The sequence below is a fragment of the Helianthus annuus genome, chromosome 13 (genome assembly GCF_002127325.2).
Source record: "Helianthus annuus cultivar XRQ/B chromosome 13, HanXRQr2.0-SUNRISE, whole genome shotgun sequence".
Classification (NCBI taxonomy): domain Eukaryota; kingdom Viridiplantae; phylum Streptophyta; class Magnoliopsida; order Asterales; family Asteraceae; genus Helianthus; species Helianthus annuus.
Window position 1 is genome coordinate 129,460,694 of NC_035445.2, and position 60,948 is coordinate 129,521,641.

The window sequence follows — 60,948 nt, forward strand, 5'->3', positions numbered from 1 at the left end:
CCCACACTAGATATAAAGTTAAGAAGATTTTAGTTTTACTTAATTCATTAGTGGTTAGAAGGTTGTGATAGCTAACAAAAGAGTAAGATCATGGTAATGGGTCAAATTAATCAAATTTAGAGCAAAAAAGGTCAACTGATTATTGACTTTAATGTGATTTGTCTACATGTTCCTTTGTTTCCATGTTTTTGATTCCTAGATATGCTTCCCAAAACACAGTATGATGATGATTTTTTATTCTATAGGTCCAAAATTTGGTTGAATACTGTTGATCCTGTTAAGTTGGCCCATGGATTGCAGCTTCAATTTAATTTTTCACCAAACTAGATGATATGATAGAGTTTTGTTTCGTGGATAGAACCAAGCATGAATTCAATGAAGCGATGGAATAATCTTGGTTTATCTAATATTTTATATATAGCGATATACTAGGTTATATACATAAAACACATACACGCTTTGGGTGAATTCGACCTATTTCACCAGTTTGACCCATGGGTCCCATTTTTTAGTTAAAACGTATTTTAATATTTATTCATCTAACATTCATTCTTCTAAATGGAAGATCCAAGTATATGGATCCTTAATCACAACTATTATGACGCCATGTTCACCATCCATGGTAATTCTTAAATTTAACATATATAGAAGTGATAAGTACCTTCTGTTAATAGATGTGTACTATAATTATATGGTTGTGCTCTATTGTAGGCATGTGATGAAGCCATCTCTGAACTAGACATGCTTGGCAAGAATTCTTGCAAAGATGGTTCGTTGCATCTTACCATGTTTGCTTACAAAAGATTTTCACTATGCCCTTGTAGTAAGATACTATTTGTGATTCTTGTAGTAAGATACTATTGTGATTATTTGATTATATGTGCAGTAATAACATGGTGCATCGCTCTCACTGCTTGGGTCATGTTTTGCTTAATGCCCAACCACCATCAAGAGTGCAATGAGTATACTTTTGGTTATCAGATGTAATAGGAGTATATTTTTGGATATTACAGTTATATGAGTTTGTAGTTTGATGTTGATTATCCGTTTTCCCCGCAGCAATGCGCGGGCGGGTATAAATACTAGTTAAAATAAAAAGGTATTAATGTTTGAGGTTGAGGTTGATGTCTTTTCTTTCACACGTGTCACATTTTAACTATCTTAATCAAACTTTTAGACTAGAGGGTATAGGGGACGACAAAGGCACGGCGAGGCCCGGCGCCGCCCCGGAACACCGCCCCCAACAGGCCCGGCTCCCACATGACGTGCTTGACGGGGCTAAATTCTCTCTCCTCACACACACACAGCTATACATATACATATATATATATATATATAAAGGGGTTCATCCCCCACCCCCTAGACCCATCCCCTTCAAGCCCCGCTTACGTGGCAGTGACGTGACGACCCATCCCCTTGGAAATGAGGCTCTCCATACCCTCCACTTATTTCTCCCTACCAATAAGAAAAGGACTCACAGAAATTGTTCTTCTTTTGAAACTTTGCTGAGCTCATAACACGAGATGGCATTTAGAACTCTATACAACTATCATTTTATTTATTTATTCATTTTATTTATTTATTTATTTTTTGTGACCAAGTACATTTGAACATGTTTTACAGGGGTAAAAGAGTTTGGTAAGCGTAATAATGCAACATTTTTATCATAAAATCTAAAGTGTATATAGCATTTACAAATATAATTTTAAATACAATATCAATCAAATAATAGCATACATCATTTGGAATTAAACAGTTTTGGATACCGTAATAACTTCAAAATTTCTTTCATTTGACTCCTTTTCAACCGTAAAGGTAATAATGCAACGTGTTAATGATAAAATCTAAAGTGTATGTAGCATTTACAGATATAACTTTAGAGACAATATAACATATATAAACTCATTTCAATACACTTGGGTTAAACAATTTAGGATACTGTAATCAGTTCAAAACAACTTTCAACTCATTTGACTCCTTTTCAACCTAAACATAACACATGTCAACTTGTTTCCATACACTTGGGTCGAAATCTGCCATCCATTCAACGCATTTGCCAACAATATTCATATTAAAATCTTTCATAACTCTTCCTATGTCAGGCTTTTAATCAATCAGTATAACTGAGAAAGAAACCTCCTATGCTTGTCTACACGATTCAAAACAATCGTCTCCTTCGCACAACAAACCAATCAGATTCACAACAGTATGCAAAAAGGTTATCATGTCGTTTACAGCAAATATGACCTGTTGACCTACCATATGATCAAGATTACATACACCCCATACTTTCCCCCACATAACGTCCAACACTACAGGCAATCGTGTCAGATTTTGAAACAAAAAAGCCAGATTGCACAAGCTAAAGCATGAACAACCTACAATTTTATCTTCTCCTACTGTCCCGGTCTCTGTCTCTACGTTTATCTCTATCATGGTCTCTTTCAGTTTGTGGCTCATAAGCTCTACCCTTCTCCCGCTCTCTACTTGATGATTTCCTCTGTGGGCTTTCACTGTCACGATGACTTCTTGGGCGCTTTCTAGAAGATTCACGTGAATCCTCTCTTTTCTCCCTTCTCTCTGTGGACGATGTCCCTGTTTTCATATATAAATTACAATAAATGTATACAAAGACGACAAAATTCCGAATCCCAAAACAGGAGAAAAGTTTAATAACTCACTTTTGTGTGATGCGTCTTCACCACCATCCATTAAGCCATATTTATACTGCAACTGCTTCTGATGTGCCACCACTTTCTTTTCAATTTCTTCTTTCTTTATTCCTCGCTCTTCAAGGGATTCACGATATTCTATCAAAGCCACCTCAATCTGCCTCAACTTGTGTCTACATGTACAACAATTAAACCATCATTTAATTACAGGTGTTAATTTGAAAAAAAAAAGGAAAAAACACAACAGAGTATACATCTAGTAAAAGCTTGAATAATTTCAAACTGGCGGGATATCCTTTTCTTTTCTAAAAATAACAAGAGTAAAATGCCATTTTCGTCTGTGAGGTTTGGTCACATCGGATTCAAAAGGTTTAAAGTCTTGCACTTTTCATCCGCCTTGTTAACTTCATCCATTTTTCTCCATTAAGTCGGGGGTATTTCCGTCTTTTTTGTTAACTTAAAAGGCAATTCAGTCTTTTTCAGGGGTATTCGGTCTTTTTACATAGAGTGAAAAAGACCGAATTGCCCTTTAAGTTGACAGAAAAAGACAGAAATACCCGACTTAACGGAGAAAAACGGATAGAGTTAACGAGGTGGATGAAAATTGCAAGATTTTAAGCCTTTTGGATCCAGATGTGGAAAAACAAACTTTTGGACGAAAGTCGCAAAACTAGCCAAACCTCAGGGACGAAAATGGCATTTTACTCAAATAACAAATATGTTCAATAACAGTATACCTCTTCTCTTCATTGAGCCCGCTATCAGAACTTGTGAGAATGCTCGAATGATCTGTCACCTCAGCGTTACCTTCACCACCACCAGCATTCTCGCTTCCAGAAGACGAATAACCCAACGCAAGATCTTTAGTACTTTTTTGTTCATCATCACTTTCATCATCTTCTCGGGCCCACTTAGAGGCAGGCAATACCGAATCCGATTTGACTTTATTAGAAATAACTTTTAACTCAGGTTGCGGGATCGGAATCTTTGACGGTAAAGATGCAGACTCTACTCTCTCCACGTGGTGATGCCTTCCCGAAAATCCCACAGGCCCGGTATCGACATTACTCTCTCTCGGATTATTGTATTTCAAACTGTCATTGAGCTCATAACCCCTCTGTTTTTCCGACTCTTCGAGATGGAGCAACCGTGCGACCATCGTTTCTCTGCCGCCAACTAAAGATAATCCATTATGGCGGCACCGCCTTTCCAGCTCAGCGAGAGGGAGACCCATCAACTCTTTCGTGGCTGCGCTCTTGCCGATTGCCAATGCTGCATCGGGATTGGTCTTTCCGACATCTTCAGTGTTGTCATAGTTAGACTTGTCTTCGGTTTCTGATGAAATGGAGTGGAAGGATACAACTCCAGAGTTACCGGACCTGAGAAATGTTGAGCGTAACCCGTTTACGTATGCATCCGAAAATAAGAACCAGTCAGCCCATACTTGAAGAACTTTCAGAACCCGTTCCTGGCGGAAAAGAGAACGTTAGACTTGAAAAATGGTCAAAGCCTGTTCAGTCCGGCCATTTTTAGTAGGGAGTGTACGATCTAGGCCGGGTTGTATGAATCTACATACACTTTCGGCCCATAATTATATATAATTAAGATGTTAATCATGATTAAAAATATATATATCTAAAACCTTAAATTTAATGATACCGAAGGTTGTAAGCGTTAAAATAGACTTATGGAGACTTTCAGAGTAAAATGTCATTTTCGTCCCTGAGGTTTGGCCAGTTTTGCGACTTTCGTTCACATGTTTGTTTTTTCGCATCTGGATCCAAAAGGTTTTAAATCTTTGCCATTTTCATCCGGCTCAATAACTCCATCCATTTTTCTCGGTTAAGTTAGGGTTATTTTCGTCTTTTTTGTTAACTTAGAAAGCAATTGGTTCTTTTTCAGGGGTATTCTGTCTTTTTACATAAATTGAAAAAGCCCGAACTGCCCTTTAAGTTAGCGAAAAAGACAGAAATACCCCTGATTTTAATGGGAAAATGGATGGAGTTAAGAAGCCGAATGAAGATGGCAAGATTTTAAACCTTTTGGATCCAAATGCAGAAAAACAAACCTTTGGACGAAAGTTGCAAAACCAACCAAACCTCAAGGACGAAAATGGCATTTTACTCGGGACTTTCATCATATTCAACCCATTTAACTTGACTATTTTGTTTTGACTTTTGACTCATTTGAAATTAACATAACCCAAATCGACCCATTAATAAGTGGATAAAAACTGCTACATGTACCATATATACTTTACCTTTAGGGCCTCAGCGGTGATTCTGCCTGTGATACTCCGATATAAATCATTAAAGCTTTCAAGTATATCAGGCAGATTTGCTTCGAATTTGGTGCGGTAAGCAGACGCATTCTTTACAGGAGCACTACTATTGTGAAGAATGTCCGAGACAAGCATGAGCCTTGCAACTTTAGTAGGTATTGGTGTTTCTTTAAGAGTCAAAGACTCGGTCAAAACTTCAACTATCTGTAAGTGATAGAGCTGCTTCAGCAACAAATGAACACTAAAACATATCATAAGTTTATAAGTTATAAACTTATAATGCAATGATACCTCTCCAGCAGCATCAGCATTATCTAATGCGAAACCCATTGCTTCCTTGATTTGGATTCTTTCTAATGTCAAGGCACGAAGCATGTCTTCAAACTCATCTCTTTGTGCATCAGTTAGCGTGCGCTCAGCCTCCACACGCTGCACAAGAAGCGTAGCAAGAAAAGGTTAGTGAATAACTTCACCGCATCTAGCTGGTATACGTTGAGGTGACAAAATGGGAAGTTGGGCAATGGTCAAAATAGTTCGGGTAAATACATGAAATTATCTATGAATTTGGTCAGGTTGACCCGAAGATATTCGTCCAAAATTTGAAGTCAGTTTATATATTTGTTACCAATATATGGATTTAATATTCCAACAATAATTTAATGATTAGAATAAAAATGACTTACGAGGTTTCTTCAATTAAAATACACCCGTCACGGGTAAAACACCGGTAAATACCGGTACCAGTACCGAACCGGTATATTCGGTACCGGTACCGGTACCGATTTTTCCCGTTTTTTGGTACTGGTACTTTCGGTGCCGAACGGGTACCGTGCTCATCCCTACGTGTGATCTATTTTTTAATAGCCTTTTTTACCAGTTTCACATATTAATGATAAAATTCAACCTAAATTGACCCATTTATAGGTAAATTGGTTGAAACTAGCGGGTTACCACCCGCGCTTCGTGGCGGGTTCGAAAAATAGATAAAGAAGCAAATCACGACGGAACATTTTACGTAACAATAAAAAACCCACGTCACAACGGTATATTCGAAAGTCACAAAAAAAGTTATCAATCCAGTCTTTTACGGTATCAACACTCGTTATAACCATAAAAACGAATACCTGCGACGGGTTCAGAACGTGAAATCGTGAATAAAATAACCAACTTACGACGGTACATACAAAATTTTAAAAAACATTACATTGAGAAAAAAATAAAAGAAAACGACAATAATAAGTAAAAGGAAAAAAAAACAAAAAGTTTCTAAATAGTAACTGCAATCAAGTATAAAGGGGAAAACTAAAGTTGAAGGTCAAATAGTAATTATATTATAATAAAGTGCAAGGGTTGAAAATTAAAAAACAAAACTTCATTAAACTTAAGGGGCTAATCATGTTATTACTAAAGTTGAAAGACCGTACAGTAAACTTATTTAAAAATCAGGAGGTTTAATTGAAAATTCTGATAAAAGACAAAAACAAAAAAACACTATAACTTATGTTTTAGTATATATTATAATTATAATAGCCACCTCAAGAAAAACAGAAACAAAAATGTACCCTGCTTCTTCCAGCAGCAAAGGTGGCCCCAGTCTCCTCATTCTCTGGGCTCTTAGCCATTGGCAAAGCAGGTGGGACCCATCTAGACAATTAAAAGGTATTAGTGGCTATAATTAAATTATAAATCTATGCAAAAATACAAAAACAAAGACTGTACATAGGTGGCATGATTTGCAATTTAAGTATCAAGAGATGTTTCATGCATTCATTACCGTCCACTACCGGTTATCATGATAAAAGGTTCAGTTCGCCACCTCTGCAAAGTATCACCCTGCATTTGAGAGACAAAAGAATTCTTTCATTCAACATAATATCTCAAACTCCGGAAACTAATGAAAATAAAAGCTCAAACCTCTCGTACGTGTCATGTCCCTTTTTTACACCTCCCCAAAAACTGTGCAGTTAATATCGGTGAAATATCGCTGCTGATATATCACTTATCGGTCCCCATGTAAAATATTGGTGTCATATCGGTCAGAATATGGGTACCGATATTATCGGCAACATGGACCAATATTTGACCGATATATCACCGACTTTTCCGATATCAGTACCTTTCTTCTTAGTTCTACCATTTCTCTATCTTCTTATTGCTGCTATTAGTGTTTTAAGTCTTAATTGTTAAATGTTGTGTTTTAAGTCTTAATCAGTTCCTACTTTCTACAATTGTTAGTGTTTTTGCAAGTTGCAAAAGGTTAATTTGTTAATGGAGGAGAGTATACTGAATTGTTAGTGTTAAATTGCTAGATATATATAAATTTTGCATGATACTAAATTACCGATATCCCACCGCGATAACCGATATCTCAAACATCAGTCCTTGACCGATATCCGATTTTTTACGCATTAACTGCTTAGCCCAAAATGAGTGTTGTTTGTTGTTATATATATACAAGTTAATTCCATCTATGTATTCTTTATCAAGAGTGGTTACTTCTATATAAAACGATTACATTTGGGAGAAAGACGATATTCAGGCATGATTTACGTTATCATGGTTCATGGTATATAAGTTAGTTTGATGTGCGATATTCTTGTCATGAAAAAGAAAACATGCTTCAAAATTCAAATACCTGAAAGGATGCGCCAATTTATGTACCTGAGCAAAAGAATACAGCCTCCAAACATAGTAGGTATGCTCCTTAGATCCGAGTTCAAACAAGAAACTAAAAAGAGGGTTTCCACGAACCCTTTCCATTATAGCTTGCTCAAAAGCACAGCCACCATCAAGAACATAAAGAGCCATTGTATCAATCACTTTGCGAAGACGGACATCATCAAGCAGAACAACAGTTATATCCGGCACATTGGGAGTAAGAACCTAAGCACCCAAGGTTAATATATTACAAAATATTTGTTTTTAACAAACACATAGAGCTGCAAACGAACTGAACTTTCAGCGAACAGTTCATGAACCGTTCGGCGGGAAGTTCATTCATTTATTCGTGAACGTTCGGTAACGTGCTAACTTGTTCATTTATGTTTGTCCGTTTATGTTCGATAGTTAACTAAGGTTTTTATTTTTCATATTTAACTTTTGATATTCTTTTATTTTTTATTTATTTTATTATATTCACCCAAACAAATTAACAATAACTTTTATTTGAGGTAACTGAGACAACTAAACCCTATTTCAGTAATCCCATGTCCATTAGTATATTTGGGTGGATCTACTTAATGTCTATGATGAAAGATACCAATTTATTCTAATTTCTAAATTTAAAATATGTTAGTTTGTGTTCTTTTCGGTTCATGAACACTTGTTTGTGTTCATGAACGTTCGTTTGTGTTCGTATCCATTCATGAACGCTTGTTTGTGTTCGATTGTGTTTGTGGACGTTCATTTGTGTTCGTGTGTGTTCATGAACGTTTGTTTGCGTTCTTTTGTGTTTGGTACCTAAAATTGACGAATGAACACAAACGAACACGAACACACTCAATTCCTTAATGAACGAACACAAACAGAAAATCTTGTTCCGTAAGTGTTCATGAACTGTTCAAGAACACGTGTATTTTCTTAACAAACGAACACGAACAAGGCCTTGTTCGCGTTCGTTTGGTCCGTATGCAGCCCTACAAACACAAGGTAACATAGAAGGTTAACCTACCAGCTCAGAGTTCTGGCTTGGAACAGAAGTAACTGGAGGACCTGATGGACCAGATAGGATCACAGTGGCACCCTGCAAGGACAAAAAAAACTCATAACACCCATGCTAGTCATTACAGTTTTTGATCATTATCTCATTGAATCAAATATACCAGTGGTTATGCTAAAACAAGGCTTTTACAAATATAAACATGTAACGTACCTCCTTACTCCTGATAGCCATTTGTCCTGGAGGCGGAGCGGGGAGCGATTGAGAAGGAAGGGAAACGGATTTACCCCACCCAATATTCAATTCGTAATCATAAACAACAACCCCTGCAAAGTTAAGTAACTTTTAATCATACTTACGCTAAAACACGTGTGATTTAAAATTTAAATGATTCAACTATGTTTCTACGACTGTGTTTTATATTAATCTTTCTGTAGCTTTCTGCGTATGTAATATGAGATGCGTCGGTTGTCCTTGCTTTCACAAGTTGTCTCAATTTTATCTTAGTAATGAATTGTAGTTCAGAAACTTTTTCTTAAAAGCAGAGGTGAGCATTTCTGACACGACACGAACCTAACGCGAAATTCATGGGTTTGGGTTTAGTCTAGATGGGTTTGGGTTAGTTTCAGGTTGAACCCATGAACCCATTTAGCTAAACGGATCGGGTTGACTCGTTTAACCAATTTATATTACATTATACTTGTTTACAATATGTTTTATGTCATAAATTAAATTGAGTGTGTAATTTATGCCATAATTATAACTTAAAAAGAAAAATTGAGATAAGATTTTATAATTAAATGTAATTGTATTATATACATTTGTGTTTTTTGTGGTAAAATTTAATTTTAATATATTACTTTGTGGAAAAAAATAAAAAATTTCAGGTTGAAAGGGTCGCGTTCAGGTCAACCCACGAATATTCAGGTTCATAATGACACGATTGTTCGGGTCGTGTTCAGGTTCCACTTAAATTTTCGGGTCCGGGTCGGGTTGAACCCGTGAACAAGACCCGTTTAGCACCCCTAGTCAGTTGTCCTTGCTTCCACAAGTTTTCTCAATTTTATCTTAGTACGTTAGCTTTGCTATTGGTGGGATTTACTGAGTATGATGATGATGAATGAATTGTAGTTCAGAAACTGTTAGTTAAAAGGACTTAACCTTGCATTTCATCTTTTGCAGCTTGTCCATCAGCACGGTTCATAAAAGCCACAAAACCGCAGTTCTTTTGGCGCTTGCGCTCCTCTTCTGTCCTTGGCCACATTATCTTCACACTAGCAATGGGTCCAAATCTTCCAAACGTTCGCAGGAGAAAATTTTCATCTACCTGGAATATGTTGAACATAGAAAAAGAAAGTCAGCTTGCATTCGATCCAATTGAAGCACTGTATTAGCATCACGGTCTGACCTGAGGCGCAAGATTCCCAACATAAAGATTGGTTGTCTGAGGATCTCCATCATCAAAGAAACCAAGTTTCCCAGTTGGATCAAATTCATCTGGCAACTCATCAAACCGACTAGATAGCTGAAACGGTAGATACAACAAATACGTGATTTAGAAGTTATCAAGAATTGCCTGTGTAATTAAAAAAATGTTTATATTGAGACCAGTCACATGGATCGCGTTCCGGTGCGCGGAACAAAAACTGGTACGCGGTTCGTGCATTTCTAAAATCCAGTACTAGGGGGGTAGGTTCATTAAGAACGCCAATTCGATACATGGTACGGTGTACCATATAGTCAGGTACACCGTATCATATACAACTAATTTTACATTTTTTTATGTAAAAATTTACAAGTTTAGGGAATAAATGTAACTAGTGAAAGATAGAGTAGTTAAATAGTAAAATTACGTAAACTAATTTAAACCTACAAAACAACAACAATCATACCCAGTAAATCCCCCAAATAGCAAGCTAATGGTAGGGTCTGGGGAGGGTGGGATGTAGGCAAACCTTACCTCCATCCCTAGGGACAGAGAGGCCGCTTCCAGATAGACCCCCGGCACTAGTAACAAGACATAGACATGACCAAATAACAGACCTAAGGTTGTGGATAGGCAAAATAGTAAGGTAGAAACATACAGAGAAGTCAAAAGATCACAAATAGACATAGCTGCAGAAAGATAATCACATGCAAATAGGAACTCTAAGCCCCAACAAAACAATCAAATTAGGACCCCCCCCCCCCCAATCCCTCCCTCTCCCCCTCCCCCTCCCCCTCTCCCCTCTCCCCTCTCCCCTCTCCCCCCTCCCTATTCCCTCCCCCTCCCCCTCCCCCTCCCCCCCAAAAGTCCTTAACCTAAAAAGGCTAATTCTTCGTAACTTCTGCCACCGACAACCATAAACGATGTTTCAATTCATTGCGTCAAAGTCCAATTTCAAGGTGTTTATTTCCGTACACATATCGGATTGTTCTGAAACAATGAATTAATCAATTGGGTACGTGATTAGGGTCGAATTTGTTGAAAATCAGATATGCCCTGATTTCTCCGATCTGGATTGTAAACCCATGGCGTTCAGGCCGCTTTTCCACCCGATTCCGGTACGTGCGATCTGATTTGCGAAACACGGGGGTGGGGCGAATCCTGTGACTATGACCGGGACATTTATAACTTTTTGGGACAAACATTTATATCGGGCAAATTGGAAAGTTTGACTTGCCATGTACTTTAATAAAAACTCCATGACTATCAAAGACCTAAAATATGCATTAATAAGATCATATCTTACATTTGCAGTAGCACTACGCCCGTCTTGCCATTGTTCACGTTCCTGCATTCGTTTTTCTCTCATTTCCTGTTCGTGTTTTAATTCCTCCATAAAAAAGTCTATATTCCTAGCCTTCCCTTTGGCTTTCTCCTTTGGCCTCTCTTCATCTTTCTGTCAGTAGCAGAATTTTGTTAAAAAACGGATATAAAAGAGTCAAACCCACAATTATAAAATGACCAACAAGGTAACAGCATAGAAATATCTCAACAGTTCACTAACCTGCCTCTCATGTTCTTTACCCTTGGTTGCCATAGGAGGGGGTATGAAAGAAGGAACATACCTGCAGAGAGAATATATATATATTGATGCATAATCTTCAATACATTATTTGCATGTTCTAGACTCATGCTTAGATTCAAAAAGCGTGAAGCAATAGTGTTCCTAGAGCTAATGCGAAGGCACACTTCTTTTGTAAAAGACTTTAAATTGTTTATAAACACCACAGTTCTCATACATAACACGCCATATACATTAATTAAAATTAATTAACTAAAACATTAACATGTGTAGGGTATCTATCAAGTTTAGATCAAAATTCATGCGATAGAAAGTATAAAGAACATACAAATTAGAAGCAAAGACATTCAGAGTTAATTTAACAAAAAAAATAATATAGGGTCAAGGATGAAAAATGTAACTTATTAAAAAAATTAAAATATATATACGTGTGTGTGTTCTATACTTCAAACACACATAACCCATAGTTGTCAAAGGCGTAAGGAGCACTCAAGGCGCAAAGGGTGAGCCTTGGGCCTTAATGCAAGGCGCTTAAAAAGCGAGGGCTTTTTTAGGCAAGTCGTTTAGTATAAAAATACATTTTTTAAGGATTTTAGACATGTTTTAGGCTTCTTTAGGGCTAGTTTAAGTTGTTTTAGGTTGTTTCCAGGCTTGTTTAGGGTTCTTATAATTGTTTCAAACATGTTCAAACGATTTTTGACCGGAATTTTGTTGGAATTTGGCCTGAAAATGCGCCTGAGGGCCTGAAAGTGGGACTTTTGAAACGAAGCGAGAAGGCTGGGCTGGGCCTGAAAAGTGGGCCTAGGCGCGCGTCTGGGTGAGCCTTAACAGCATAGACATAACCCTTACCAATCAGCAAGTCTGACCTTTATTTAAGTTTCTATACATCAATATTGCTTTAGAACATTAAACTTTTTATCTATTATGTTTCCACTAGTAAAGATAAATTGTTGATTAGATATGTAGACAGCTCGACTATAATAATGCTCGTACTTGGATACACTAGCATCTTGCAGCCTGAAACAGCATACACATTAAGCTCGTCCTAACTTATGAAAAAACAGGTACCACAAAATGGGTCACTTGGTTAGGTGTTGTAATCATAAACTGACTCGTTATCACCAACGTCTATCAACAGCAATTAACACAAACCCTCATTATAAAATATTTATGTAGCATGCTTTGACCAAAAGTCAAAACTATAACATTGTAACGTTAATCCAAAACCACAAGAGCAGATACATTCTAGGGTTTGACCAAAACAAAACGAATCCCAAAAGCAATCAAGAAGTTTCAGAAACCACGTAAAGGTAGAAAGAAATAGATCCCAAAACTAATGGATTTTTTTAAGTGGACTATACAAAAAGATCTTACGCAAGGCTTTAACGGTACTTAGAGAACTTGCTCTTCACTAAGTATGATCTGCTATTGCAACTAAACCATTATAACCAGATTAATCCAAAACAACACATTTGCCAACGGGTTGTTTTTAGCTACTAGAAAGCTCAACACTCAGCTACTTCTATAACAGTAAAAGCATACAGCCTTCATACTCTTGTACTGGTTACTAAATCTTAATGTATGATTGTTAGATACAATGAAGATACGAGACTGCCCGGTACAATCAAGCACAAGCCTATAGTGGCTATACAAGCCTATACAAGTCACTAGGTGTGTGTGTGTGTGTATTTGTATATATTTCTTAAGTTAGTTGCTTACTACTTGGACTTTTCTGTTGAAGATTTATTACATAAAGAAGCGTTAAATCAAATTCAAGCCATGAGTTACATGTAACAAGCTCCCTAGCTCATTAAAGTTACCAGCCTAAACAAGATAAGTAGAGTTTAATGACATCATCACCTCATAGCTTCTATAGTAAAAGTACCTACTAATAAGAGACATATAACATAGTTAATCAAAAGCACTTGTTTACCTACTCCCCTTCTTTGAACCGGATACTTCTTTGGAATTTCCACCTGCGATTCGTGAACGCATAAAAAGGCCCGTTTGTTTATTAATGTGTCCATTGAAAATAAATCATTCATTTATCCCTATAAGTGCAACAGAGTAATGAAAGAGCAAAGACAAAAAATGCATGCAAGGTCTTATAACAGGAGCTAACCTGTATCAGGTTTCACTTTTTCATCGTTAACCGTTCCTCCTCGAACAAAAGTTTTTAACCCGGCAGTATCTCCTTGAAATGACTCCAGAAACTCAGCATACAAACGAGCTGTTTCATCCTCCGCCCTCTATAAATATAAATAAAGCATATAATGAGTTCCCTATGTGCACATATAATGTATATATGTGTGGGCGCTTAGAAGTGAAATTGCACTAATTTTAATGCTATTTTACTAATTTCGTGAAAATAATGTTAAAAGCGACGGACGGTTAGTTATGCATCATGTAGTGGCGTTGATAGCCAAAAGACAAGGGGGTACATGCATCAATTGGTCTTTGTACCGATTGCCAAGTGTTATGTGCCTTTTGTCCAAGGCTTGATGCAAAACTACTATCGAGCCGAGGCCCGGGGGTCTCACTGGAAACAGCCTCTCTATTCCATATGGTAGAGGCAAGGTCGTCCGCATCTTACCCTCCTAAAACCCTACCTTAGCTTTGCTATTAGTGGGATTTACTGAGTATGAAGATGATGATAATGATGATGATGAATGAGTTCCCTCAATATTTTATTAAAGATGCAAGATTATCGACCTTAATAGACTTCCACAAAAAATTTACCTTTTTCTTTGCCTCTTCTTCTTCGCGGTGCTTTTGAAAAGGTGTCTTCTTCCGCGTAATTGAAAAGGAACTCATCGTTCCGTCAAAAAACCTTTATCTGTCAGCCAAAAATGTATCAAGAATCAAAATCCACTTTAACTTGAAACATAAAAATAATTTGCAGAAAATTCTATAGATATGACATGAATTTAACTATCACTACTACACGTCGTCGACACTTATCTTTTGTTTCAATCAGTTAAAAACATTTATCATAGCACATTAACAATTACACTCTCCATGACTGCAGAAAGCCACAATAACACAGAACAATATCACTTTCACAAGCAACAAATTCATGCCCCCTGCCCTAAACTCAAACATTCCAATACAACAAATTCATCCAACGGTTATCACAAAATCAAAATGCTTGAACCACCAAACACTACAAACGTAAAACAATCACAGTTGTAAAACAATCACAGTTATTCATGAACCTAACAACTTGCATCTCTAAGTGAAACATCGAACTCGAAGCCACTATTTCACACCAACGCTCGTATATTCTTCAAAATGCTACTATATAAACAACCGTATTACGTAAAATTGCAATATATACGTACATCGCAAAGTCCGTATGTTATATGAATGATAACCATAACCCTAATTACTAACATGTAAAGTTTCAATTACGCCTCTTTAACCCAAAAACATTGATCATTACAAATTAACAACTACATTCCCCATGCCTAAAAAAACAAAATAACACTTTCACAAGCAACAACTTCATATCCCCTGCCCTAAAATCAAACATTCCAATGAAACATCGAACTCGAAGCCATTATTTCACACAAACGCTCGTAAATTCATCGTAATGCTACTACATAAACAAATTTGTTACATAAATTTGCAATATATACATGAATTACAAAGTGCGTGTGATTAACCCTAATTTTTGACGTGTGAAGTTTCAATTAGACGTTTTTAACCTAAATCGGGAATCGAATAGACGATTATAGTAGGAGGAAGAGGATAGAGGTTACCGTGATCTTCAATCAGTGACGAAAACTGGTGGTGGAAACGGTGGCCGGCGGTGGTGGATGTTTTTTGGTCAGCTGAGAAGTGGACTTGTAAAAGCCCAGGTGATCGAGGCTATATTGGGCCTTCTTGGTTGAATATGGGTTCGGTGATAAAAGTTTTTATCGAGTATTTACCCTTTTTTTCTATTTTTTTTTTTTTTTTTTTTTTGGGGTGTTGGGGGGAGAGGCGTTGACTTTCATTAAAAACACTAGTAAGGTGCTAGGCAAGACGACGACAAACAAATACATTATAGCGGGCATTTGATTGATGTATAACTACCAAGTTTAGTGAACTGTGTGTGTAACTACTATATGGGTGGGTGTCGTTCAATTCGCAAGTATGCAACTGTTAGAGGTTTAATTCTTTTTGATTCATTTGCTTTGTTAGAGGTTGTTAGAGGTTTAATTCTTTGTGATTTGTTCGCTTTGTTAGAGGTTTAATTCTTTGCGATTTACTTTTGGCTTAACTCTATATTAGTGTCTAAATAATCGTGTGTTCGGATTTTTATTTTTAAAATAGCGTATGATTGATATTTTCTTATTCGTGTGTTTGTTATTGTTTAGCTGAGATATGTAAGGCTCATGACATAGATAGATCACACTAATGCTACGAATAAGAAAACTAACTGACGTACTATACAATATATCACAAGCGGATTAATAAATTGACAAAAATGGGCATTGCGTTGTAAATTGTCAGTGTCGTCGCATCGCACGGGTTTTCTATTTCCCGAATGTTTTATGTTGGCATGTATATTAATGTCCTAGCTACACATTAATTGATCCACGAATTTCATTGACACTATGCATAAATTATCAAATGATTTAAAGTTTCATTTATGTCAAACAAAGCACCTGAACTCACCGACATTATAGTTGACAAATTTTCTAACATGTATTTCAAGAAAGTAAGAGCATTTGCATTGGCATTTTGGGTGGGATAAAGCTTTGGGACCATTAGGTCCTAGGTTCGATTCTCACAAAGGGGGGTTTTCCGAGATTTATTGGGTTTCCTCCTGAATTGGTATATAGACATTATAGCCTAGTGAAGATGGATATGATCGGGTGGTTCTGCTGGTGGCACGATGATACTCTAGTAGTCCGTCAATGATCCTAATTTGCCGTTCAAAAAAAAAAAAAAAAAAAAAGAAGTCAAAGAACAAACGATACATGGAAGACGCCAACATTTGAAAGGGTTTGCCACATATATTCCGCATTCGTGCGATATATATGTGTCAAATCCTTGTTTTATAAAAACTATATTTGTCAAATGTTATTTTGTGAACATTAAGTGTTTGGGATATGTTGTGAACAAAACACTTACGTCTTGTGTTGTCATTTAAGTAATATATATATATATATATAATCTTGGCATCGTGGTTTATTTTAATCATATCGAATTTTTACACTATGGAATGCTATGAGAACCTTTCACAATCACAGCTATGCGCTTCCGCTACGAGTAGGGTGTGACATCATGCTTGATTCCAGCTTGCAGACATTGGGAAATCTTAATTTACCTTCACATCACGAGTCAATGGGTCAAATATAATATTAGCTAAAAATAAAATGACCCAAATATGTCAAATAGATTGAAAGCCACCTAAAGTGTGTCAAACATATTGAAAGCGTCCTAAAGTGTGTTAAACAGATTGAAAGTCAAGGTTTTCCCTCGTGTCTTGGGAAACCATCAATCATAAATCTATCCGTTGCGCTGGCCTTGCAAAGTGGGCCTAGGAGCGAGCCTAGTGGGCACTGACAACAAAGGTTATAAGTAGCTAAAACTGAAATGAGACAGATAGGTTAAACAAGTCAAAGCCATCTAATTTATTTAAGAAAGATTTGTATTAATATTTATACTATAGTTCTTATTTGTATTGGTAGAATAAATGGCAAAAGATAGTTAACCAACATTGGTCAAATATTTATTTACTAATTACTATGCAACTGACTCTAAATTGTAATATCTAACTAATCTAGTAAACAAATTAGTTAATCGAGTTATCGAGTTTGAGTATACATCCTTGTATGCTTCATTTATGTTAACCTGACCCGTTTGTTGACTGACCAGCTTTGACGGAGTTTTGTCCGGCATTGACTCGCCTCAAAGTTGTCCTGTGTGGTTGTGTTAGATTCCACTAACATGTATAACAGTTCACAAAAACGATCCTGCAAGAAAACATTGATCTTTTCTTAGAATCATGTAGGATCTTTTCTTATAATCACCAAATTGAACTTACCTGTTTAGTTGATATTTATGTTTGTTAACCTTGTCAATTGTCGTGATGGCGTTTAGTGTGTTCTTTTTATTATTACTGTCATACCTCTCTAGCCTGTTACGTTTCCTCTCAAATTCAAAAGTTGCATCCTTAAAAAATCATTTAACTATTAGCAACCAATCAATTTTGCTATAAAAATGTCGCTTCCTTAAAAAAAGTAGATCTGATAACTCATATTATTAACTTAAAAGAATAAATATCAAATCAAACATGAAAAGAAACAAGCCAATGATCCATGTTTATGTACATGCATCCTCTGCACTGAGCAACTCCAACTCATGAGTCTGTTACGTTTCCTCTCATATTATTAACTTAAGGCGTGTGATTTTCTAATATATGCATCTGGTGGAATTTGTTTAGTGGTTGTGCACCTATTTAGGAATATGAGTTAGGTTGTAATGAACCAAACAAAAACCAAACAATATAATTAAAAAAATAAGTTTAATCTTTGAACAAACACTATTTAGGAAGAATGCATTGAAATTGTTTGTTTGATATTTTCCTTTTGTGATTGTGACTATTTTGTGCAGAAGACACAACAACTCCAATGGGCATCAATAGTTGGTGGGTGACTCGCTTCAAGTAAGGACCCCCCCCCCCCAATATGGCAACTTAGTTTATTGCATCCATTTTTTTCCGGTAGACCCATTTCGGATGGAAAAGAAGGACCACTCAAATTGACCCGTTGATATGTAACTTTATTGAAATTAATACCTTCTGTTTCATTAATTTTTATTTAAAAATTACACTTAAATTTTCTCACCTGCTTTTGTTTTGCTTTTGTTTTGCATGTTATGATGCTACTCATGCAAATGGGTAAACTTTCATCCGATGTAAAATTATGGTAAATGTATTATATCTCTTATACAAAAAGCAACGAAAAGGTTTGACAAGAAATGAAAAGGCGTGTCTATTCTAAACAAAATACTAAAATTAATAGACGCACCTTTTGAAAATTAACCGTTATTTCTTATATAAAAAAACAATGAAAAGGTTTGACAAGAAATGAAAAGGCGTGTCTATTCCAAACAAAATACTAATATTAATAGACGCACCTTTTCAAAATTAACCACCATCTCTTATACAAAAAGCAATGAAAAGGTTTGACAAGAACCAAAAAGACATTTCTATTCTAAACAAAATGTTAATTTGAGACACGACCATAAAATAAATAGACGCACCTTTTCAAAATTAACCACAAAATTAATAGACCTGACACATTATTGATTAAAACAAAAAAACAAAAATATAAATCGTTCCATGACTTCCGTCCACAACCCAACGCGACTATTAAAAACATTAATATCCAGACCACATTCTAACCATCTAACCATTAAGCGTACACCAATTCGACAAAAAAAAAACACTGTTTTTATTCTCAGATTCTTTCGGTGGTGTACGCACCGTAACACAGAACCGGCAACAACATTCATATAATCATATAACTTCATAACTTTACGGTTGATATATAGTCAAATCGACATGCCGTTCGACAAAAATAACCAAACCAATGCGTCTCTCCCGACCACCGATTCCCCCGTCGTTTGCCACCCTTTCACGCCCTATATAAACTCCACCGGCCACCGCCACCAAATATCTCCCGCCATGTTATCTCTTATCACCGAACATATTCAAAACTAATTCTCCGCCACCAAATGCGCCAACGCGGGGACAAGAACAACATGATCGATGATGGGTAACGAAGAGTTTAGGGTTTAAAAAGATATTTGGTTACAAAAATTGGGCGTCTTTGGTGGCGGTTCTATGGTGGTGGTGTTGTGGTGGTGGTGTTGTGGTGGCGGTTGCAAGGTGGTTGTGGTGGAATTGGTGTGCTACTGTGTTAACGATTTTTCCTCTGATTCCTTTGTGCCATTTTTTAGGGGTTTCTGTTTTGAGTATATAGAAGAAATTGGAACCACTGCCATGTGAGTTTTCATTTTAAGTAATGGTATATGTTTGGTTTGCTTTGCTGGTATCTGATGATATCATTCACCCACTTTTTACCATCCTTTTATAAAATATTATATGTATAGATTTCTTGAATACCCGCTAAAATATTATATACATTTTTCTCACCCACCAAGTTAATTGAGTGTGTAAAAAACAAAAATGTTTTACCATAAAAATGAATAAAGGAAATTTTTAATAATTGCTATTTTTTATATATTTATACTAGAATAACTTTAGGAAACATAAATATTTATTGTGTATTTTTAACTCATATAAACTTTAAATATTTTTATAATATGAGAGAGAAAAAACAACTGGTAATGCCATTAATATTTATTGTTCTCGATCAATATAAACCATTTTGGACATATAGGTTGTAGCGAGTGTCCGTAGCATAATGAACCAATGTTATTGGTTATCTTTTTGATAAAATAAAACTTTACGTAACGGTCTACAACACACGTGCGTGGTTAGTGTTTTAACATTTATATTTTGATTGATTTAACAATCCCGCCGCAACGCGCGGGTTCACGTCAACTAGTTATATTACAATAGGCAACTTTTAAATATTAGAAAAAAGACTTTAAATTTATTTATTAAAAAGTATGTTCACTAGAAGATTTAAATGTATAGCAGTATACTCTTTATGTGAAGTTAAAATTATATCATTTTTGGGTTCTTTTGGTACAAGACAAAAGTGGAGCATTCAAAGGAACAAGGGTCTAGAAATTACCGGTCGGTATTATTGAGAAGGTATGCGCAATATTTTTTTTGTCAATGTTTCATTTTTTTTCCAATGAGCATAAAGCTTAGGATGCATCCAAGGTTGTGCAAAAATCGGTCTAACAAGTATATTCAATCAACCAAAGAATAGAACTTGGACCAGACTGTGAGGTGTGGCCCCGAAGTGGTTTATATATGTTTGCATATAGATATATAAATTGTATTACTGACTGTTATATGATGATATTAACAATCTCTTTTTTTAAATGTTCATTCGGAAGATTATTTCTGGCATAGAATTTACACATTAAAGCAAATTGATTCATAATGGGCTATGAAGGTCAAAAAGTTTTTTTTTTCCTTCTTAAACAAACATCTTCTTTGGGCCGAGTCCGGTAATATTTAATTTCTATTACTGAACAGATTTCCGTAGATCCTGGTGGATTTGAATTGCATAAAGTCTTTGGCCTTATAGCAAAAGGACAACATATTCCAGTGTACTTTGAGTTCATGTGTTTCGTCTTCGACGGATAGCAAACGTGGGAGGTTTGTTCTTGGTTAATTGAGATGAATGCCTCTAAATTTTTTTTTAAATTTGCTTAAATTTGATTCTGAATTGTTTGTTTAATTGTATGTTTTGTCATTAACAACTTAAATCTTTATATTCCTCATCACTGTGTTATTTTCCATTAACAACTCCGTTATGTTTTGGTAAAAACATAAACAATCTTTTCAGTTGTACTAATAAAATATGGTTGATTACTTGATTATATATGTAGGCTTGGTTTTAGCAACTGGATAAAGGTTGCTAATGCAAGTGTTACTGCAAGTGTCACCAGTAGAAAAAAGATTATACGACTTCAGAACTTGCATTTTCAAGCTTCAGCAAGTCTGAATCGTAACCGAACTACATAGGTCTTATGAACATTATTCTTCTAAGTTATGTTTGTATATACTTGACTTTAGAGAAAGAGATATATTTCTGATTGCTTCTTTCTCTTTTCATTTAAATTTAAATTGATAGTAAAGGTGTAGGGAGAAGCCTATAAATGGGCTTTGCTAAATGGTCACATTTTTATAGTGTACAGCCATGCTTACTCAAAGGTGACTTTCTTTCCTTTTGGGGGCAACTTTGTGATAGAATGATTTTTAACCATCATCCGCCAAGATGTTTTGATTGTTGGGTGAGTGTCATTCAAGTCACATCTATTTGTGTTATTATTTAGATGGAATATTGAAGGGGTATGGTCCCAAAAAGTCGCGCAAACCTCCGCCCAGGTTGCGCGCAAGACCATACTCCTTATTTCAGAAAACTTATTAATAATATCCACGCGCGACCTACACACGTTGTAGTTTATCCCGCGCGAGGCAAGGCCCACAAGAGGCTCAGATATCAGCACTTAGCATAAAACAATGGAACAAATGAGCATGCTAACCCCGCGCGGGTTAGTTTGCTGTCCAACAAGAGCCACTCGGTAGGGAAGCGCACGGCTACCTACAGTGGTACATAAGGTACAAGTGGCAGTAAAAGGAGCCAATGAGCGTCTAGCAGGCTCGGGTCAATCGTGCGCCACGATCGCCTGACGAAAAGTACACAAGGACGCCTACGTGGCACCAATCAGAGGACGGAGACAACTGTCCCACGATCTCCACTTGTCTGCTGATGACAGAAGGACAACAAGGCCGACAACAATGACACGTGGCTCCAATCAAGGTGCGCCAGCACCGACGAACGTCTAGAAGCCACTAAGCGGTCGACGCCAGTGAGACAAAGAGCATATCCGTTTTGTTGTCCGCTTCCGGCCCAAGGCCCATCAGCCCATAACCCCTTACACCTCTCCGGCTATAAATAGAGACCTCATTCCACAGGTTAAACATTCTATTCCCTCTACTCTCACTCTTAGCACTTAATTACTCTCAAAGCAGTCGCTTATTCTCACGCCGGAGCCTGGTTAAGAGGGAAACCCCCACATTCCCCTCTTAACGAGTAACGGTGTTCTGTTTTGCAGGATCAGTTTACCAAGTCGGAGCTCAAATATCCTTAAGAAGATTAACCATCATGAAAGGAACATAAACCAATCTAATTAACTCTCTAATTAGATCAGTGTTTCTTCATTGGCGCCCACCGATTTTTTCTATAACCACCCTCATCTTCTTTTATTTGAGCCTTTGACATCTTTTCATCCTTCGACTATGACTGGTCAAGGAACCATTCCAGAGTTCGGTTTCGGAACCAACTCTAACATGGCGTTGGGTGAAGGAATCCAAAATTTCCAAGCCCAACAAATCGAAGAAATCGGCGAAGTTGAAATCACCAATACTGGGGTTCCGCGCGGGAGCATTAACCGCATCACCCAAGTGGTCACCCCAGGGAACAACGGTGAAGGACCTTCGAACACAGCGCCACCTCAAAATGTATCTGCATTACTTGGCTTACCAGAAGGCGAAACCCCAGCCTCGTGGTATGCCAAAAACATCGCCACCATCAATGCAGCATACCAATCGCTGATCGCGCAACAAGCAGTATTGACGGCAGAACCGTCCTTGGTCACCCCTCAGAGTCAGGGGCGCGCCAAATGCCCCCACCAGCCAATCTACAAGGCAGAATCAACAGGCCTCCCCCTACAAGACGTTTAAGCGTACAAGACACGCGCGATACAAGAGGGGAAACGGATAGTTACTACGACTATCCGTCGAACCTTCAACGAGGCCCTGTTCACAGCCGGCTCACGCCGCGCAACATGAACAACGAATGGGAAGAAACGGACCCGTATGATCCCACATGGGAAGGTGACGAGGAGTCGTCAGTCTTTAATCGTTTACCAAAAAACCATGAGTACTACAAGCCAAGACAACATATTGGCTACACAGAAGAAGCTGAAAGAGATTTCCGCCTAGCATACCGACCAGCGGAAGCTGCGGAGCACTCCAAGTTTATCCCGAAAATTGCACTCGCGCCGCTTTCACGAGAGAAGCTACCCCCGACTGTCGGGAAATTCAATGGATTGACTGATCCAGACGATCACGTCAGGACATTCACGAGTGTGGGCTGCATGGGAGGTTGGAACATGCCCATGTGGTGCCACCTGTTCATTCAAACTCTTACCGGGGCGGCTCGCGCCTGATTTGACAGCCTTCCGCCTGGGAAGATTAAGTCATGGACAGATTTCAAGACACAATTCTTGAGCTACTTTAGCCAACAACGTCGCTACCAACGCGACACAGCCGAAGTAGAAGATATTTGGCGAAGAGATGGTGAAGGTCTGGAGGACTTCATCACGCGTTTTAACAAAGAATGCCTGGAAATAGGCGGCGTCAGTGAGCAACTCATGCGCTGTCACTTCAAAAAGGCTATACGCTGCGATAGTCTCATTCGAACCATCACAGGCAAAGATGGAATGCCAAAGGAGTGGGATAAACTAATGGAAGCCGCAAAAATCGTCGCGCAAACTGAGGAGTCCCTTGCTGGTGGAAAGGGCTACTACCCTGAGGATCGATTCTCAAGAGGAAGTACGCGCGACAACAACAACAAGCGTAACAAATACAAGAGTAATGACTGGAAGTCTGAGAGACCAAGAGGCCGCGACGACAGGCCGCGCTACAGAGAAGATGCGCGAGAAACGATTGACCGAATTGGTTACAAGAGGGCGGTCAGAGACGACAATCGTGACAAACACTGGACTCCGCTCACAAAAACGCCAAAGGAGGTATTGATGACGGAGAATATCGATTTCAAGGCTCCCAGGCCAATGACAAACAAGAAAGGGCAAGACCCCAACTTGTACTGCGATTTTCACAAAGATTCAGGGCACCTGACGGACGACTGTTATAGCTTGCGCCAAGAAATCGAGAGAGCGCTCAAAAGCGGTAGGCTAAGCCATTTAGTGAAGAATGTACGCAAGGAAACCCGTCAACTCCCGCGCCACGACGAAGGAAACCACAAAAAGGTCCGACGACTAGAGACTCACATGGTCAACGGACCAAGGTATAGTGCGAAAGAGAAAGGCAAACGCCCTTATGAACGTTCTTGGCAAGAGCAGCAAGTTATATTTCCGGTAGTGCGCGACGGACCTCGCGCCACACGTTCCGTCGTCATTACCGGTATAATTGGGCATTATGAAACTGACTACATATTCATAGACCCGGGAAGTACTGCCGACATCATTTACGAACAGTGTTTCAATCAGTTGGATGAGGAGGATAAAGCGAGACTCGAGCCAGTCGATTATCCTTTGTCGGGATTTTGCAACGAGATGGTTTTTCCACTCGGACAGATCAGTTTCCCCGTCACGTTCTCTGACGGGAAACACTCAAGAACAACAAATGTGAACTTCATGGTAATGCCAGTGAAATCGAGGCATGATGTGCTTATTGGGAGGGAAACACAAGGCGAGTTAAACATGGTGACTTCAACGCCACATTCTGCGATAGGTTTCCCAACCAAGACAGGAGTAGCAATCATATATGCCAAGAAAGAAGTAATGTCAACTGAAGAGCTGCGCCCAACAAAGGCGGCGAAGGTCTCCACGACCGAGCCAGAGAAATGGGTTTTAAACCGAAAATACCCAGAGCAGACTGTGACAATTGGCCACGCCATTTCGTCAGACATCAGAACACGTTTAAAGCAACTGCTGTTTCGAAACATGGATATATTTGCCTGGACCCCGGCAGACATGACCGGTGTCCCACGCAACATCACAGAGCATTGCTTAAACACGTACCCTTCTGTCGAGCCAAAGGTCCAAAGAAGGCGCAGCCTAGGAGCAGACAAGACAAAAGCAATGAACGAGCAAGTATGTGAGCTGCTCAAAGCCGGGATCTTGCGAGAGGTAAGATATCAGAGTTGGGTTGCGAACCCAGTGATGGTCGAAAAGTCAAACGGCGGATGGCGCATGTGCGTAGATTACACCGATCTCAACAAGGCGTGCCCAAAGGATTGCTATTCCTTGCCTGAGATCGATAAAAAAATAGATTCTCTCGCGCCATATCGATGGAAGTGCTTTTTGGATTGCTACAAAGGATACCACCAAGTTCAGATGAAGCTAGAGGATGAAGACAAGACAGCGTTCAGAACTGATCTTGGAATCTTCTGCTACACAAAGATGCCTTTTGGCCTGAAGAATGCAGGCGCGACATATCAACGCTTGATGGACAAGACCTTTGCAGGTGACATCGGAAAGCATATTGAGGTTTATATCGATGATCTAGTGGTTAAAAGTCCCGAGGAGGACCAAATGTTGAAAGACATCGAGAAAACGTTCAACTCATTGCGCAGCGTAAATATGAAGCTAAATCCAGCCAAGTGTTCTTTTGGCATGGAAGAAGGGAAGTTTCTAGGCTTCATTGTCACAAACGGGGGTTTCAAGGTGAATCCAGAGAAAGTACAAGCTATAGAACGAATGCCCTCACCGCGAAACATCAAGGAAATGCAACGACTGGCCGGCCGGCTGGCCGCGCTTAATCGTTTCCTCTCCAACCACGCCGCAAAGTCGTATCCCTTCATCAGTACGCTGCGCAACTGCGTGAAGAAACAGGAGTTCAAGTGGACACCGGAGGCAGAAACAGCTTTTCAACAGATGAAAGCGTGTCTAATTGAACTCCCTACCCTGACGGCACCGTTTGAAAAAGAGCCCCTCATACTGTACTTGTCCTCCTCGGATAAGGCAGTAGGGTCAGTATTGTTGGTCGACAGAAACGGAGTGCAAAATCCGATCTACTATGTCAGCAGGGTACTCACTGACCCAGAAACAAGATACTCCACAATGGAGAAGCTGGTTCTTGCGCTATTACACGCCTCCCGAAGGTTACGCCGATACTTCACCGGCCATGTGATAACTGTGCTTACAAATTTCCACATCGGCACTATACTACAGAAGCCTGAGACATCAGGCAGGTTGGCAAAATGGGCCATTGAACTGGGAGGCCATAACATCTTGTACAGGCCACGACCAGCCATTAAGGGTCAGGTCCTAGCCGACTTCATCACAGAAGTGCCGGCCGATAAAATCAAGGAGTGCGAGCTGATTGAGACTCCCGAGAAAGGTGCAACAGATGAAACTTGGATGCTTTACACCGACGGAGCATCAAATGAAGATGGCGCGGGAGCAGGATTGCGCCTTGTGAGCCCAGAGAACCATGAGTTTACTTACGCCATTAAGTTGGACTTCAAAAACACCAACAACGAGGCTGAGTACGAAGCATTTCTGGCAGGCTTACGCCTCGCCATCAAAATGGGAGCCAAAAGCTTGCGCGCACATGTTGACTCACTTCTGATAGCCAGTCAAGTAAATGGCATATACGACGCGAAGGGAGAAGTCATGGCTTTGTATCTGGAACAAGCGAAAGAACTGCTCCAATAATTCAAATCTCACAAGGTTATACACATCTATCGCTCCGAAAACAAGCCAGCTGATGCCTTGAGCAAGCTTGCCTCGACCTCCTTTCAACATCTCGCCAAAGATGTAAGGATAGAGGTACTCAAGAATCCATCGGTGCTGCTGCGACAAGTGAACGTGATCGAAACGGGCCAACCTTCATGGATGACCCCGATAATCCAATACTTGCAAGAAGGGGTACTCCCTGAAAATAGAGCGGAAGCGGGGAAGATCCAAAACAAAGCCCTACAATATGAAATGAACGGCGGTATTTTGTACCGAAAGTCCTTCCTGGGGCCACTACTGCGCTGTGTGGACCCCCAGGATGCGAACTACCTGATAAGGGAGATCCATGAGGGGATCTGTGGCATTCACTCCGGGCCACGGATGGTTGTCGCGAAGATCATGAGCGCCGGTTACTACTGGCCTGGTATGCATGTCGACGCACTGAAGGAGATCCGCAAATGTGACTCTTGTCAGAGGCATTCTCCCAAAACACTGCGCCCCAAGAACGATCTTATCCCTGTATCCACTGCATGGCCCTTCCAGCAGTGGGGAATTGACATGGTGGGACCCTTCCCGGATGCTCCCGGCGCCGTAAAATTCATCATAGTGGCTGTCGATTACTTCACGAAGTGGGTGGAGGCCAAAGCCCTTGCATCCACCACAGCTATGATTGTGCGCAAGTTCATCTGGGAGCACATCATATGCAGATTTGGCCTCCCGCTCAAGATTGTAACAGACAATGGCACCAACTTTGCATCGGAAGATCTCAAGAAGTGGATGAAGGAGATGAAAATTGAACACACTTTCACATCTGTTGCGCACCCCCAAGGCAACGGACAAGTGGAAAGCGTGAACAAATGCATTGTCGAGGGAATAAAGGCCAGATTGGGGACAAGGCGACGAGGATGGGTTGATGAGCTCCCGAGCATCTTATGGGCTCATCGAACCATGCCAAAAACAAGTACCGGCGAGACCCCCTTTAGCTTGGTTTATGGCTCAGAGGCAGTTATCCCGGCAGAGATTGGTGATGCGTGTTAGTGTATATATGTTTTTAGATATATATTTAAGCCCTTTTTACACTTTTAGCCAAGTTTTAAATTTATAAAACACGATATTTACTAACACTAAGCACACATATGGGCAAGTGCACCCATCGTGGACGTAGTATAGTGTTGGTAAGATACCGAGGTCGTCCAAGGACACAAGAGCTTTTAATACCGGTTTATCCTCAACGTCTAATCAAATCAAAAAGGTTAGAAAAATGTTTTAAACTAATAAAAATAAAAACTAACTAAATGCTGAAAATAAAAATAAAATAAAAAAAAACAAATAGACAAGATGAATCACTTGGTTCCGACACGTGTATTAGTATAACCTTTGATTATTTTCGCACTTTTGCACTTGTTTAAGAGATTATCTTAGTTATTGTAGTAGGCCCCTCTTTTGAAGGCGACGTTACCCTCAACCCGGTAGTTTGAGTCAGCAAGGATACAATCCTAAAGGGTCGGATTATTGAAAGATAATGAATTAAGTTATTAATGCAAATTATGGTAGGCCCCGCTTTTGGCGGTGACGTTACCCTCGGCTAAGTAGTCTGAGTCAGCAGGGATACAGTCCTAAATAGCCGGGTTATAGTATTAATAGTAGTTAACTTATGAGGGGGTCAAAGAGTTTGGATCCCCGCCATCCAATACCTATGGGCATTGAAGGAGATCCTACTAAATTTGACCCAGGTCCCAAGCAGGACCTCTAAACGCTGAACAAGGGCAAGACCCTTACCAAACCGTTCCCTTAACCCCCGAGCAGGTAGCCAACATACCTCCATATAGACCGTGGAGATATGAATGGTGAAAATCTTTTATTTTATATAGACAGTAAAATAACGCCAAGACACCACGGACAAACGATAAGGAAAGATCACCTTCAACATAAGTAACTAGTTATTAAAGTCATTAATACAAAACCAAATAAAAAGTGCAAAAGATTAAAAATAAAAAGTATTATACTAAACACTTGTCTTCACCAAGTGATGTAAGAGACTTAGGCAAACATGGCCTTGATTGTCAAGAACTCTTACGATCAATCTTGGATCCCGAGACGACTCACACACTCTACGAGGGACAATGGATGATGGTGGTGGATGATGGTGTTATGGTGGTGGTGGGTGGTGGATGAAGTGTGAGAGAGGTGGTGTGCCAAGGGATGAGAGAGAATGAAGCCAAGCTCCTCTATTTATAGGCTGAACAGAAGGCTGGACACGGCCCCGTGTCCGCTGGACACGGCCCCGTGCCCGCCTGACACTCTCTCTCTTCATTAATTGTAATTGCGAATTACAATTAATGCGCCTGCTGTACTTTCACCACGCCCCCGTGCTCGCTGGACACGGCCCCGTGGTGGGCAATGGAAGCTTCTACTGGTTTGTCTTTTCTGCTGCTTCCTGGGCACGCCCCCGTGTTCGCTGGACACGGGGCGTGTTCAGACTCTGTTTCCTTCTTTTTGCCTTGGAAGGTGCCATTGAGGGTCCGGGTAGTCTACTTTTGTTCCTTTTCTTGTATTTATGGTAGAATTAGTGGTCTTTTTGCTTCTTTTGTGATTTTGAGCTCATTTCATCCTGAAAATACAAAAGGAAGACAAAAACACTCTTTTTCCAACATTAGTACTTAAAAAGGGTTAGTTTTATGCCTTAATTGATGTGTTTTATATGTTGCATTTTACACACATCAAATACCCCCACACTTGAACTTTTGCTTGTCCTCAAGCAAAACTCTTTAAATGTGGCTTACACTCCCAAATGGAATAGGTAGAAGAGAAGTTTTTTTTTTTTTTAGCTTGTCCTAGAGTGTCGGGAATCCAAGGTTTTTATAGGTTTTATTTTTAGTTATTTACAATCCTATTCGTTATGATTTATTTTGAACTTTTCACAAGATAAACTACTTAGTTGGGCATAACATGCCTTATTAAAATTCCATTTATATACAAGTTCACATACCTTACGGGAGATCACTCAACACTCGGCCGAAGGTGTATATTTTAGTGAATCACTCGAGAGCGGCACGGAACTTACGTCTTCCATAGGCTTGCCAAGCAATCAATCCTCCTTCTTTTTAACTTTTTACCTTTGTAAATATCAAGAGGACTTTTGGGGTGAAGGCTTGGGTTTAAAGGTGGGTGGTTGGTTAGTGGTTAGTAAAAAGGGCGAAAATCGTAACAAGTGTCGGTTTTCGTAGAATACCTTGTTTTTAGTGACTTATTATTTTTGAAGTATTTCTTCAAACAAGCTTTTGTAGCTTTTGTTTGTTTTTGACTTCATCATCTAGTTTTTTTTTTTTTTTTTTTTGATGTCACTTGAAAGGGCAAGTTGACGAAAAACCGAGCTTGTTACTAAAATAAAGGGGAAAAAAATGAAAAAGGTTTTTGGTGGGTAAAAATGGTTTTTTTTTGGGGTAATGAAATGAAAGGTTTAGGCTCAAAGGGGCTATCTAGGGGGATTTTGGGTATGTAAAAAAAATGAAAAATAATGGTTTTGAAAGAAAAATGGTTAGTCCTAATGCCTCCATCATTTACTTACTTGGGTTTAAGTTGGTAAGGACCGGGAATGTATCGTCGTGGCAAGTTCTAGATTTGTAAGGACCGAGCGGCTATTCACACAAGAAACGAAAAATGAGCATTTAATCTAAATATGTGTATTTTTATGCTCAATAAAGGCTCAAAACTCACTTTTGTGGGAATGGGTTTTTAATGTGACCAAGCATATATAATCGAATTTTAAACTAGATTTGTTATGACGTTTCATAATTTTCTTATGTTGGTTCCTTTTTTTATCACGACGCTATCGGTTGTAAACTTGTAAAAATATAACCTTTTTAGACTTGTTCTTCCCAACTTAAACTAAGACAAGTAAATAAAAAAAAATGAAAAAGTTTTTGAAAAAATTTGGGGTGTTTAGCGGTTCCAATAGAGTTTTGTGTAAGGCTTGTGTTTAGGATTTTGCAAAATTTCAAGGTTTTAGCATCCCCCCCACACTTAAATTACACATTGTCCTCAATGTGTCCAAAAACAATATTTTTGGGTGATTAAAATGTATAAAAGTGTGTTAAAAAGCAAATATTTATGTTACTGGCACTCTGAACACGGCCCCGTGTTCACCGGGCACGGCCCCGTGGTCAAGTGCCAGTAACAAAAATTTCAGAATTGAAACAGAAGCCTGGACACGGGGGCGTGTCCGCTGAACACGGCCCGTGTCCAGTTACCTGAACTGGGTGATTTTTCTGCAGGGGCTCAGCACGGGGCCGTGTTGGTTGGGCACGGCCCGTGTTGAGCCTTCTGTGATGGAGATTTTTGTCGGGTTGCTCTGTTCTTCATGCATGGTTCCATTTTTCTCGTTCCCTTTTTCATCCATTACCACCATGAGTGTGTTTTATTCTGCAAAAAAAAAAACTAAAAGATTAAACTAAACTAAACTAAGGATAGATCCGCGGAATGCCTCCGTGGTGCGCCACGTTTATAAGGGTCCTTGGCTAGACCCGATTTCTGGTTATATCTCTTCTGAGTGGAGTGCCTTGCTTCCCAAGTTACACCGTCGGAGAGCGGCATCCAAGCTTGAATCAATAACCTTCATGTAATTGACCGGGTCGTCGTCCTCTATTTTCTTCCCAACTCCGAACTTCACCTCATCGTCCCCATACCTCAAAGTCAGTGTCCCTTCATTCATGTCTACCACTGCTTGTGCTGTGGCAAGGAAGGGTCTCCCTAGGATAAGGGGGACCTCGGTGTCTTCCTCCATGTCGAGTATGACAAAGTCAACGGGATAAACGAATTTGCTTACCCTTACCAAGACATTTTCGATGACACCTTGTGGGAATTTGACTGATCGATCAGCGAGTTGTATGCTTATTTTTGTAGGGCTCGTGGTTCCCAAGCCAAGCCTTTTGAACATTGATGAGGGCATGAGGTTAATGCTAGCCCCTAAGTCGGCCAAGGCATTGCGAACGGGTGATTCCCCTATTGAACATGGAATCGTGAAACTTCCGGGATCGATTTTCTTTTGGGGTAGTTTATTTAGTACGAGGGCAGAGCATTCTTCGCCTAAATTAACTAATTGCAAATTTTCAATTTTCTTTTTATGTGTAAGGAAGTCCCTCATAAATTTAGAGTATTTGGGCATTTGGGTTAGGACTTCGATAAAAGGAATATTGACATGCAATTGTTTTAACAAACTTTCGAATTTTGCGAATTGCTCATTGGTTTTTTGACGAATTAACCTACCGGGGTACGGAACTCGAGGAGCCTTGATAGGCTCTGGTGATGGGGGAGAGTTCTTTTCCTGCGGATGTGTTGGCGTCGTTTCTTCCGCCGCTGGAGGTACTTCTGCAGGCCCTATGGTGCGGTTTCGTAGTGTGATGAGGTGAACTTGCGCCTTTGGGTTTGTTTCGGTATTGCTAGGTAATGCGCCTTGCGGTCTCTCGGAAAAATTTTGTGCTAGTTGATTTATTTGTTTTTCTATGTTTTGAATGCTAGCTTGTTGATTCCTAAAATTAGATTCTAATTGTAGAAATCTTTCCGAGTTTTTCTTATCAGTGTCGGAGATGAGGCGAGATATAGTATCTTCGAGCCTTTCTCGTCCACCTTGTTGTTGAGTGAAATTTTGTGACTCATTCCTTGATTGCTGAAAGTTTGTTCGTTGGGTTTGTTGGTTACTACTATTGCCGGTTTCCCTCCAACCAAGGTTTGGGTGGTTTCGCCATCCTTGGTTGTAGGTTCCCGTTGGAGGACCCGACGGCCTAGGTCTATTATCAATGTAGTTTACCATTTCTTGTTGTTCGTCCGTTTCTTTCATGCAACTCCAATTTTCATGTGACCCACCACACCCCTCACAAGCCATAACCGAGACTGTTTTTGTCATTTCTAATTTTTTTTATTTTTGAAGAAAGGGCCTCGATTTGGGCTTGTAAAGAGGTGCTTTCGTCGACCTTATGGGCGCCCGGGGCGATAGACTTATTTCCCCGGGGAGTGTGCCATTGAAAATTGGTTTGAGCAATTTCCTCAATTTGATTATATATTTCGTGTGGGCGTCGATTACCTAAAAGTCCCCCGGAGCTAGAATCAAGTGTCTGCCTAGTATGTGGCAACAATCCATTGTAGAAAGTGGATACTTGTTGCCATATTGCGAGGCCGTGATGGGGGCACTTGCGTAATAGCTCCTTGAACCTTTCCCAAGTTTCATATAAGGATTCCCCGTCCTCTTGTGAGTATGTATTAATTTCAGCCATTAATTTAGCAGTTTTAGAAGGAGGGAAATACTTATATAGAAATTTTTGGGCTAGTTCATCCCAGGTGTTTACCGATCCAGCTGGGAGGGTGTTGAGCCAAGCTTTCGCTCGGTCTTTCAGTGAGAATGGAAACATACGGAGGCGGATGGCGTCGTTTGATGCCCCATTGATCCGAAAGGTATCACATATTTCTAAGAAATTAGTTATATGTAGATGGGGATCCTCGTCCGCAAGCCCGTGGAAGGTTGCGGAGTTTTGGAGCATTTGTATCAAATGCGGTCGAAGCTCGAAGTTATTGGCTTCGACATTCGGAGCATTGATAGCGGCGCCTAGATTACCTACGGTGGGCCGTAGATAATCCATAAGGGTACGTTGGTCCGCCATTGGGGGTGGATCACCCGAAACCTTCTCTTGGTTTTTGGCTTTTAACCTTTTTCTGAGAAAGCGTTCGGGTTCTTCTAGCGGTTCTTTTATGTCTTTATTGGAACTGGAGCTCATACACTACGTGAGGATGGTGTCGGGTTCCAAGTCCTGCAATAAAAACAAAAAAGAATGTCGGTCAGAAGGTTCACCACGGCCCCGTGTTGAGCGAACACGGCCCCGTGGTCGGAAATACAGTGATTGTTTTCCAGATCCCAGTTACTGGAAGTTGGACACGGCCCCGTGTTGCACCGGCACGGCCCCGTGGTCAGCCTTCTGTAACTTGAAAAACAAAAACTGCCAGTAACTTTGCTGAGCACGGCCCGTGTCCGACCAGGCACGGCCCCGTGCTGAGCTCTGCAGAAGCTAAAAAAAATAAAAAAAAAATCCTAAAAAATTAAAGAAAAATAAAAATATGATTAGGCCGTTGATTCCTAACTTTCTTAAAATCCTTGTGTCCCCGGCAACGGCGCCAAAAACTTGATGCGTGTTAGTGTATATATGTTTTTAGATATATATTTAAGCCCTTTTTACACTTTTAGCCAAGTTTTAAATTTATAAAACACGATATTTACTAACACTAAGCACACATATGGGCAAGTGCACCCATCGTGGACGTAGTATAGTGTTGGTAAGATACCGAGATCGTCCAAGGACACAAGAGCTTTTAATACCGGTTTATCCTCAACGTCTAATCAAATCAAAAAGGTTAGAAAAATGTTTTAAACTAAGAAAAATAAAAACTAACTAAATGCTGAAAATAAAAATAAAATAAAAAAAACAGATAGACAAGATGAATCACTTGGTTCCGACACGTGTATTAGTATAACCTTTTATTATTTTCGCACTTTTGCACTTGTTTAAGAGATTATCTTAGTTATTGTAGTAGGCCCCTCTTTTGAAGGCGACGTTACCCTCAACCCAGTAGTTTGAGTCAGCAAGGATACAATCCTAAAGGGTCGGATTATTGAAAGATAATGAATTAAGTTATTAATGCAAATTATGGTAGGCCCCGCTTTTGGCGGTGACGTTACCCTCGGCTAAGTAGTCTGAGTCAGCAGGGATACAGTCCTAAATAGCCGGGTTATAGTATTAATAGTAGTTAACTTATGAGGGGGTCAAAGAGTTTGGATCCCCGCCATCCAATACCTATGGGCATTGAAGGAGATCCTACTAAATTTGACCCAGGTCCCAAGCAGGACCTCTAAACGCTGAACAAGGGCAAGACCCTTACCAAACCGTTCCCTTAACCCCCGACCAGGTAGCCAACATACCTCCATATAGACCGTGGAGATATGAATGGTGAAAATCTTTTATTTTATATAGACAGTAAAATAACGCCAAGACACCACGGACAAACGATAAGGAAAGATCACCTTCAACATAAGTAACTAGTTATTAAAGTCATTAATACAAAACCAAATAAAAAGTGCAAAAGATTAAAAATAAAAAGTATTATACTAAACACTTGTCTTCACCAAGTGATGTAAGAGACTTAGGCAAACATGGCCTTGATTGTCAAGAACTCTTACGATCAATCTTGGATCCCGAGACGACTCACACACTCTACGATGGACAATGGATGATGGTGGTGGATGATGGTGTTATGGTGGTGGTGGGTGGTGGATGAAGTGTGAGAGAGGTGGTGTGCCAAGGGATGAGAGAGAATGAAGCCAAGCTCCTCTATTTATAGGCTGAACAGAAGGCTGGACACGGCCCCGTGTCCGCTGGACACGGCCCCGTGCCCGCCTGACACTCTCTCTCTTCATTAATTGTAATTGCGAATTACAATTAATGCGTCTGCTGTACTTTCACCACGCCCCCGTGCTCGCTGGACACGGCCCCGTGGTGGGCAATGGAAGCTTCTACTGGTTTGTCTTTTCTGCTGCTTCCTGGGCACGCCCCCGTGTTCGCTGGACACGGGGCGTGTTCAGACTCTGTTTCCTTCTTTTTGCCTTGGAAGGTGCCATTGAGGGTCCGGGCAGTCTACTTTTGTTCCTTTTCTTGTATTTATGGTAGAATTAGTGGTCTTTTTGCTTCTTTTGTGATTTTGAGCTCATTTCATCCTGAAAATACAAAAGGAAGACAAAAACACTCTTTTTCCAACATTAGTACTTAAAAAGGGTTAGTTTTATGCCTTAATTGATGTGTTTTATATGTTGCATTTTACACACATCAATTGGCCTACCCTCACCACGCATGACAGCGGTCAACACAATTGACAATGAAGCGGAAAGACGCCTCGACTTGGACTTGTTAGAAGAGAGGCGCGAAATCGCGCGAATTAAAGAGGCCAAGTACAAGACCCAGCTAGAAAGGTACTACAACACAAGGGTCCGCATATGTACCTTCACCCCAGGGGAATACGTCTTCCGCGACAATGAAGCGTCAAATGCGGAACGTCCAGGAAAGTTGGCACCTAAATGGGAAGGCCCATACCTGATCCACGAGGTCCTGGGCAAAGGGGCCTACAAGTTACGCACCCTAGATGGCCACATCTTACCACGAACATGGAACGCGCAACAACTGCGCAAATGTTATATATAACTTACTTCGGCCTTGCGCCCGTTTTTACTTTCCTATGTCGGCTATACGCCATTAGCAATTAATGTATGAAGGCCTATGCGCCCATTCCAGACTTAATGAAAACATACGACATGTTTTTCTATTACACTTTTTCGTTACAAATGCATGCTAAACTTTTGATTAGCGCGAAAACACTCCAGCATTCTAAAAATTTGTTGACAAGAACCGCCTCCAAGGTCCTCCGCGAACAAAGCGCGAGACCGGGCGGTCACCTTTTACTTAAAAGACACTTCCATTTATTCGAGCTAATTTAACCTAAGTTTTGACAGCAATGCAATAATTGCAACGGAAAAAACGAAAACGATTCATATAATAAACTTGCGCAACAGCGCAGCATTTACAATCAAGTTGCAAAAGACAATTACAAGGCACAAACGCCTATCAACAACCTATTCAACAACCTATTCTATTCATCGCGTCGATCACCATCATCATCTCTGTCATCCTCACCATCGTCATCGTTGCCATCATCATCACCATCTCCACCGTCATCACCAGCTGGTTCTTCATCGGATAATTCGACGGTAACTGGTGGATCGAGGACTGCTTTAAGACGCTGACACCAGTCGTCTTTCTTCAAAGATTTCACAACCAGATCCATGATAGGCAAGGTAAGGTTGTCATACGAGTTTTCAGCATGTGCAAGCGCAGCATCAGCACGTCCAATCACCGAGCAATGGCTTACATCAAATTCTTGCCCTAGCATCTGCTCAACGTGACCGGCACATTCCAAGTAACCTCCTCGATGACCCACCGCACGCGCCACATCCGTGAGAGCAGCAACGGCGCGATCTAGCTCGCCAGCATTTAAGATGGAGTTGGCAACCTTCAACAAAAGAAAAGCGTTAAGGACAACCCTTAGCAAGATGGAAACATAAAAGACAGAAGTACAAACTCACCAGCACTACTCCACGAGTGCGCATCCATTCAGCCTCCGAGACAAGCGTATCAACGATGCCTTGGGCCTCGGAGTAGTTGGTCTGAGCCACGTTAAGCGCGGCAGTGCTGACGGCACGCGCCTTCTCAGCTGTAGCAGCCTTAACCCTCTCGGCCTCCAGGTCGATCTCCAACGACTCACATCTGTCGATTTGCTCGTTCAAGCGACGTTTGAGCTCCGCAATCTCAGCGTCCTTGGCGTGGAGATCTCTGTCCTTGCTGGACAGCTGCACCTTGGCTTCAGACAACTCAACCTGGAAATCGACAAAACAACTTAGGCCAGTTTGTTAACAACATAGCAAGAATAAATGAAAACAAATAAACTAACCTCCATCTGCTGCTTGGCAGCTTTCTCTCCATGCGCCTCCTCGACCTTCGATGTCAAATCAGCAACTTTAGCCTCAAGATCAACAATCTTCTGTCGAGCCGCGTAGGCGCGCTCGTTGTCTTGGGCACAGATACGTTTGAACTCGGCCTTCTCCTTGGCCAGTTGCTCCTCAACATTGTGGAGTTTCTTTTGCAGGCCTTCGCGGCCCCATTCCTCGGCCTTCTTATCGGCTTCAAATTTGGCTCTCTCCTCACCAAGAGCAGCCTTGGACTTTTCAAACTCAGCAATACGTTTTAACGAGCGCTCACGATAAGCCTCCCAGTCGGCGCGCTCTCTAACCATTGTTCGCCATTCACGAACTATCTGGTGATTGGCAGCACGAGCGTTGGCCTCTCCAAGTATAAAGGTGCGATATAACAATTCATGGGGTTTTGCCCTTTGCCGGTTGACCTCTACAGGGGTAAACGAATTCAAAAACCACTCGCGGCAAGGGCCAAATTCATGAAATGTATCTTTTTGCTTTAAGCTCCAAGGGGCTTGGTGAGGAGCATCGCCGCGTTCTTCTTCATTGTAAGTTTTATAGTAGATATCGCCAACGGTGTCCTTCGCCCCGATCACGTTTGGGTTAAAACCCCCTGCACCACCAGAGCTCGCGCTGCTAGAAGCGTATCGACCCGTACCCTTAGAAGTAATGACATGCGCGGAGTGGGTAGGGTTTGTAACCTCAGGCCCTTGAACATTAACAGGCTGCTCCATAGCTTTCTTCTTTTCTAACTCCTCCAGGGCCCTCTTCTTCGCCGCTTCGGCCACCCTCTCCTCCTCCGCCTTCCTTTTTCTCTCCTCCTCCTCCTTCCTCTTTCTCTCTTCTTCATCCTTCCTCCTCTTCTCCTCCTCAATCTTCTTCTTCTTTGCTTCTTCTCTCCTCTGATTCTCCTCCGCCTTTCGCTGCGCCTCATCAGCCTTCGCGGCGTCCTGAGCAGCAGTATCAGAGGACTTGATAGTAATCTTCGGCCTCTTCGACGCAGCCTCACTGAACGTGACACCCTTCTCAGGGGTCTTCTTCTTGATCTCTGCAAAAATAATGCAAGTACATTTAAGCAAAGAGAAAAGTATTAAGAAGAGAAGCAAAGAACATACCCGGAGAAAATTTATACAACGAGCGCAAGTTGCTCGTTTTCCCAACCACGGGAAGCACAACAGCAGTAGGCGCGGAAGCCACACCTGCCGTGGTTTCGCTCCTACCTCTCTTCCTGCCAACCAGTTGGGCAGCCACATCTTCTTCTTCCGCCTCGTCATCTTCAGGGGTCGCGCCAGCATCAGGGTTACGAGAACCCGCGCTCCCAGAGCTTTTCGAGCCACCTGCACCAGTTTTTGCCTTAGCTGTACGCGACAAGCCTTCAAATGAATCGCTGATTATCACATAATCATCTAAGTCACTTTGACGAAGGCGAAGAGTACCTTTGACAGCAGCAGTAGTTGCGCGACTCGGGCCAGTACCCTTGCTGGTCACTTCCGGATCGACCTTGGTCTTCTTCTTCTTCAGGGGTTTCTTTTTCTTCTCCTCTGGGTCAATCCCCAGGTCGCGCAACACACCTGCAAAGATTTTAGACCACGAACTTAGCTCGCCGTTGGAAGACCCTACTGACTCCTCGCTGGAAAGATAGAGAATCTCTTTCCCAGCAGAAGTCACAGAGCGCAAAGGACGAGGTTTAGGATATTGCGCACCTTCAGTAGCGGTTGGCGGCGAAGCAAAGGCACCTTCAACCGGAAACATGAAGTTGCCCTTAATCTGGTCATACCAGCTTTCTTCATCATCGCGCAATGGGCGCACGCCCATGGAACCACCAAATGTGGAGAAGGCAGCTTGATACAGTTGCGCCTCTAAACGTGAATGTAAGTAAGTAACAATTAAAGCAAAGTACTTGAAAAAAGGAAAAAAAGAGATAACTGACCTTGATCGCCGATCTTCAACACCGGAACCTCCCTTCTGTTGGGTGACCACTGGTCACTCATCTTAGCCGCTACCAAAACGTTCTCCCCAAACACCCGATTTGGGGTTGGGGTCAGCTGTTGATACCACTGGGCCTTCTTAGGAATCGGAAGGTCTTCCTTCGGTATCGCCTCAGTCCAATCCCGGAAGGGCATGGCAATCGGCAACACCTTTTCACGGATGAATAAAAACTTGGGTTTCCAGTCATGGAAACTCTTGGGGGGATTTAGCAGAATCTTCTTCGCCGCACCACGGCTTGCAAACGAGAAAAAACCCATCGTCCTCTGCAACTGGTAGAAGGCCCGAAACTTCTCTACCGATGGTTCGATGCCATGAGATCGGCATAGGAATTCGAAATGACGAACCCTAACCATCCCAGGTGGGCTTATCTGTGACAGATGGAAGTTGTAGTAATGAAGAATATGCCCCAGGAAGTTTGTAGCTGGTAACCTAAAGTTACCCTGAAGGAAAAAGTCTTCATATAGGGTAATATAACCCGGTGGTGCATCAGCCGCGGTCTGGCCCTGAGCCGGATACCGGGCATCCCACTCCGGTGGGAATCGGAAACTCCGAACAATCTGTTCGAAGAGACCTAGATCCCATTTGAGGACAGGCACTGGACCTTCCTCAGCAGCAGCAATTTCTTGATGTTCTTCACTCATATCGGAAAAAACTTCTGGAAAAACTTGAAGATTTGAAGATATTTTGAAGAACTGAAGAACAACCTTGAAGATGCAAAGAGGTTTGAGAGAAAACAACGAAGAGAGGTGAGAACCTCTCACCTCTCTTCGATTATATATACCCATCGCATTTAATGCGATGGGTAACCGTGCCGCTTTCGCCGCTAGGCTAACCAACGAGAGGCTGCCACGTCAAGCGGAAAACCAGTGGTGACGGCTACCACGCGCGCGTGGGCCTCACTCTCCTGACACGAAGTGCAACCGCCGCAGACGGCATGATGACACCCGTGCCAGAGGTCAACTCAAACGTCGCACTCAGCGACTTATCCAACCAACTTGTCAGAAGTTCAAATTTCGAAGTTTCCCGCCATAAAAATTACAAGTAACTTCATGCAAAAGTTACATGAGTCGCGCAAGCTAAACGTCACCTCCAATAAACCTGCGCGCCTGATCAGACAAACAATAATCCCTAAAGACCTGCCTTGGTACCTGCGCAATTGAAAACAACATTTTCCACATGCGCCACACCAATCAGGATCGAAAGAACATTTCCCCTATCACACTTATTTCTCTTATCTTTATTAAGTCCAGAACTCCAACCACTTGCGTTGCGCATGGTGCAGCACTGGACTGGGGGGACTTGAAGGGGTATGGTCCCAAAAAGTCGCGCAAACCTCCGCCCAGGTTGCGCGCGAGACCATACTCCTTATTTCAGAAAACTTATTAATAATATCCACGCGCGACCTACACACGTTGTAGTTTATCCCGCGCGAGGCAAGGCCCACAAGAGGCTCAGATATCAACACTTAGCATAAAACAATGGAACAAATGAGCATGCTAACCCCGCGCGGGTTAGTTTGCTGTCCAACAAGAGCCACTCGGTAGGGAAGCGCACGGCTACCTACAGTGGTACATAAGGTACAAGTGGCAGTAAAAGGAGCCAATGAGCGTCTAGCAGGCTCTGGTCAATCGTGCGCCATGATCGCCTGACGAAAAGTACACAAGGACGCCTACGTGGCACCAATCAGAGGAGGGAGACAACTGTCCCACGATCTCCACTTGTCTGCTGATGACAGAAGGACAACAAGGCCGACAACAATGACACGTGGCTCCAATCAAGGTGCGCCAGCACCGACGAACGTCTAGAAGCCACTAAGCGGTCGACGCAAGTAAGACAAAGAGCATATCCGTTTTGTTGTCCGCTTCCAGCCCAAGGCCCATCAGCCCATAACCCCTTACACCTCTCCGGCTATAAATAGAGACCTCATTCCACAGGTTAAACATTCTATTCCCTCTACTCTCACTCTTAGCACTTAATTACTCTCAAAGCAGTCGCTTATTCTCACGCCGGAGCCTGGTTAAGAGGGAAACCCCCACATTCCCCTCTTAACGAGTAACGGTGTTTTGTTTTGCAGGATCAGTTTACCAAGTCGGAGCTCAAATATCCTTAAGAAGATTAACCATCATGAAAGGAACATAAACCAATCTAATTAACTCTCTAATTAGATCAGTGTTTCTTCAAATATATTAGTACCCAAAAAAATCTTTTTTTTCAACCCTATAAACTATGGTGAAACATGAGTTACATTATTTAGTATATCAACTATATCCCCTCCCACATTACTTGAGATGAATATTTAACATTTCTCATCCCCTTTATTATTGCACCTTGACCAAAGGAGCATGCCACTTGATGAAAGAGTAAGATTTGTAGCTTCGAGTAGGATGGTTAGACAGTCAATGCTTCATCCTCTAATTTATCTCAATTTATTCATAATGGTGAGACATGTAACTTTTGACTTAGTAAATGAAAGTTGTCGTAAATATTCTTACATTATTATGTAATCTAAGTGTGGGTTCTTTAGTGTAGTTGATGGAGCTTACCTACAAGATTGGCTTCCTCAAAATGGCACCTACTTTGATTTTGCACATACGTTCTCGATTTCAGTGGTAGTTAGTTATTCTATGTCTTTGTACACTTGGTCTAGCCACGCCAATTGCTATCATGGTTGCAACTGGGGCAGAGCCAACAGTGGTGCTTTGATCCAAGGAGGGGATGCATAAAAAGGGCTCAAAAGGTTTTATTTGTGATATTTGATAAAAACGCATGTCAGTGATATTTGATAAAAATGCATGTCAGAGATATTTCATGTAAGGTAGTTTATTTGTCCTTTTGCATGCATTTTATACACCAAAACAAGAATTTTTTAATATATGTCAAAACGGGTCGGTTCTCTTAGGTAATTGGTAAAAAAAAACATGTATTTTTTATACAACTCAACATGGTCAAAGTCTACTTTTTTTTTTCAAAACGGGTTGGTTGTTTTTCTAAATTCGTCATAGAATTCACCGGATGATGTGAGTTATAGAAAGGGATATTGTAACAACTGTATTTATTGTTTTGTTGTTTAGGTTCTTGGGATAGAAAGGCTAAAGATTGAGCTTCAAGAAAGGGGATTAAAGTGTGGTGTTACTACCAATAGGGTGGTGGTACATTGGCAACGGCAAAGCCTTTAAACACTTTGGGAGAGGGAGGTCTTGGGTTCAAGTCCCATAGACGACATTGAAAAAAAAAAATTTGACGTTAAAAAAAGTGTGGTGTTACTTTGAAAGAACGTGCAACTAGGCGTCCATTGAAGATGATACCAAAAAGGTTGCTAGCTAAGAAGTGTGATTCAACAAGCTATTACTAGGTTTTGGAATAATATGTTGGAAGGTTTTTGTTGTCCCTTTTTATATTGTTCATGAATTTTATGTAATAAAGGTCCCAAATATTTTTATATTTCATCCACATCTTGCATACAAATTGATTCAACTCCTTAATGGATCGTATATCGACCCTTCTGATTATTGGCACAACCACATGATCCTCTTAATTTCGATCTGAAACATGGCGACTCTTGACTGTTACCCTGGCGCTGATTTCTTCGCGGAATGATGCAATTCAATTATATCAAACATGCCTAGGCGAATAGTTAAGACTCAAACTTACATAAATATCAATATCAATGAACGAATTTATTAACCCATGATACTTTTTTTAGTATGTGGTACAATTAGTTTTTAAAAAGATTGCAACCAAAGGACTAAATTAGGATCAGATCGTTATCATTATAAATAATCTCAATGTGTCATGTTTTCTTTGTTTATTTGATAAATCAAGTTGTTATAACCAACTTCTTTTTTATTTACGATGAGAAGTAAATGAGAATATATTGTACTTTTGGTTTTAGATTAATAGATAAAAGAAGGGGTGAGTTAACTACTATTCATACACTATTCATACAGTGGGTCGCTTCATACTCAAAAACATATTATTTTGTCCAATCTGGGAAGTTCGCGGGTATTAGCACTAGATATACATACACAACTCATGTAATACACGGGTTTATAACCTAGTGTGGTTAATATAGGCCTATCTCTCGATTCACTTTTGGGCCTAATTAATCACAAATTAACCCATTCTTAAATAATGGGCCAACTATTTTACTTTTACTTTTATTTTTATCTATTTTAGTGGGTTTTGAAGAAAAACCTAATCGACCGACATTCTCACAAGTCACAACGGTCGACTGATCGGAGCAATTCGCGTGTTGAGCAAACCGACTACGTTCAACCTTCCTCTTCACGCCTTCATCGCTCTGCGTAATTTTACTTCTGCTTTTTTTTTTCAATCGGCTGCTTTTACTGTTGACTTCTTAGTTGATGATGGATTATGTCTGTTTATAGTTAATTGCGGTTGTTGAGACTTGATCGTTGTTAGCACAATTATTTTATTTTTTATTTTGTTTCAACTTTATATCATTACCAAGATTATATATAGACTTGTTTTTTTCCTGCTATTTATGCTATGTTATCGTGTATTGTGCATTGTGTATGAAAGGTGGTTTATAAATAATATGTGCACGCCATGTACGCAAAGCGTTCGCCTTCGGCTCTCGTACTGACGAGGACCTATCGCCCGGTGCACCCTTGGTTTTAAAATGCACGATGCACTCCGATGCGTTTTGATCCCAAAAGCCGATGCGCAAGGCGTGACGCGCGTGCATCACGTATGCGAGGCGTTTGTTATTTAAAAAGATATTTATAGATAATATTTTAACTTGTTAACTTTAAATACTAAAAAGCACATAACATATGCGAGGCGTTTGTTATTTAAAAAGATATTTATAGAAAAATGCGCGCATCATGCGAGTGCATCAGGAGCACATTATGCAATTTAGGGCGCATCAGCCTCGCATCATGTAATCGCATCGCATCACCTGGTGCGATCTCAGCAGCGCATCGTGCGCATCACGCATTATGCGCGCATTTTAAAACCAAGGGTGCGCCTGACGCTTTTTTACAACCAAGTTTATTTCTTGAATGTAGCCTGTGTGGTTGTCCCCTTTCAATTGCTTTTCAGTGAGGTAAGCATCATGTTGCCTTGCCAAAAGTTAAAATTATATTTGCCAATTGCCATCAATTATTGGAAATTGAAGCTTTATTGGTGATTTTTACTTGTTTTTAAACTGAAGACTGTACATACTCATTACTGGAAAATAGGAAATTGCATTTTCTCTGTTGAAATATGCATTGTTTGTGGGTTTTTCGCCGCATATTTGTGAAAAATTCATCTCTTCTGAAGTACATATTTAAGGCTATCAATATGTTACATTCATTGTGTACAAGTTTCTGTATAGAGTGAAATGCCATTTTAGTCCCTGTGGTTTGGTCCATTTTGCCAGTTTAGTCCAAAGGTTTGAAACGTTGCCATTTTAGTCCAAATAGTTTTAAATGTTGCCATTTTAGTCCACTGGGTTAACTCCATCCCTTTATTCTGTTAACTAGAAGGGCATTTCGGTCATTTTATATGCAATTCTGTTGACTAGAAGGGCAATTCGACCATATAAAAGGATCGAATTACCCTTCTAGTTAACATAAAAAATGGACGGAGTTAACCCAGTGGACTAAAATGGCAACGCTTGAAACTATTTGGACTAAAATGGCAACGTTTCAAACCTTTGGACTAAACTGGCAAAATGGCACAAACCACAGGGACTAAAATGGCATTTAACTCTTCTGTATATATATGCTGCCTTGGCTTCTTGCATTGTTGTCCTGGAAAATGCAAATGCTGCTTTAATATACACTTTATCATGTTTCATTGAAAATTATATGGTTACTTAGTTCAGTTTGAATTGATTGTTTGTGTCTTAATGACATAAACTAAAGCGATTATTTTACTCTGAGTTCAATGCTTACTTATATTTATCCCTATTTAGTTTACTAAAGAATGGAAGATTCAGAGTTTGCCTTTGAACCTCCAAGCGATGAAGAAATTGACTATGAAGACGTTAGCAATGGCGGAGAAGACGAAGAAGAAAACAGTGATGTAGAAGAAAAAGGATTAAGTAAAACGAAGACACAGTCTCCGTGGGACTTTTCTTCTTACACTGAATCAGTTGCAGAAGAACACGCTCGCAGAAGCACTACTTCCATAGATGATAAAATCTCAAAGCTCATTCAACAACGTAATGCAGAAATAATACCAGAAAAAGACGAGGTTGATGACGATGTTTCTTCTGATTCTGAGCCAGACCGCCAAGTAAGCAGTGTGGATTTTATGTTACATAAAAATCTATACCGCTAGCTAGATCTTTTTTTTCTTCGTATTTTTTAGAGTAAAATGCACGGATAGTCCTTGTGGTTTGCCAAAATTTCATCTTTAGTCCCCGGCTTTATAAAATTACATGTATGTTCCTTGTGGTTTGACAACTTGTTACTCGGATAGTCCCTAATGTGGATGGAGATTAGTTAGTCCAGTTAACTTCATGTGAAATGACAAAATTACCCTTACTATTAAAAAATATAATAATAGTTAGGGTAGTTTTGTCATTTCACTTATGTAGATCAGCATGTCTAATAGGTTAGTTAGTTTAGTAAGTACTAATTGAACATAAGATCAACAATGATACCTATTATGCATGCTAATCTATAGTTGGGATCTTGTATTTATAAAAAATGTTAAATATGTCTTATCCTTAGAACAAAAAAACTTTCAGTGTGTATCAAATTATTACTAGAGTAAAGTACATGGATGGTCCTGGTTTACCAAGATTTTGGATTTGGTCCCTAGATTTCGGAAGTACACGGATGGTTCCTGTGGTTTGCACTTTGTAACACATTTAGTCCCCGCTAACAAATCTAAAGGTAAGCAGGTCCAAGTAAGGGACTAAATGCGTTACAAAGTGCAAACCACAGGGATCATCCATGTACTTTTAGGCAAAACTGGGACTAAATGCGTTACAAATTGCAAACCACAGGGACCACCTATGCACTTATGGAAAGCTAGGGACCAAATCCAAAATTTTGATAAACCACAGGGACCATCCGTCTACTTAAGTCCTATTAATGCTATATCTACCAAGTTATGTAGATTTGTTTGGGTCTGCAGTGGGGTGACGTTGTTAGAGTTTCGTATGTCATAATCTATCAACTTGTTGGTTTTGGTGAATGAGACTCGCATTATCTTAATACGTCATCAAATTGATTTGTTTCAGGAAGATTTAAAACCCGAAGAAGAAGACGATGAGGTTCTTACCGCCGTATCTAGTGGAGATAATAGATCATTCTTTACAAAAGCAGATGGTGTTTCCTTTCATGCAGATTCCTTCTCTAATCTCCACCTTTCTAGGCCATTGCTTCGAGCTTGTGAAGCCTTGGGTTACACGCAACCAACACCTATTCAGGTTATGATAATTTACCGCCACCTTACTTGATGTTTAATTGTTTGATGTTTTTTTATGTACACACGCGTGTTAAATGTTTAAGGTTTAACTTTAGGCAGCATGTATACCATTGGCGCTTACTGGACGTGACATATGTGGTAGTGCAATTACTGGCTCTGGGAAGGTATGTTACAGTTACACATCTCTCAAATTTTAGAGATGGCAATTTTGGCCATTTACTTATCATCAATAGGGTTGATTTGGGTTTCTTTTATCTTTTAACTTGCCCCAGCTTGTTTCTTAATGCAAATTAGTAATTTAACCCCGCACATTGCGGCGTGAGTCAGTTTGATACTTTGATTTGTTACATTAGAAAAAACACTAAAAGGTGAAATACCAGAACGAATAAAACTAGATGGGCCAAACATGTATATTATCAAAGTTAACGTAGAGGGACCAAACATGCATATAAGCAAAGTTAACTAATAAGTAGAAAACATTATTAAAATAGAGGGACTAAACATGTATATTAAGATACTTAAAGTTGAGGGACTAAACATATATAATAACAAAAGTAAAGTTATGGGTGTAAAAGTAAAATGCGAAAGAATTAAAAAAAAGAAAAGAGAAAAAAGGTTTCCATGTGGCAGCCTATGATTGGATACAATGAATTGTGAGACAAACCCACTTGCCTTTTTAATATTCCTATTCCTATATCTTACATTTTACAAGGACATGTACAGTAGAATAATATTTTAATATTATTTTCTTACTTTTACTAATATTTTCTTTATTAGTTTAATTTTTAACTATTAATTTTTTCAATGATATTATTTAAAAAATAAACAATTATTATATCTTACATTTTTGAAGTAGATTAATATTTTAATATTTATTCTTTAATTTAAAAAATAAACAATTATTACTATATCTTACATTTTTGAAGTAGATTAATATTTTAATATTATTTCTTTAATTTTACTAATATTTTTTTAGTTTAATTTTTTAACTATTAGTTTTTTTTAATTATATTAATTAAAAAATTATTAAACTTAGTTTTGTTTGTTATTTTATCTTTATAATACTTTTGAGTATATTTTGTTTTTCATTTATAACTTTATTTGAACGAGTCAAATATAGTCAAATTTTACGGTAAGAAATTTGACCGATATTGTTTGAACAACATCAACATCGCTACGAGTAACGTATTCATTTTTATGGCTCTCTCGATGCGACGATATAAAGTTTGTTGAAGATGAAGTTGTATTTGCAATAAAGATTTTTTGGTACCGTAGGCTATGGCGAGTTAGGTATAGTAACTTTACCGTGATGAATTGAATCGGTACCAGCCAAACAATATCGCTATCGGTAACGACATTCATTTTTTTTTTTGGTTTTCAATCGATGTGTATATCCTCTTGTGTTTGTCTCTTTCGATTGCTATTCCGAGTGCCGGTATCATATTGAACCGACCGAAACCCGCTGCGAAGCGCGGGTAATCTCGCTAGTTTAGAGTTAAATGCCATTTTAGTCCATGTGGTTTGTGCCATTTTGCTAGTTCAGTCCAAAGGTTTGAAACGTTGCCATTTTAGTCCAAATAGTTTCAAGCGTTGCCATTTTAGTCCACTAGGTTAACTCCGTCCATTTTTTATGTTAACTAGAAGGGTAATTCGATCATTTTATATGGTCGAATTGCCCTTCTAGTTAACAGAATTACATATAAAATGGCCGAAATGCCCTTCTAGTTAACAGAATAAAGGGATGGAGTTAACCCAGTGGACTAAAATGGAAACGTTTCAAACCTTTGGACTAAAATGGCAACGTTTCAAACCTTTGGACTAAACTGGCAAAATGGACACTAAAATGGCATTTAACTCTAATATTTATATATAATATATAATGTCTATATATTATTGTCTATGTAGTATTTTTAGTATTTATTGCACTTGTTACTTACAAAAAAAACATTTTTTTTTTGGGATAAAAAGTGTTTTGGGCTAACCTAACTAGTTTTGTGACTTGCCTGTTCTGACCCGAAATGTTGTGACCCGATAATCCAGTATACGACCTGCTCGGCCCATCTTTAGTCTTTATTTGCTATTATTAATCACATTACGGGTGCGGCTAATGTAGAAAAGTAAAGCTCCTGTCTTTTTTTGCATAAATTAAGTTTTGCTCACTTCATTTTGTCAAGTGGATGATTGACTAACTATTAAAATATCTATATAAGTATAACCTCACGATTTGCTGTTATAATTATAAAAATATGTCTTTGATTGAAGATGAGTAATATATTTGTTCAAATTTTGCAGACAGCTGCCTTTGCTTTGCCAACACTAGAGAGATTGTTGTTTCGTCCCAAACGTAGACCTGCAATAAGGGTCCTCATTCTTACCCCTACAAGAGAGTTGGCAGTTCAGTAAGTTTTGTTGAATTTTCAACACGTTTATTTCTTATAAATCATATATGGTATTTAAAGTCACCTAAATTTGTAAGACCCTTACTTGATTTATACAGTTTTTACGATTATACATACACTTTAAATTACGAGATTATTAAAAACATTTTAAGAAATAAAATGTTTCAACATTTTATTATATATATTCGCCGTTTAAAAACATGACGACGAAACATAACGCGGAAGCTTAAATTCTTAATCGTGTTCGGTTCTCCGTTGAGCTTGATCGCCCTCCGGTACTATACATTACTAACTCATTTCATAACACAACCTTCTAAATTGCATTTTTCATAGTTTTGGTTTAATCTTATAATAACTTGGTGTTTTATAAGCATATTTAGTCCATTAGTCATTTATTAGAAAATAAAAGATAGTGTACATGTAACAGTTGGGCACTTCTTTGTTGGATGTTGTAAATAGGATTTTTGTATAATTGTGTTTTGAGTTTTGACTGACTAAACAGGATCCATAGCATGATCGGAAAACTTGCGCAGTTTGTTACAGACATCCGATGTTGCCTTGTTCTTGGCGGGCTTTCAGTGAAGGTTTGTTCACCATCTTGTACGTTTCAGATCGTTTGTTCTTGAGTTCTTTCATCCACTAGTTGAATAAAGTCCAGAAATATTACCATATACTGCAAACATTCTTGATTGCATGTATAGCGGTTATGATGTAAATGGACTAGTGTTGTACCTGTGTATAGCTCGTTATGCTATTCTTATTAATAAAACACGAGGTGTATTTCGAGAAACCTGTATTAAATTTAATGGAATTTATAAAACTAATCAAGAAAACATAGTTTATAACAATTTCAAGTGAAAGAAAGTATTAAATTGACGAAGATTCAAAGATTCAGATCAGACATATGTTAAAGGGACACTGACATATATATTAATGTTCTTTTCTTGTATTAATGAAAAAATGTTACAAAATTTATATGATAGAAGATGTTTGTTATTGAAATTAGAAAAGAAACCGAACCATGCAAAATTAAATTCTTGAATTTAAAGACTGTATATTCTAAAAACAAGGACTTAATAAACGGATAAGAACATGTCAGCTGATATCTCAAACATTATAATTGATTCGGTTAGAATATTAAATGGATTATTCTGAATATCTTATTTCTGTGAATTTTTTTTTCTATAATGAATGTAAATTACTTGTCAGGATCAAGAAGCAGCATTGAGATCCATGCCAGATATAGTGGTGGCCACCCCTGGACGTATAATAGATCATCTAAGCAATTCTATGTCGATAGATTTGGACGATCTTTCAGTTCTAATCCTTGATGAAGCAGACCGTCTTCTTGAACTTGGGTTTGAAGCTGAGATTCGTGAATTGGTAATCCTAAACTTTAAAGGGTATATATATAAGATCAGGTTCATGCGAGAACTCCTCCGAGTCGCGTGAACTTGAGAATTCCGATGGAAATTTTCTTCTTGTGCGAGTTTTTCAACCAAATTTTGCACAAACGTAGATGAACATCTAACTAAGACATTGTAATTTAAAAAAAAATAGGCTAGCTTTCATTTATGCTAGGTTTTTGATCGCTTACACTGACGTCACCCTTTTTGGCGGTACACCTATGTAAATTGTTGTTACACTAATGTAAATTTTCGTATACAATATATTATTTCTGAAAAGGTAATATAATTAAAAAAAAAAATTCTTATTAAAAAAAGATTTTTTTTTTCAAAAAGTTCTTGTGGTTCTCGCAACTTGGGGCAATTCTCATTTTTACCTTTCTCTCTCTTTCTATATATAGAGGCCGGTTAACGTACAAAAGGCTCTTAACGTGTGATGGCACGCGACCACCAATATGACCTGCGTAATTATGCAAATAACGTGCATAATTAGGGTTAACCCAACCCATGTGTAATTATGCAAATAACGTGCGTAATTAGGGTTTAACCCAACCCATGCGTAATTATGCAAATAACGTGCATAATTATGTATTATAAATTTATAACGTGCATAATTATGCAAAGTTAATTACTATTATGCCACCGCGTTCAATTGAAGGCCTAGATTAGATCAAATGTGCGGTTGAGATGCTTGCGTACGCATCGCACAATAAGGTGGTTTTGTATTTTAAACTTTGTCTCTCTCTCTCTCTCTATATATATATATTATATATTATTTATGAGCATTAACTTGTGAAGTCCTTGAATACTCTTGCAAGTGCCACCTAAAACACCATTTAAGTTTCTCGTAACGTCTCTGCTCTTTTTTTCTAACAATATATTTGCTAGATAGGACTTCTAAAAATGTTTTAGTTTATTAACTAGTATTTGTAACCATTGAAGGTTAGACTTTGCCCCAAACGAAGACAGACGATGCTGTTTTCAGCTACTATGACTGAGCAAGTTGACGAACTTATTAAATTATTACTGAACAAACCCTTGCGTCTCTCTGCCGACCCAACCACAAAGCGACCACCAAAGTTAACAGAGGAGTATGTGCAATAATTATGTTAATTAAGACTTAGAGCTATTATCTTCCTGTAAGGAATATCATAAAAATGCCAATATGTCAACTTTTTTAACTTACGTTTACAGGGTCGTTAGAATACGAGGGAAGCTTGAAGGAAACCAAGAGGCTGTTCTTCTTGCATTGTGTTCTAAGACATTTACATCCAAAGCGATCATATTCAGGTAACTCTAAACATGAATCGACTTCGTTACACGCGGTACGATGATGACATTAACTTGTGATGCCCGCGTGTGACATGACTTGTTTTTGACTTTGTCACACACTCACACGCGTTACGTTCGTGACATTAACGTGGTTAGGCAGAGAAGTGTGAAGTTATTAAGTAGAAAAAAATGGGGGTCAAAGTTGACAGTTACTAAAAGTTAGGGGTCAATATGGCACTTACCAAAAGCTAGGGGTTGAATGTATAAATTCAATAAAGGTTAGGACTCAAGTGAAAAAGGCGTTGTTGGAACCACCGACCAGGCCTTTTAAGATATTTGAAGTTCTTAGAGATCTATTTTTTGACATACGCACAACTTTTTATGCTATAGATTTGTGGACATTTTGCACTTTTGTTTTGGACTGACATTTACCATAAATATGTTAGCGGAACAAAACAAGCAGCACATAGGTTGAAGATTTTATTTGGTTTAGCTGGCTTTAAAGCTGCCGAGCTTCATGGAAATCTCACACAGGCACAACGTTTAGATGTGAGTTAAGAAGAAATATAGAACAAGAGATTGATGTAGTTGCTTGCATAGTTGTGATATCATACGCTTTTTGTCTCTATAGGCGTTGGAACTTTTCAGAAGGCAGGAAGTTGATTTTCTGATAGCTACTAACGTTGCTGCTCGTGTAAGTGGCCAACTTTTTTAATCATTATTTGTTTTTTATACACCACATAAATGAGTTTAAATCATGAGAAGATTGCTAGAAAATGCTGTGGTGAATATTAACCTTTTCAATGTTTTTTTTTTTTTTTTCCACAGGGGCTTGATATTATTGGAGTCCAAACGGTTATCAACTATGAGTGCCCACGTGATCTTACTAGGCAAGTTCTCTCTGTTCTTGCTGTTTAGAGTTTACCACTTAACATGTATATGCAACTTATTTGATTTCCTGATTATGTTTGAACAACAAATTCTGCTTTTGATTATTTGAATATCTAGTGGTCAAATAATCAGTTTTGTGTAACTAGTTTGTACTGCTTGTAACATATCTGATTATCTAAGGATAAAGTGAAATTAACTCTTTACCCTTTTTTACCTTTTATTTAAACGGGTCGTGTTCGTGGGTTGGCGGGTTCAACCCGACCCGAACCTGAAAATTTTAGATGAACACGACCCGAACCCGAAAATCATGTCATATCTATGAACCCGAACACGACCTGAATATTTGCAGGTTGACCGGAACACGACCCGTTCAACCCTAATTTTTTTAATTTAGATTTTTTTTTGCAAATTAATATATAAAAACAAAAATTAACACAAACGTATATATTACAATTGCATTTTAATTATAAAATCTTATGTCAAATTCTCTTTTTAAGTTATAATTATGGCATAAAATACACACCCAATTTAATCTATGACATAAAACATATTCTAAAAAATAAAATATAATATAAATGGGTTAAACAGGCCAACCCGCCAACCGAATGGATTGACACGAACCCGACCCATTTGGCTAAACGGGTTTGCGGGTTCAACCTGAAAGGCTGAAACTGACCGGAACTCGTTAGACTAAACCCAAACCCGCGAATTTCGTGCTGGGTTCGTGTCGTGTTTTTGGGTCGTGTCAAAAATTCACACCCCTACATTACATTGCAGGTCTTTTTTACCCGTTCCAAATAATGTCATGTTTGGTCATTCTGTATATTAATGTCTTACTATTTTAAATAATTAGTGTTTGAAAACATTTGAACAGTATGATTGTTACAACGTCAAGCAAATCAAAGCCAGCACTATGTTTTAAAGCCCGTTTTAGTGATGTTTATTTGATTCCGACTATTCATTACCAGTCACTTTCAAAATGCACATCCAAACATCCCCTCTATGTTAACTGTAGCATGCATCTTTTTTATGATCTTGTGATAATCATGGATCATGGTTCAAACCTAAAAAGATTTATGTTATGTGTGGATCAATATTCTTCTTTATAGCTATGTTCATCGAGTCGGTCGGACTGCTAGAGCTGGTAGAGAAGGCTACGCTGTTACGTTTGTCACCGACAATGACAGATCTCTCTTAAAAGCTATTGTGAGTACACTTCTCTTCTTAACATCAAATTTATTTATTTATTTTTGTCATCATTTTCTGTCTCATGTTAGAGCTATGTGAGTTTTTTTTTATTATTACAGGCAAAAAGAGCTGGTTCAAAGTTCAAGCGTCGTACTGTCGCTGACCCAGCAATAACTAAATGGAGCCGAGTAATTGAGCAAATGGAGGATCAAGTAGCATCAATTCTTAGAGAGGAGAGGTTCGTAACTTTGTATAATTTTTAACGAGTAATTATCATTGTTATATTCTTTGTATAGCAATAACTTCAAGATTTGTTATTTGTAAATGATATAGGGAAGAAATGGCCTTAAGAAAAGCTGAAATGGAGGCAGACAAGGTATTTACAATTGAATTTATTTAGTCTATTGTTTCAAAAGTTGTATATTTATTTTTGAGTAAAATGCCATTTTCGTCCCTGAGGTTTGGCCACTTTTGTGACTTTCGTTCAAAGGTTTGTTTTTCCGCATCTGGATCCAAAAGGTTTGAGATCTTGCCATTTTCATCCAACTTGTTAACTCCATCCATTTTTCTCCGTTAAATGAGGGGCATTTTCATCTTTTTAGGCATTTTTTTATTAAAACAAAAAACACTTAGAAATAAAGATCCATCTCTTTTGACTTTCTCGCCACCCAAACCCTCTATTAGATAGTTTATGTAGTGTTTATATATTAGATCATACTAGAGGGTTCTATGTGTAAATATTATATCTATATATACTTGATGTATTTACCATTATCCATTACAATAATACGATACAACAATTCTGAATTACCAAGTTTATCTCCCTCTAATAATCACAAAAAGTCTAAAAAGACGAAAATACCCGTGACTTAACGTTAAAAATGGATGAAGTTAATGAGTTGGATGAAAATGGCAAGATTTAAAACCTTTTGGATCCAAATGCGGAAAAACAAACCTGTGGACGAAAGTCGCAAAAGTAGCCGAACCTCAGGGACGAAAATGGTATTTTACCCTTTACTTTTTTGAGTAAGACGAGTTCAGTAGGAAATGCATCAAAAAAGCACTTCGGATGATTTTCAACCTACTTGACCTGTTAGATTTTAGCTATTTTTTTACTTTACTCGTAAACCCGTGAGAGAAGAAAACATCACCGGAATCAACCCATGCACACATGAACGGGTCAAGATTATGTCCTCTACTTAAATTGGAAAAGGCGTGTATTCATAAATTTTGTATTTCTATTGTATTTCTATTAATTTTGTCTTTGCAGGCAGAGAATATGATTAGACACAGAGATGAAATATTTTCTCGTCCCAAAAGGACTTGGTTTGTTACAGAGAAGGAGAAAAAACTCGTTGCTAATGCTGGAAAGGTGATATTTCCATTTATACCAACTTTCTATATGATATTCAAGTATGATCAAAGTTCTCAATATTTTCTTGGCTAGTTAGTATATGTACCATGCTTGTGGATATTTCAAAAACGGTTCATTAATAAAGGGTGTTGCTTTATTTGTCAAATTAACGCTAGACTTATCAAGGCTGTTATTATTTTTCTTTTTCTTTTTTTTTTGTAATCTCTATGCAATGTGATAATTTAGGTGTTTGATAAAATATATGGGCATCATCTAACTGAACATGATTTTATTTTTAGAGTTATTTGCCATTTTCGTCCATGTGGTTTGTCCAATTACGCCAGTCCAGGCCCAAAAAAAAAAATCGTGCCATTTCTGTCCCGGACGTATCCAAAAATGCCAGTTTAATCCAAAAAAGTTAACAGCCGTTAACTTTGACTGTTTAATGTGGCCACACACACAAAAACACTGAATCATCATCTTCATGGAGATTTTCGCCATCACCACCTCCACCCTTCATTAAACAATAGGTTTCGATAGACGTTAGTTTTTTGGGCAGAACGAGCATGTTTCAAGAATGTCAAGGACGGAAATGATACAAATTTGAAATTTGGTCTGGACTGGCATAAGTGGACAAACCACAGGATGAAAATGGCAGTTAACTCTTATTTTTATCTCTTCCATTCACCTTTTTTTCTTGTCGAAAGATATTTAACGATCAAAGGGAGAGGCATAATCACCTCATGAGCACCTGAGACAGTCTTACAGATTCTCTGTTTTTACTTGCTAAGTATTCTATTTTTTTTGTCCCAAAATTAATTTGTGGTTTGGCTATTTACTGTTCTGCCCTCAGGAGGCCGATAAAGGTTCTAAAAAGAAAGTGATGAGTGCTGAAGAAGCTGAAGAGCGTAGGAAGAAAGAAAAGAAAAAGAGAGAGCATGAGGTGATTATGCCTCTCCCTTTGATCGTGTAATATGAAAAAAGAAGAATGAGATAAAAGATACACTGAAACTGATTCAAATAATCAGAAAAAAATGGTATTAATAATTCTTGACTACTTTGGTGGCAGAAAAATCTTCCAAGAAAGAAAAGAAGGAAACTTGAAGCATCTAGAGAGATGCTGGAAGATGAAGCAGAAAATGAGGTTTGCCACACACCGTTTTTTTAAGAGTTAACTGCCATTTTTGTCCCCGTGGTTTGTCTAATTATGCCAGTTCAGGTCAAATTTCAAATTTGTACCATTTTCGTCCCTGACATTCTTGAAACATGCCAGTTCTATCCAAAAAACTAAGGTTAAATCGAATAATTAGACAAACCACAGGGACGAAAATGACAGGTAACTCATGCTTTTTTGGACGGAACTGGCATATTTCAAGAATGTCAGGGACGGAAATGGTAAAAATTTGAAATTTGGTCTGAACTGGCATAATTGGACAAACCACGGGGACGAAAATGACAGTCAACTCCTTTTATTTTAATAATTGTGAAACGCCCCGGTCTTTGTGATCAGTTAGTTAAATCAAATTCAGGATCATAGTTGTGAATAGCGGCTATAGTGCTCGCTATAGTGTGATTTGTAGCGTATAGGTCATATGTATTGGAGATTGACTTGAGGTGTCAAAACAGGGGAAAAGGCTTGGGTCAAAACAGGTAATTTATAAGTGCGAGCCAAAATGGGTGGGTTCATTAGGTTGGCCCACCCAAGGTTTAAAAAGGCGGAAACGGGTATCGAGGCGTTTTCTCTTAGCCTCACAAGGCGTAAGCCTCGAGGCAGGTCGAGGCGTAAGCCTCAAAACATTATTAAAAAAATTAAAGAAAAATATATATCTCTCATAAAATCACAAATTACCATAAAACAAACATTATAAATAGAAAATAGAAAAACAAACAAGGTTTAACATAAAACAAACATCATAAAATAGTTCGAACAACTTAAATTAGTAATGTTATGACATCTAAATATCATAGAACTCGTTTTCCTCCGCATCATCATCCTCAAAGTTTTCATCTGGCGTATTTAGATCGTCATCATCATCATCAACCAAATTAATAACTCTTTTCCTTTTCCTCCTAGATGATGAACTCTCACCTTTTTCCTCATTTGACATTTTGACCCGGCAACTCCACCAATACCATCTTCATCTCCACTTGGGTTAGCTATCCACTCATCATCCGACAAAACATCATCAGCAACTATCGGGACTTCATCATCTTTTAGATTCGTCTTCTTTATAAACATTTGCTACAATCTCCTATTGTACATAACGTACACCAACTTGTTCATCCTATTCGTGCATAACCGATATCTTCTTTTCGATTAGATTTTTTTAACCTAATAGATGTTTTTTAACTGAACTATTGGGTTGGCCCACCAATTAAGCCTAATAAACACTAAATGGGTCTAAAATAAAGTCCAAAAAACCTAAAATTTTCCATTTTCACAAGGTCTGGTGAGGCTTAAGCCTCACCGCCTCGCCTCACCGCCTCAGCGCCTCGGACAGCCTCGGAAAGCCTCGGATGACTGAGGCCTAGGTTTCAGTTGACCCCTATGAGGCTAAGCCTTTAAGGCGTTTTTTCATAGCCTCAGCCGAGGCGTAAGCCTCGAGGCGGGCCTCGGAAAGCCTTTTTAAACCATGGGCCCACCAACAAATTGTCCATTTTTGGATTTTTATATGATCAGGAAAAATATATTGTAAAAATAATAAGCTATCCCTCTTATGAGTGTTTAGTAGATTTAGTAATTATCGAGTTATATCATCCCTCCAAAGTATATTTATAACAACTAAATGTCAACCATCCTCATCTTTTATTTAAGTTGAAATTATAAGAAATAGTTTGCAAAATGGCAGACACCGTGTGCCATGATTCGGTTTTATGCTTTAGATGTAGGTAGAAAAATAGTTAGTTTTAAAGAAGAATACACATGGTCATTCAATCATGTCAACACTGCGCTTATTAGTTTTATTAAAACTCCTATACGAGGTAGAGGTGTAATTGCAGACGAGCCCATCCTATCCGAGCTCACCAAAGCTAGAGCTAAGCTCGTTTGTTATTTTATCATAATATATATTATCATATGTAGCTATTATAATACGCTCCGCTTGCGGTATGGGCATATAATGTATATGTGTGTTGGCCCTCGGGGGGCAAAAGTGAAAGTGCACTAATTTTAACGTTATTTTACTAATTTCGTGAAAATAACATAAAAAACGGCGGACGGTTAATCATGCATCATGTGGTGGCGTTGGTAGCCGAAAGACTAGGGGGTACATGCACTAATTGGCCTTTGTTCCAATTGCTGAGTGTTATGTGCCTTATGTCCGCAAAACTACTATCGAGCCGAGGGTCTCACCGGAACCAACCTCTCTATTCCTACGGGGTAGAGGTAAGGTTGTCTACATCTTACCCTCCTCAGACCCTACCTTAGCCTTGCTATTGGTGGGATTTACTGAGTATGATGATGATGATATGTAGCTATTATAATCAGAATTATATATTTCATGATATTTATTATGTAAATATATTTATTTTGTAAAACAAGCTAGTATATTTATGTAAATAATTGGCTTGTTTAGGCTTGCGAGCCTAATACGCGGTTCAGTGTTCTTTTTTATTATCAAGGTGACTTTTATTTTATTTTCAAAGAACTGACTAATATAGTCATATCAATCTCAGGGCAACAATAGAAGCAAGAAAGACAAACCTGGGATTTCTCTAGTTGATTTGGCATATAGGCGTGCGAAAGGAGCAAAGGGTGCTAAAAAAGCAGCTGATGCGGGCAAGGCTGTGAGGACCAATAAGAAAGGAGCAAAGAAGTCTTCTTCTCGTGTAAGTAATTCAAGACCAGAAGAAATGAAGGAACTTTTTCAAAGTGATATGAGTGAAAAGAAGCAAAAAAGAAGCTTGGGTGGCAAGAAAGCCTCATCGTTTAAGAGCAAGTCAAGGTAGTTACACCTTTAGCTCTCTTATGTCTTTTCCACTCCATGAATTGCTCTCGTTGATCGTGGCTAAATAGTTGTTCCTTTAGCTCCTGGCTGTTTAGTGGTTCTCGTTTGAACTCACTTTGTTACAAAAGTATGCCCAAAATCGCAAGTTACTTTTAACGGGTGTTCATAAAATGCAGCAACCGACCGAACCACTGAAAGTGAAACAAGTCAGCCGGTTTGGCCGGTTTGAGATCCAAACAGTTTGGTTTTTGCGGTTTTCCAGTTTTAACAGTTCGGTTAGGTTCGGAACTGGCCGTTCATCCTTTGTTATGTGTATATATATATAGGGTGGGAGTTGGCTACAAAGTCTATTTTTCCTACAAAGTGTAAAGAGTCATAAAACACCATAATGTCAACCATAAAACACACAGTAAACCCACATGTAACAAAGTGAAGATTACTAAAACGTCATATTTGTGGGTTTTGTGTTGTGTTTGGATGATAAGGCTTTGATTATCGAATAACTAACATTAGTGTGTTTTATGGAATGTTAGGGTTTGTATATTGTGTTTTAGTTATCTTCACTATGTTATTTGTGGGTTTTGAGTGTGTTTTATGGCTGAAATTGTGGTGTTTATGACTTTATACACTTTGTAGGAAAAATGGACTTTGTAGCCTAACCCCACCCTATATATATTCATTTTCGAAATATGTAATTATGGATGTATAATGATCATGAATCATTTCATCATTTTAAGATTTTATTACAAACTAATGGTATTTGAAAAAAAAAAGCGCCTCAAACTGCCAACCGTTACTAGCCAGACCCACACCCACCCAACCGGTAAGTTTGGTTTATCATACTTATAAACAGTTCTGTGAACACCCCTAGTTATTGTAAGTAGTAAACTTTGCCTAAACCCTTAAGTTTTATTATGCAAATTTAATTGTTAAAAGTTGCAAAAACTTGATACTGGTTTGGCTCTTTTACGTCTTTGAGTTCATCTCTTAAATGTTGTGTTACAGGTACAAGCGGAGGTAGTAGTGTTAATCAAGATGAGAAGAAACTCATTCTCGTCTGGGTCAGTACAAATTTCTAACGTACAAGCGGAAGCAGTATTGTTAATCGATATTAGAAGGAACTCATTCGGGGTCTTACAAATTTTTAATATATTTTGACTGTGTTTCTACCCACAGGTTTGATTGAAAAATGATTTAATGTTTATATTTTGCTAATGAGGATTGTAGAATTTTACAATTTAATTTCAGCAGGAGGCAGAACATTGAAGATAATTAGGGCTGTAAACGAACCGAACGTTCAGCGAACAGTTCGTGAACAGTTCGGCAGGAAGTTCGTTTATGTTCGTTCGATTAGCTTAACGAACGAACACGGACAAAAAATTTTGTTCGGATAGCTTAGCGAACGAACACGAACACAGATCTCGTTCGTTCGACTGTGTTCGTGAATGTTCGGTAATATGTTCAGTTACGTTCGTTCATGTTTGTTTGATAATATTAAAAAATAATAAACTTTTAATCTAAACATATTGAAAACTTGAAACCCTAGTTAGCTAAAATTTGGACATTCTAAGACATTTTTGGGGATAATTATATATAAGTTAGTTAAACTTGATTCATTGTTTGGCGGTGTAGTAGACTTCTTGTGTTTTGATTTAAGGATAACAATGTTTTTATTTTTTGTTATTTTCAAGTTAAATGTTCGTTTGTGTTCGTTTTTATTTGCTTGCGTTCGTTTGTGTTCGAGGCCAGTGTTCACGAACTATTCGTGAACAACTGAATTTCCTTAACGAACGAACACGAACAT

At 38.9% G+C, this 60,948-nt stretch overlaps 2 protein-coding genes and 1 non-coding gene across 7 annotated transcripts; 2 read left to right on the forward strand and 1 right to left on the reverse strand.

Moving 5' to 3' along the window:
- Positions 1–2,124: 2,124 nt before the first annotated feature.
- LOC110899320 (protein RRC1) lies at positions 2,125–15,518 on the reverse strand. 2 transcript variants are annotated; one of them, XM_022146205.2, is made up of 18 exons: positions 15,381–15,518; positions 14,359–14,455; positions 13,742–13,868; positions 13,553–13,595; positions 11,602–11,662; positions 11,344–11,493; positions 10,020–10,136; positions 9,773–9,938; positions 8,825–8,937; positions 8,624–8,695; positions 7,615–7,836; positions 6,728–6,786; positions 6,516–6,597; positions 5,245–5,382; positions 4,933–5,157; positions 3,410–4,140; positions 2,682–2,845; positions 2,125–2,595 (listed from the first exon to the last, which is right to left on the reverse strand). In XM_022146205.2, exons 2-18 carry the CDS (start codon positions 14,431–14,433, stop codon positions 2,387–2,389), a joined length of 2,754 nt encoding a protein of 917 aa, XP_022001897.1. In that variant the 5' UTR covers positions 14,434–14,455; positions 15,381–15,518; the 3' UTR covers positions 2,125–2,386. The 2 variants fall into 2 exon arrangements, with proteins under 2 accessions (XP_022001897.1, XP_035838389.1); XM_035982496.1 differs by lacking the exon at positions 13,553–13,595 and having other exon boundaries at positions 15,381–15,505.
- A 17,398-nt stretch (positions 15,519–32,916) lies between these two features.
- On the forward strand, positions 32,917–33,023 carry LOC118486133. Its single transcript, XR_004877989.1, has one exon. It is a non-coding gene; the product is annotated as a small nucleolar RNA R71 (small nucleolar RNA).
- A 10,461-nt stretch (positions 33,024–43,484) lies between these two features.
- LOC110899322 (DEAD-box ATP-dependent RNA helicase 28) lies at positions 43,485–60,386 on the forward strand. Of its 4 annotated transcripts, none has more exons than XM_022146209.2 (20): positions 43,485–43,602; positions 45,222–45,544; positions 46,500–46,688; positions 46,783–46,851; positions 48,980–49,086; positions 49,589–49,670; positions 50,296–50,469; positions 51,435–51,583; positions 51,687–51,782; positions 52,211–52,313; positions 52,396–52,458; positions 52,593–52,654; positions 53,765–53,861; positions 53,963–54,081; positions 54,177–54,219; positions 55,114–55,215; positions 56,051–56,140; positions 56,267–56,341; positions 58,873–59,141; positions 60,150–60,386. In XM_022146209.2, exons 2-20 carry the CDS (start codon positions 45,233–45,235, stop codon positions 60,163–60,165), a joined length of 2,217 nt encoding a protein of 738 aa, XP_022001901.1. In that variant the 5' UTR covers positions 43,485–43,602; positions 45,222–45,232; the 3' UTR covers positions 60,166–60,386. The 4 variants fall into 4 exon arrangements, with proteins under 4 accessions (XP_022001901.1, XP_022001904.1, XP_022001903.1 ...); XM_022146210.2 differs by lacking the exon at positions 43,485–43,602 and adding an exon at positions 43,643–43,715; XM_022146211.2 differs by lacking the exon at positions 56,051–56,140 and having other exon boundaries at positions 43,499–43,602; positions 60,150–60,359.
- Positions 60,387–60,948: the final 562 nt, after the last annotated feature.

Coding starts and splice junctions, on each gene's coding strand:
- LOC110899320 (XM_022146205.2), bottom strand. CDS start 14,433: ATGAGTTCCTTTTCAATTACGCGGAAGAAGACACCTTTTCAAAAGCAC. Junction 10,137..11,343: donor GGCGTAGTGCTACTGCAAAT/GTAAGATATGAT, acceptor CTACCGTTTCAG/CTATCTAGTCGGTTTGATGA. Junction 9,939..10,019: donor TTGGGAATCTTGCGCCTCAG/GTCAGACCGTGA, acceptor AACATATTCCAG/GTAGATGAAAATTTTCTCCT.
- LOC110899322 (XM_022146209.2), top strand. CDS start 45,233: ATGGAAGATTCAGAGTTTGCCTTTGAACCTCCAAGCGATGAAGAAATT. Junction 52,459..52,592: donor CTACTAACGTTGCTGCTCGT/GTAAGTGGCCAA, acceptor TTTTTTCCACAG/GGGCTTGATATTATTGGAGT. Junction 54,220..55,113: donor CTGAAATGGAGGCAGACAAG/GTATTTACAATT, acceptor TTGTCTTTGCAG/GCAGAGAATATGATTAGACA.